General features: G+C 36.7%; 13 protein-coding genes across 13 annotated transcripts in view; 6 read left to right on the top strand and 7 right to left on the bottom strand.

The window, feature by feature from the left end:
• Positions 1-26,911: 26,911 nt before the first annotated feature.
• GLRG_08273 (uncharacterized protein) lies at positions 26,912-27,683 on the bottom strand (the record flags this gene model as incomplete). The annotated part of the gene is made up of 3 exons (XM_008098958.1): positions 26,912-26,946; positions 27,033-27,226; positions 27,307-27,683. 3 exons carry the CDS (start codon positions 27,681-27,683, stop codon positions 26,912-26,914), a joined length of 606 nt encoding a protein of 201 aa, XP_008097149.1.
• Positions 27,684-29,029: 1,346 nt separating this feature from the next.
• On the top strand, positions 29,030-29,995 carry GLRG_08272 (fic/DOC family protein; the record flags this gene model as incomplete). Its single annotated transcript, XM_008098957.1, has 1 exon — positions 29,030-29,995. The coding sequence occupies one exon, from the start codon at positions 29,030-29,032 to the stop codon at positions 29,993-29,995; it is 966 nt and encodes a 321-aa protein (XP_008097148.1).
• A 2,522-nt stretch (positions 29,996-32,517) lies between these two features.
• GLRG_08271 (uncharacterized protein) lies at positions 32,518-34,023 on the top strand (the record flags this gene model as incomplete). The annotated part of the gene is made up of 1 exon (XM_008098956.1): positions 32,518-34,023. The coding sequence occupies one exon, from the start codon at positions 32,518-32,520 to the stop codon at positions 34,021-34,023; it is 1,506 nt and encodes a 501-aa protein (XP_008097147.1).
• Positions 34,024-36,102: 2,079 nt separating this feature from the next.
• On the bottom strand, positions 36,103-37,497 carry GLRG_08270 (zinc carboxypeptidase; the record flags this gene model as incomplete). Its single annotated transcript, XM_008098955.1, has 3 exons — positions 36,103-36,472; positions 36,791-36,906; positions 36,964-37,497. 3 exons carry the CDS (start codon positions 37,495-37,497, stop codon positions 36,103-36,105), a joined length of 1,020 nt encoding a protein of 339 aa, XP_008097146.1.
• A 1,958-nt stretch (positions 37,498-39,455) lies between these two features.
• On the top strand, positions 39,456-40,676 carry GLRG_08269 (methyltransferase domain-containing protein; the record flags this gene model as incomplete). The annotated part of the gene is made up of 1 exon (XM_008098954.1): positions 39,456-40,676. The coding sequence occupies one exon, from the start codon at positions 39,456-39,458 to the stop codon at positions 40,674-40,676; it is 1,221 nt and encodes a 406-aa protein (XP_008097145.1).
• A 621-nt stretch (positions 40,677-41,297) lies between these two features.
• Positions 41,298-42,583, top strand: GLRG_08268 (uncharacterized protein; the record flags this gene model as incomplete). The annotated part of the gene is made up of 3 exons (XM_008098953.1): positions 41,298-41,337; positions 41,456-42,019; positions 42,075-42,583. 3 exons carry the CDS (start codon positions 41,298-41,300, stop codon positions 42,581-42,583), a joined length of 1,113 nt encoding a protein of 370 aa, XP_008097144.1.
• A 946-nt stretch (positions 42,584-43,529) lies between these two features.
• Positions 43,530-44,594, top strand: GLRG_08267 (asparaginase; the record flags this gene model as incomplete). Its single annotated transcript, XM_008098952.1, has 1 exon — positions 43,530-44,594. The coding sequence occupies one exon, from the start codon at positions 43,530-43,532 to the stop codon at positions 44,592-44,594; it is 1,065 nt and encodes a 354-aa protein (XP_008097143.1).
• A 1,045-nt stretch (positions 44,595-45,639) lies between these two features.
• On the bottom strand, positions 45,640-46,584 carry GLRG_08266 (uncharacterized protein; the record flags this gene model as incomplete). The annotated part of the gene is made up of 2 exons (XM_008098951.1): positions 45,640-46,179; positions 46,246-46,584. 2 exons carry the CDS (start codon positions 46,582-46,584, stop codon positions 45,640-45,642), a joined length of 879 nt encoding a protein of 292 aa, XP_008097142.1.
• A 152-nt stretch (positions 46,585-46,736) lies between these two features.
• GLRG_08265 (uncharacterized protein) lies at positions 46,737-46,916 on the bottom strand (the record flags this gene model as incomplete). Its single annotated transcript, XM_008098950.1, has 1 exon — positions 46,737-46,916. The coding sequence occupies one exon, from the start codon at positions 46,914-46,916 to the stop codon at positions 46,737-46,739; it is 180 nt and encodes a 59-aa protein (XP_008097141.1).
• Positions 46,917-47,930: 1,014 nt separating this feature from the next.
• GLRG_08264 (uncharacterized protein) lies at positions 47,931-48,351 on the top strand (the record flags this gene model as incomplete). Its single annotated transcript, XM_008098949.1, has 3 exons — positions 47,931-47,941; positions 48,001-48,155; positions 48,212-48,351. 3 exons carry the CDS (start codon positions 47,931-47,933, stop codon positions 48,349-48,351), a joined length of 306 nt encoding a protein of 101 aa, XP_008097140.1.
• A 1,961-nt stretch (positions 48,352-50,312) lies between these two features.
• GLRG_08263 (uncharacterized protein) lies at positions 50,313-50,753 on the bottom strand (the record flags this gene model as incomplete). The annotated part of the gene is made up of 1 exon (XM_008098948.1): positions 50,313-50,753. One exon carries the CDS (start codon positions 50,751-50,753, stop codon positions 50,313-50,315), a length of 441 nt encoding a protein of 146 aa, XP_008097139.1.
• Positions 50,754-52,304: 1,551 nt separating this feature from the next.
• GLRG_08262 (tetratricopeptide) lies at positions 52,305-55,274 on the bottom strand (the record flags this gene model as incomplete). The annotated part of the gene is made up of 6 exons (XM_008098947.1): positions 52,305-52,462; positions 52,537-53,486; positions 53,552-54,108; positions 54,164-54,710; positions 54,761-55,136; positions 55,190-55,274. 6 exons carry the CDS (start codon positions 55,272-55,274, stop codon positions 52,305-52,307), a joined length of 2,673 nt encoding a protein of 890 aa, XP_008097138.1.
• Positions 55,275-72,054: 16,780 nt separating this feature from the next.
• GLRG_08261 (uncharacterized protein) overlaps positions 72,055-72,089 on the bottom strand; it is a gene marked incomplete at both ends in the record, with an annotated part of 369 nt that continues 334 nt past the window's right edge. Inside the window, one exon of the mRNA XM_008098946.1 lies at positions 72,055-72,089. This exon is cut by the window's right edge and continues 334 nt beyond it. Within this exon, the coding sequence (XP_008097137.1) occupies positions 72,055-72,089 (35 nt within the window).

Below are 72,089 nucleotides of genomic sequence, written 5' to 3'. Positions count from 1 at the left end.
AGGACCCCCTAGAGACTAATAAAAAAGATATAGCTCTATAGAGATCTAATAATAATAACTAGTAATAATAAGATAACTACTAGTATAAAGAAAACTTCTAGAGAAACGCTTAAGGAAACTATAAAGAATACTAACCTTATAGTAACTATAAGTATAAATACTATTAGGCTAATTTAAAGCGTAAGGCATAAGACTAGTAACCTTAGTAAGGACTTTAATAAGAAAGTAAATAGTAGTAGTAAGTGTAGTATATATAAAAAACAGAAAGTAAAAATAAAGTATAATTTATTTAGAAGTATAATAAGGATATAAATATTAAGATTAATAAACTTATTAATAAAAAGTATATCCTTAAAACTACTAAAAAGTTCTTACTAATAATAACTAACACTATAAACTTTATTATACTACTACTTACTAAGATTACTATAGCCTTAGTAGACTATAAGAAAATCCTTAAGACCTTTAAGGAGGTTACCTTACGCTAGAATAAGATTAAGAAGTACCTTATAGAGGTAGCTAAAAGTAATAAAGGCAGAAAGTAATTACTAACACTAAGTAAGGCTATAACTCCTATAACACTAGACTCCTCTAAAAAAGCTTTATATAATAGTAATATAGTAAACTTTACCTTCTAGATAAAGGAGGTAATTAAAGCTATTATAAAGCCTAATAAGAAAAAAAACTAGTGTAAATATACCTACTTATAGGTAAAGATCTAAGTAAATAAGAACTTAGAGGAAAACGCTATATACCTAGATATAGGCGTATCTGTTATTTTAGTAGATTATAAGTAGGTAAAGAAATTTATAAGAAATCTATAATTCTCTATAGTAAAACTATAAAAAGTAAAGGTAGTAAGATTATTATTTACCCTTATAGAGAATATTACCTTTAATATATACTTTAATAAAGTAGTAAAAAGTACTAAAATAAAGGTCTATACTATAATTACTACTAAAGTAGTTAAGAAGCTCCTAGCTTAACTATTACTAAGCACCTTATTTTATAATAACTATAAAGTAATTATTAACTTTAATAAGAAATAAGTAAAACTTTACTTTATTTATAATATAATAATACTAGTAATAGTAGAGAGCTATTTCTTTATAACGTAAAGAATTATAGTGTAATTTACTATAATAATCTAGCTAAAGTTAATATACTACCTCTTAGTTAACTTTATTAACCTCCTTAATAAATATAATAATAATAAGAAGCTATATAAATACTATATATTCTTAATAAATACTTACGTCTTAAACGTAATACTAGATTTATTATCTACTAAAGTAGTACTAGTCTATAATAATATAAATATACCTATTATTATTAAGAAGGGCACTTATTACAGCTAGAGGGGTTATATAGGGGATATATAAATAGGAATAAGGTTATAGTGTAGTTTAGTAGCTAGTGTGCACTACGCCTTAGTAGTAAGTGTACTATAGCTATAGTAATTAGTATACTACGCCTTAGTAGCTAAGGCCTTAAGCCTTAGTAGTTAGTGTACCTATACCCTAGTGGCTAGTAAACCCTATAGCACTAAAGGACCTACTAAAGGGCAGGGGATAAGAACCCCTAGTTATAAGAACTATTAGGAGACTTATAAATAGAATAAACAGCTATATAATAGCTAGTAGGACTACTAGCCCCCTAAGGTAGATTTTTTTCCTTTTTACCTTTAAATTCTTATAATAAGAAATATAGTTATATATCTAACTAATATAGTATTACTACTATAATACTATTTAAAGGTTACCCTTACTTTCTCTAGAGATAGAAGTATAATATCTTAAACCTTTTTTTCCTTACTAGACCCTAGCCTAGCCTCTCCCCCTTATTTCTTTATTTTAGGCTTAGTTATATATTAGCTAATACTACCTTTAAACTCCTCTATATTTTCCCCTTATTACTAAGATAGCCTAATCTACTAGTAGAGGTAGCCCTTTAGTATTTAACACTAAATTAATAACCCCTAGTTAAAACCTTACCTCTAATTAATAAAGTACCCTCCTTTTAAATAATAAAGCTAAAGACTTATAAGAATTTAACCTTATACTTTACCTTTAAGAATTAAGCCTTAAATAATTTCTTATTAGTACTAACTAAACTACTTATAGTAAATACTTATAGCGCTATATTAATAGCCTACCTATACCTATTTAGGTTACTAACTAGTCCTTATTTAGTAATAAGAAAAAAAGAGAGTTTACTAAGGAAGTGTTTAAGGCCTTATATAAAGAAAATCTAGCTAATTTATATAGTTAGGTATACTACTAACTTACCTTATGTTATACTTAGTAAAACTTAAAGCTTAAATTAAGCTTTATTATAGGCTACTATACTAATAACTTTAAATAACTTTATGTCTATATATAAGACGTCCTTATAGTTTAAAAAAAGTAAAGAGATATAGTTAATACCTTAAAGTAGAAGCTTTATAAAGCCTATACTACTAATTTTACTTTAATAGATTAAATTAAGGTTCTTAAGAATTATAACACCCTTAGTAAGACTAGTAGCTCTATAAATAAGGTCCTTAAATAATAAATTACTTACCTAAAAACTTAGTTCTTATAAAAGAACTCTCCTACTTTCTTATTAGCTAGTAAGAATACTTATTATTATAAAAGTAAAGCTAAACTACTAAAGATCCTTATTTTTACTAAAATTAAAGATAGTAAAAATAAAAAGAATCTAAAGTTTAACTATTAGATACTATATATTACTTATTACCTAAAGAACTACCTTTAGTAAAGTTAGGACTATTACTTTAAGTATATCTATAGCTATATTAGTAAAGACGCTATAAACCTAGTGTTTCTTTTAATTAGTAAAGTAAACCTTACTATTACTACTACTAAAAATATTATTATAGAACTTATATTTATATACACTAGCCTTACTTAAGTAAATAAGGCTAAAAGTAAACTTAATACCCTTATAGTATCTTTTAAGAATATCTACTAAAAGAGATTTAAATTTACTAAATACGCCTAGGTCTTTAGTCTCCTCTAGTTATAGTAAAAGTAATACTTTTATAATAAACTCCTTATTACTTTTTATAATAACCTTATCTAATAGTATATAGACGTCTAGATTAATTTCTAGTAGTACTTTAAATATACTATTAAGATTACTTATACTATAGAGCCTCTAGCTACTACTACTACTAACTAGTTTAGTAAGGCCTATAGGTCTACTACTAGTTATACTACTAACACCTTAGTATTACCTAGTACTTTAAACGCTACTAAGTCTACCCCTACTAGTAGATAAACTAATAACTAAGATAAGATCCTTACTACTTTATACTAACGCCTTTATAATTTTAATACTTACTTTAGATATAAAGCTACTAACTATATAGCCTATAACTACCCCTATAAGCCTAAGACCTCTATTAATAAGATTAACCTATAGTAACGTATAGAGGACGTCACTAAGGCTAAAGATAAAAAGGAGCTAAAAAATTAGGTTCCTTAGTAAATTCTAACTCCCTACTAAGAACTAGTATAAAAGATAATTTAAGGTTATCTATACGTTTAATTAATTTATAAAATCTTATTAAAAGTAACCCCCTAGAGATAAAGTTAACTATAGCTTTTAATAAATATAGTATTTAACTTTAAGCACTTCTTAATATAGGAGTAAATAGCTACGCCTTTATAAGTAACTAAGTAACCCCCTTACTAAAAAAATTCTATAATACCTCTTACTAAACTTTACCTAAACTAATACTAGCTATAAGGTTTAATAAAGAATAATTAGATAACGTTTAGTACACTTAGACTATAAACCTATATATTAACTATTAAGTAATTTAATAAACCTTACTATTATAACTTAATACTAGTTACTATAATTTAATCCTTAGTTATATTTAGTTTACTTACTATAAGGTAAACTTAGACGTATACTATAAGCAGCTAGTCTAGCTAGCTAAGTCCTTATAATAGCCTTATTCTCTAATAATTATTAGAGAGATAGAGGACTTATATACCCTTAAGACTATTAACGTTTAGCACTAAATTAATACTAAACGTTAATAAGAGGTCTTTAAGATTAACTACTAGTAATACTAGTAGAAGATAAAGAAGTAGAGACCTTAATAAATTCTTTAATATACTTATAAAGAAGATTTAAAAAAGAACCTCTATAAGATAAGTAGGGCGCTTAATAGTTCTTCTCTACCTATATATACTACTAAATAGCCTTACTATAAGGCTAGGTCTATATAGTTAGTAACACTATAAAAGTATAACTATTTTATATTTATTAATATAGTATCCTTTAAAATAAATCTAAAGAGATAAAATATTAAGCTTAGTTTTATCTCCCTCTATAAGCTAGATTAAATAATTACTTAGAAGAAAAAAAAGCTAGGTAATAACCCCCTATAGGCTAATAACTAGGCTATATATAATTTAGTTAAAACTAACCTCTCTATCTTACTTTACGCTTATAAGAATATCTTTAGTAAAGTAATAAGTAACTAGCTTACCCTTTATTACCCTAATAACTATAAGATTAAGCTTATAAAAAGAGAGAAAAAAAAGCTTATTTATTACTTATTATATAAATAATCCTTAGAGGAGCTAGAAGCTATAAGAAAGTACCTCTTAAAGAACTTATAGAAAGGTTAGCTTAAGCTAGGGAACACGCCCTAAGCTGCTTTTATACTATTTATTTAAAAATATAATAGTAGTTTATAATTTTATATAGATTTTTAGAAACTTAATAAACTTATAAAAAAGAACTACTATCCTCTTTTATTAATTAATAAAACCTTATTATATATTAGGTAAGTAAAGATTTTTATAAAGATTAATATTTACTAGGCCTTTAATAAAATCTAAATACACCCTAACTTTAAAGATCTAATAACCTTTTATACTTACTATAGTATGTATAAGTATAACGTATTACTATTTAGCCTATATAATAGCCTAGCTACTTTTTAGTAATATATAAATAACCTCTTAATAAAGTATCTTAATAACTTTTATACTACTTACTTAGATAATATCTTAATTTTCTTTAAAGACCTTTTATAGCACTAATAGTATATTAAGAAGATCTTTACTTAGCTTTATAAAGCTAGGCTATAAGTAGATATTAAGAAGTATAAATTTAAAGTAACTACTACTAAGTACTTTAGGTTTATTATCTTTACTAATAGTATTTATCTTAACCTTAAGAAGATTACTATAATTAAAGATTAAAAGCCCCTAATAACTATTAAGGGAGTCTAATCCTTTCTAAGGTTCTATAATTTTTACTACTAGTTTATTACTAAGTATAGTTATATAGCCTACCCTTTAACCTAACTTACTACTAAGGACTACTTATTCTTATAGACTAATAACTATAAAAAGGCTTTTACCTCCTTAAAGAAGTCTCTTACTACTGCCTTAGTGCTTTATTATTTTAAGCCTAAACTTCTAACCTATATTAAAACTAACGCCTTAGACTTTATATATACTAGTATAATACTTTAATAGTAAGAAAATAGTATCTAGCACCTAGTTACTTTTTACTTTAAGACTATAAGTAGTATAGAGATAAACTATACTATTTATAATAAGAAACTTCTTATTATTATTTTTATACTATAAAAATAGTAAGCTAAGCTTACTAGCTACTAATAGCGTTTTAAAGTTATTACTAACTATTAGCTACTTTTATATTTTATAATAAAACGCCTAGTAAATAGTTATTAAGCCTAATAGTTAGAATTAATAGTAGACTTTAATTTTTAAATTAGCTATTAACCTAGAAAAGAAAACGTCCTAGTAGACGCTTTCTCTAGAAAAAAGGAAGATCTTACTATATAAAAGGCTTTAAAAGAAGCTAGTTATATATAAGTACTTTTACCTCCTTTAGTGCTTACACTAGAAATTACTATATAGTTATAGTAGTTATTAGAGACTACTACTATAACTAAGGGAACTACCCCTAAAGTAATTATAGTAAGTATACTAACACCTAAAGATAACCTCTAAGGGTACCTACTAGTAAAATAAATCCTATAACTAAATTAAGAGGCTACTACGCCCTCTTTATTAGCTTCTTAAGATCTAGCCTAATAAAGGTAAGAATAATAAAAACTAACTAATAATAGCTTATTAACTATAAATAAGCGCCTAGTAGTACCCTCTAAAGATAACCTATATACTTATATAATCTAAGAAGCTTATAACTAAAAGTTACTTATATACCCTAAAAAAAATAAAATAAGTAAGATTATTAAGGAATAATATTACTAGCTAGAAATAACTATAGATATTAAGTAATATATATATAACTACTATACGTATTACTATATATATAATCTATATAATAAGCCCCTAAAAGAACTAAGGCTATTACTTATTTTATACTACTTATAGTAATATATTACTATAGATTTTATAGCCTACCTAAAGGATAAGAAGAGATATAATAATATATAGGTTATAGTAGACTACTTAAGGAAGTAGGTAGTGTTAACGCCTTATTATAAGACTACTATAGTAAGGGATATATTCTACCTCTTTTATAAACACTTACTACTTTTCTTTAGTTTTCTAGAGATAATTACCTCTAACTATAGCCCCTAATTTATTTCTAAATTCTAAGATAAGCTAATAAAAATTTATAGTGTTAAGATTTAACTTTTTACTACTAATTACTTATAGACAGATAGTTAAATAGAGATCTTTAACTAGTATATCCTCTAATAGCTATACCTATTAGTAAATTACTACTAAGATAACTAAAGTAAAATACTCCTTATAATAGATTTTACTTACACTATACTTCTTAATAAAAGCACTAGCCTATTACTATTTAAAGTTAAATTTAGCTATATACTATAACTTAGTTTTAACTAGGACTATAGAATAGTAAAGTTTAATAGTACTTAGGAAAAAATTAACTAAACTAAGGCCTAAAGGATAACTAAACGTATTTATAAGTACTAAGAGATTACTTAAGGAAATATAGAAATTACTTAAGAATACTAATAATAATATATAAATAAACGTTAAAGGCTAGATAATATTTAGGTAAAAGATAATATTTTTATTAATACTTCTTACTAAAAAAAAGATAACCTTAATAAGCTCTAGAACCCTTAGTTAGGTCCTTAGCCTATAATTAGTATAAGCTTAGGTAGTACTTAGTAGGTTTAGCTCCCTAAGGGTATTAACGCCTACTTAGTATTTTATCCTAGTAAGCTCTAGAAGGCCCTAGTAGACCTACTTCTAAGCTAGCACTAGGACCTTTTACTACTAACTATAGCTAGAGATAAGGAACTAGAATATAAAGTAGTATGCCTATTATAGTCTAAAATAAACTATAAAAAATTATAATACTATATAAATTAAGTTAGCTATAATAAAGACCTTACTTAGTATAATACTAAAAGCTTTTACTATTTACTAATAGTATTAAAGGAGTTTTATAAAAAACACCTTAACGCTAATAGCTTACCTTAGAACTTATACCTATAGCTTAAAGATATAGCTATAAATACTAAATTACTAGTATAGCCTTATAATAACGCCCTAAAGAACCTAAAAAGGCGTTAATTAAAAGGTCTATTAAAAGCCTAAGTAGTATCTAGGTAACTATATATATTTACTAATTAGTATAGTACTAGCTTACTATACTAATTAGCCCTTTTCTCTTATAGACTTACTAACACTTTTTAGGCCTCTACCTTATTTTACTAAGTTTTAGTCTAAAAAAATATTTCCTAAAAAAAGAATTTATATAAAAAATTAAAAAAATTAACTTATAGCTACTAAAACCTTATCTAATCCTATACACTTTAAGAACTTAAGCCTAAATATATATTATAAATAATATAGCTCCTAAAGGGAGAGGTAATATTATAGCTAGAGAGGTTATATAGGGGATATATAAATAGGAATAAGGTTATAGTGTAGTTTAGTAGCTATTATATACTACGCCTTAGTAGTAAGTATGCTATAGCTATAGTAGTTAGTGCACTACGCCTTAGTAGCTAAGGCCCTAAGCCTTAGTAGTTAGTATACCTATACCCTAGTAGCTAGTAAACCTTATAGCACTAAAGGACCTACTAAAGGGCAGGGGATAAGAACCCCTAGTTATAAGAACTATTAGGTAACTTATAAATAAAATAGATAGCTATATAATAGCTAGTAGGACTACTAGCCCCTTAGGGTAGATTCCTTTCCTTTTTACCTTTAAATTCTTATAATAGGAAATATAGTTATATATCTAACTAATATAGTATTACTACTATAACACACTAAGGTTATATAAATCTTACTAGTGCTAAAGGAAGAAAGTATATAGGCTATTAATAAAAGGACACTAGATACTATTACTAAAAGTAACTTTATTAACTTTATTAATATTACTAATAACTTCCTTAATATAAAGGAGGAGTTTACTATAAGAGCTAAAGAAAAAAAAGAACTACTAAATATCTTTATACTACTATAAGAAATACTAAGATATAGTATATTAAAGCTAGATAAACACCTTATAATTATTAACTGCTATAGTATAGAGATCTACACTAATAACCCTAAATTTACTAAAAAACTTAAAGAGCTCTTAAATAAGTATAATATCTACTATAACTATAGGTTAATACTTATACTAAATAAGGATAAGATATAGATTAAGCTCCTAGATAGATAGTAAAACTAGAAGTAGAACGTCTAAGTATTCCCCCTTAGCCTTAAGGATATAAAGCTTATTAATAGCTAGAATAATAAATAATATAAAATTAGTAAGATAGGCTAGTAATAATACCTTATAGTACTTACTTATCCTCTTTTTGTTATATAGAAATATAAAAAGGATAAAATAAAACATAAGGGATATATAGTAGTTAATATAAGGCTACTTAATAAATAGGCTATACTTAATATATACTTTTTACTAGACTAAGAAGATATTATATAATCTCTTTAAGGTAAAAGGAGGGTAATAGTCTTTAATACGTTAGGGTTCTTTTACTAGCTTAGTATATATTTATTATATTAGGATTATATAGTAATAATTAGCCTATAAAGGCTTAAGTACTTTAATATAGTATTAATAGGCTTTAAAAACTCCTTAGCCTATACCTAGCGCTTTATAATCTAGATCTTCTTTAAATACTAACACTTTATTAAGGTATATATTAATAATATTATAATTTTTAGTAACTTAGATAAAGAACACCTCTAGTACCTAGAGATAGTCCTAAAGATCCTTAATAGGTACTATATATATATTAAAGCGTAGAAATCCTTTACTAGTTTTCTTTTAGTAAAGCTTCTTAGCTATATTATAAATAGTAGTAGTATTTATAAAATAAATAACTATATCTAAGCCTTAAAATAACTTACTTTCCCTTATAGCCTCTAGGACCTTAAGATATACCTTAGGATAAGTAGATAGTTATATATAGGAATTCCTTAGTTTAACGTAATTACTAAGCCTCTTTACTATAAAAAGACAAAACTTACTAAGTAACTAAAAAAAGATAATATATTAAAACTTAGTATAATATATTAGTATAAAGTAAAGATTATAGTAAAAAAGACGTTTAACCTTACACCTAAAGAGCTTAACGTATAGAAATTACTATAAAAAAAACTTTATAAATAAGTAATAAGATATTACTATAACCCTAAGAAACTGCTTTTTATTAAAATTAACGCCTATATTAGTAGTCTTAGGCTTATAGTTTTTTAACTAGATTATAACTAAGATAGTAAGAAGATACTTAGTATTAACATAAAAAATAAATATATTAAGCTAATTTTATTCCTTTTATATACTATAACCTAGGTAGAAAAACGTTTTAGTACTACTAAGGCTAAAGTTATAGCTATTATATAGGCTGTAAAGAAACTCTAGAAGCTTATATAGTCTAATAAGTATAAGGTTAATATCCTTACTAATTATATAGTAGTAAAAGGAATTATTACTTATATATTACTAAGGATAATAGACCTTAATAAGGCTAACCTTTACCTTACTAATATAGTAAACTACCTCTCTTAGTTTTACTTATATATTTTTTATATCCTTAGTAAGCTTAATATAGTACTAGATATACTCTCCTACTTACTAGTTATATAACCTAACCTATTAGAATATTTCTTATAAAAAGATAAGCTTACTAATATTAATAATAATAAAGGAGGAAATATAGTAGTAATAGTATAGTATATAGGTAATAAGCCCCTAAACCTTAGGACAGCTACTACTATAATAGTATAAATTAATAATAACTTTATAAGGAGTATAGTCTTAAGCTACTAAGGTAATAAGAAGTTTAGAAAGTTAAGAGCCTAAATGTAAAGGTATGTAGCTAAGTGCCCTAACTAGAAAGGGTATAGAAGGTAGGTCTATTCTATTAACTAGACTTTTTGCTAGAGAGTCTAAGATTTTCCCCCTCTAGCCTAGACTAAATAGTAAGTAGTTACTAACGTATTAATAAGGTTTTACTATAGTTTCTATATAACCTTTGTCTTAACACCCTTATAATTATCCCCCTTTCTAGGGCCTTAGTCCCTAAGGCCTTTTAAGGCTCTATTGTTTATAGCGTTCTGTTATAGCTGTGCACCTTACGTTCTCTAGTAGCCCTACTTTAGCGACCTATTACTAACTAATTATTAACTTAGCTAGTTAGGGCCCCCCTTTAGCCTTATAAATGCTTTTATACTTAGTATTATTTTGCTAAGTAGTTACTTTTATTATCCTATTCTCCCTTACTAAAGTCTTTTTTATATTATTATTACTATTTACTAGTTTTTTCTAGACCTATCCTTTAGGTATAAAAATTTTTCTTTTATATTATAGCTTTATTATTATTATAATTATTTTTTTATATATACCTTACTTTTATTTACCTTACTTTATTATTTTCTTTCTTTTTTACCTTAGTAACTATTTATTATATAGTTATATAAGTACTTCTTTTCTCCTTAAGTATAAATACCTCTTAGGTTCCCTCTATATAAGAACTTTTTTTTTATTACTTTTCTTTTTTATTATAGTTTTACTAAGCGTTTATTATTTTTTTTTCTTTATATTCTTTACTTCTTTTTTTTTTTTTCTCTCTCCCCTTTAAACTTTTATTACTAAGTCTTTACTGCCTTCTTACTAATTTTTTTTTCTTATTTTAGGAAGTTCCCTACTTTTTTCTTAGTATTCTTTTATTTCTCTATCCCCCTAGTAAACATTTTATAATTATAAGCGTTATTATCTATGTTATAAACGTCCTTAAGCTTCCTTATAATAAGGAGGAAGGCTTTAATAGCCTTAAGGGCGGTACGCCTTATATTAATTACCTTAGGTAGCTTTATTATAATATTAGTTACCTCCTTTATTACTAAGGGGCCTATATTACTAAGTGCGTAACCTATACTATTAATAAGAAGAAATATTCTATAGTATATTCTTACTAACTCCTTACTATTTTTTTACTATTATTAATACTCTCCTAGGTTCCTAATAAGCTTTAAGGAGTAGCCTAAGAGACCTAAAATTACTTTATATATTTACGCTTAGTTATTACTAACTATAAGCTAACTAACCTCTAATATTAGTGTATTTAGGACGCTATTTTATATATCTCCTCCTCTTAGGTTTATATTACTAATTATATTACTAACCCTTTAATAGGTATTAGCCTTATAAACTTAAGCTATATTACTATTTAGGAGCTTACTTTAAACTATAAGTATCTTAGTCTCCTAATTAAGCTTTAGGTAAATTACTATGTTTTTATACTACTTTTACTAACTAACTTTTTTATTTAGGTAGGTCTTATTTATACTAAAGAGGTTATTAGCTACCTTAGCTAGCTTTAGCCTGCCTATATTTATAATAATAGCTATATAAGGGCTTTATAAGAGAATATTAAGTTCCTTAATAAGTGCTAGGATAAGAAATATAATAATATTACTTATAAGGGTGTCCTTAACTACTTCCCTAAGTAGCTAGAGTTTTATAGTGCTATTAGTAACTATATTAATAATCTTATCTTTACTTATACTATAGCTATTATAGGTTTTATACTTATTACTTATAGTAATAAGACTTATACTTTCTAGACTAAGTATAAGTTAGCTAAAGCTACTAAGTCTTTATTAAAGCGTTACTATACTCCTAAGCTTAAGCCTATTATTATAGTTCTCTTTTTTAATAAGGGTTCTAATAATAAGGTTAAGGATTAATTAGATAAACATAAGGCTAATAAAGAGGATAAGGTTTTACTAAGTGCTTATACTATAAACGCTAATCTTTATAAGAAGTACGCTTTTATAAATAAATAAAAAAAAGATACTACTACTACTAAGGCTATAAAAAAGAAGTATAATACTAATATATATACTACTAAGGTTACTTATAAGGCTAAAAAAAAGAAGTATAAGGCAGTAATAACTAAGTAAAAAGCTAATAAAAAGCATAAGGCTGCTTTTACTCCTTATAAGTATTTCTATAGTATTTCCCTTATAGACTATAAGCATATATATACTATTTACTAAAAGCTTAATAAGTAAGAGGATACTTATAAGTATAACTAGACTTATAATAATAAGAAACTAGTTCCTTATATATTACCTACTAACTAAGCGTTTACTACTTATTATAATAAAGAGAAAAAGGTTATAGCTACTATTATAAAGGAGTATAGATTAGACTAAAAGGATTTTAAGGCCTTATTTTTTAAGGAAGATAATAATCTTACTAGTAATAGAGGTAGTAATAGTAAAGTTAGTAAAAATAAAGGTAATAATAGTAATAATTAGGTAATAGTTTTATAATAATCCTTTTAGTTTAGCTAGTTTTATTTTATTTTCCTAATTATTACTAACGCTAATTATTCTATACACCTTTACTAACTAGTCTTTTATCCTTAGTCCTTTATTATTTTCTTATTAAGATACCTTAGGTGGCCTCCTAACTTATCCTAATAGGAGGGGGTTTTAGAATCTTTTTGCCTATAGCTAGGTAATCCTTTAGCGACATTAATACACTACTTATAGTTATCTTACTTCCTATGCCTTTTCCTTATATACCTTTTATATATTAACACCTTTTTCCTTATGTTCTAGAGGTGTTCCTCTAGCTTCTATATATTATATTTAACTAGCTATTTTACTTACTTAATAAGGTATTACTTATTATTTACTAATCCCTAGCTAGTAATAATCTTCTCTACTTCTTATTTATTTAGTTTATCTTTTAGTTTAGGTAAGGCTAGCTTACTCTTAGTAAAGCCTTACTAAGTGTTCTATAGTTTAATTATTAAGACTAAAAATACGTTATGTATTTAGTAGTACTGTTTTAGAAGATATACCTAGTATACTTATAACCTAATTTACTTTACTATAGTAATATAGATAAATTATAGTGCTAACTTTTTATTTTTAAACCTAAAGTTTTTTATTAACAGCCTAATAATCTTTTTATAAAAATATTTTTTTAGTGTATAGCGTTTATTATATCCCCTTACTTATAATTCTATAGCTTTTTGCTAGTATAGTTACGCCTTAGCATAAAGTTCTATAATATAGTTTATTTACTTCTATATACCTTAGACTTTTACTTTTAATATTAATAGTATATAATCTATACACTAGGGGTTATAACTATATAACGCTTCTATTAGTAAAAGGCTAGTAGTAAAGTGCTAACTGTTATTATATATAAACGCTACCTCTAGTAGTTATACTGCCTATCTGCTTAATAATCCCTTAGTGTATACTTATAGGTATCTTTCTAGCGTTTAGTGTATTTACTTTAACTATTTATCTATTTAAGAATAGTATATAGTAAACAGTTAGTAATAAATTACCTTTTCTTTTATAAACTTTTCTTAAAATTAACTTATTATTAACTTATTATAGTTACTAATAATACCTCTAGGGGTACTAAAACGGTATTTTACCTACTTATATAGAATTTAAGCTAATTAGGCTATAGTAATAGTTTTTTAGGTTAGTATAAATAGTATAAACTTTATTATATAATATATAATTACTAGAATACTATTATACTTACTACTATTATACTAAAGGCTTAGTAACAGCCTTATAATAAAGTCTATACTAATCTTTTTAAAAAGGTAAGTTAGTATTAGGAGTAGTTATAACTTCTTATATAGCTTATACCTAGGGATTTATATCCCTTAGTAGACCTTATAGGAGCTAATGTAGTCTTATACGTCCTCTAAAATTTAAGGCTAATAAAATAACCTTATAATTAGCTTAGTTATTTTATTTACACCTATATATCCTATTATAGGGTTATTATAGTATAAGTAAATAATTACTAATTATAATAATATCTCTAAAGGGATTATTAGTCTCCCCTTATAGAACAGGGTCCCTTATTTATTTAAGTAGTAACCCTTTTATTCTCTAGCTAATCTATAAGCCCTTACTGCCTGTTTCTAGTATTTTTAGTTATTAGCCTGTAGTCCTTTAACTAATCTTTCTAAGGCGTCTGTTAGCTATTAAAGAATTACTATTTTATACCTTATTAACTTTATAATAACTACACATAAGATATACTATTTTAGTATAATAACCCTAGCTTCTAACGTTTCCTTACCCTTATTAGGGTTTTACTAAGCGTTTTATAATTTTTCTTAGCCTATATAGCTATAAGTTTTTATAGCTATAATAGATATAGGTTTACCTAAGGATTTTATAATCTAACTAAGGCTTTAGGGTAAGAAGTCCTCTTCTTCTAGCGTAGCTCTAACAGCCTAAATAAATACTATACCTATTTTACTATTTCCTTTAAGTAAGGTAATAGTTTAGTAGGATTTTAGTAATATTTTATTAGCTAGTCTTAATTTCTTTATTAAAGTAAGGAGTATGTTATTATATAATACTTCCCCCTCTATATAGTCTAGCCTCCTAAACAGACTATTTACTAAGTTAGTTACTTCTAAATAGTACTAAATTTTAAAATTAAACGCTAACAGCTTATATACCTATCTAGTAAGCCTTTTATAAAGGTCTTACACTAAGGCGTTAATTACTTTCTTTAGGGCCTAGTAGTTTATTAGCACTATAAACACCTTAGATAAGCCTTATAAATAGTATGCCTAGTGTTTAAGGCTTTTAATAATTATAAGGAGCTTTTACTACCTAGTTACTTATTTTTATTTTATATTAGTTAGCTTTTATAAAAAGTATATAACTAGTTACTAATAACCCTCTAAAAGCTAGGATAAAATACCTAAAATAGCTTTTTAGGACGTATTAGTCTTAACCCTTATGTCTTATATAGGGTCCTAGTGTTATAAAATAGTTACTAAATAGAAGGTAACCTTTAGGGCTTTAAAAGCTACCTACGCTTTTAGAGTCTATTTAAAGAGGCCTTATTTCCTCTTATTCTTACTTCCCTTTAAAAGTAAAGTTATTAGGGCTACTATACCTAAGTATTTTAAAATAAACTTATAATAGAAGTTATAAAACCTTAAGAAGACTTAAACTTCCCTAAAATTAGCTAGTAGCTTCTATTTAGTAACAGCTTATACCTTTTTCTTATCTATTAATATACCTTTAGGTGTAATTATATAACTAAGGAATTTTATTCTCTATATATAAAAGCTATATTTACTTAATTTTATAAATAGTTATGCCTTTTATAGCTTTATAAGGACCTTAAGAAGGTCCTTAGTGTGCTGCTCCCTTATGTCTAAGTAGACTATAATGTTATCTATATATATAATATAATATATATTAAGTAGTTTACTAAGTGTTTAGTAAACGTACGCCTAGAATATTATAGGTGTATTTATAAGGCTAAATAGTATAACTATATACTTAAAGTAGCTATATTACGTCTAGAATACTATCTTCTAGTAGTCTAAAGCTTTAATATAAATATAGTAATATATATTTTATAAATTAACCTTAAAGATCTACTTAGCTTTATAAAGCCTCTTTAAGAGCTTACTAATAAGGGGTAAAAGGTATCTGTTTTTTACTATAATCTTATTTAAGCCCTAATAGTCTATATAAAGGCATAAAGTGCTATCCTTTTTTAAAATAAAGAGGATTAGTACGCCTGCCTTACTAACTAATAGTTAAATATAACTATTTACTAGGTTCTTAGTAATATATTTATAAAGCTTTTTTAGTTACTTTTAGTTTAAGAGGTAGATAGGTCTATATAGGGGTTTTTTTTTATTATATAAATTAATAGCGTGCTTTACTTTTAGGAGGAGGTTAATTATTTTTACTACCTGTTTATTAAACGCTTTTTACTTTAATACTAATTCTAGGGGTAGTAGTAACTTATTATTATAGCCTTTACTTTCTTCCCCTAGGGAAATTATAAGGGGTTTATTTTCTATAGTAGCGCTATAGATATATACTATATATACCTATTTATAGTTTTTTATAATTTCTTATAGGATTTACTTAGGGTTAGTAATAGATATATAATTATACTTTTATTAGTTTGTTTAGGTGTTTATAATAATACCTTCTCTTCTTATTAATACCTATAATAGAAGGAGGTCTATAGCGCCCTTTAGCCTTATAACTTTAGTAAAAAGTTACTAAATCTTCTACAGCTAGCCCTTAGAATCTAGTAAGAAAAAGGTTACTTAATATATAGCTATAGGCTTTTTCTTACTCCTATTAAACCTAAAGAGGGTTAGGTATTATATATCTACTTGTTATAGGCCTAATAGTTTAACTAGCTATATACTAATTAGATTAATTTAGGAGTATATATCTATATTAATATTTATTATATACTTAGTGTACCCTTATAGGATAATTACTTATCCCCTTATTATTTCTCTAATTAGTATAATAGTTATAAGTGTAGTGTAATCTAAAGTATTACCTACTTTTATTTTTTTTCTAAATTATCTAGCTTAGTAACCTTATTCTCTACTATAATTACGTTAATAAAGGCTTTCTTAAAATTAGGTTACTAAATTATTAGCGTAGCGCTACTATTCTATAGGCTTTTATATTTATTTAAGTAATAGCTTATCTTCCTATAGTTATAATATATAGCTAATAGTCTTAGCTTTATATGTTATAAGGTGCTTACTAATTAGTTACTTTCTCTACCTTAGCCTCTTAATCCTTACTAAGGTGTAAACCTAGGGCTTTAGCCTAAGGTTAACAGGCCTTTTATATTAAGTTAAGGGGTAGTCCTTTAGAAAGATTATAAGGGGGTTAGCCTCTAGAAAAAGGGCTATCTTACCTTATATTTTACCTCTTCCTTTAGGCATTTCTATAGATTATTTTATAACGCTTTACTATATAATTTATAATTTAGGTTTTAGTATTTTTTTACCTCTTAAGCTACTATCCTTAGTGTCTTTATCTTAATTTTCTATTAAATTATTTCTTTTTATAACCCTAAGGGTAGCCTAAAAAAGAAGTTATATACTTAGTTATAGCTATCCTTAACTTTATTACCTAGCGTATAATAAATTATATTTTATTTAGTAAAGAAAGTTATTAAGAAGTCTTTTGTTTTTTTTTTTATCTTAAATAAGGCGTAGTAGTACTTCTTTTTTTATACCTCTAAATTAATATAAGTTTAGTAAATAAACGCTAAGAAGTTATTTTAGTGTATATTATTTTTTAGGCCTATTTTATAGTTTTACTATTTTATCTAAATTATTAAGGTTACTTTTAATAGTGCCTAAGTAATATAGTAGCTTACTAGAGCTTTTAGTCTTAAGTTATTTACCTTCTTAATAGCCTTTATCTAATTATCTTTTTTTATAATAGTATAATTTTTATATAAAATATAATAATTATAATTAGGTGGTTTTTTATATTCCTTTAGTTAGTCTTTTATTACTAATCTCTTAATAAGGGTGTAAATAAGTTCTTAGTTCTACTTATATATTTCTATATTTTACTACTATATCTTAGCTTATTATAGCTAAAATAGCTATATAAGGTCTACTATACTTAGTTCTTATAGGTTTAGTCTTAAGGATATATAGTAAGGCCTGTTATAAGGTAACGCTAACCTTTTACTATATATTTACCTTTAGGTGTAGCCCCTTAATTCCTTTTACTAGAAAAGGTTTATACCTTAGGCTGCTTTATGCTTAGTAATTCTTTACTTATTTTATACTAAGTTATCTAGGTTATTATTATAAGGGTGTAGTATCCTCTGTTAGGTAGCTATGTTATTTTTCTATATAGCTATAGTTCTTTTTATAGATACTTATAGTTTGTTTAAGCTTTTATCTTACCCTAATATTACTAATTATTTACTATTAGAATTATAGCCTAATATTTTATCTTACGCTAGTTTTTCTAGTCTGTAAAGTAAAAAGAATTATAAAGGTATGTAGCTAAGTGCCCTAACTAGGAAGGGTATAGAAGGTAGGTTTATTCTGTTAACTAGACTTTTTGCTAGAGAGTCTAAGATTTTCCTTCTCTAGCCTGGACTAAATGGCGAGTGGTTGCTGACGTATTGACGAGGTTCTACTGTGGTTTCCACGCGACCCTTGTCTTGACACCTTTATACTAAATTAAGTACTTATATAAAAGTAACTAAGAATTTATAACCCTAGATAATGCTAAGAGAGAATAATAACTACCTTATAAAAAAAGATAATAGCTATAAGTACTAACCTTACCTTAGGTAATTAATAATAAAGAACTAATCTTTTATATTATATCTAATAGTATATATAGACTTTATATTTTAAAACCTATAGTAAAAAGGATTTTTACTCTTACTTATAATAAGAAGTTTTACTTTAAGTATAATTAAATACTTACTAAGTTATATAACTTTTATATCCTTAGTAAAGTAAAGTTAGTAAAGTTATATCTTACTTACTACTTAATCTACTAAAGTAACTAGATAAATTACTAAAAGACTATAGGATTACTTTAACTTATTATAACACCTAAAGTGCCTTATTATATAATCTTTATAGACTTTATTATAGATATACCTAAAGTGCTAATATAGAATAGTTTCTAAGTACTACCTAACCTTACTATATTTAACTACCTTTATATTATAACCTATAAGTTTAGTAAGAAGATATTACTAATCTTAAGACACACTAAGTATAAGGCTTACTACTAGGCCTAAGTACTTTTATAAACTCTTATAATATATAACTAAAGCCTACTAATAGCTATTATTAGTAATTATAATTCTAAATTTATATTAGCTATCTAGATAAAAATATTTAACGCCCTAAAAGTAAAGCTACTTATCTTTATAGTATACTACCTCTAGACTAATAGTTAAAGTAAAAGGACTAACTAAATAGTTAAGATTACTATCTATTTTTATATATATACTAACTTAAACACACTATAAATTAATATACTTCTAGCGCTATAACACTTACTTAATAACTTACTTATAGTTATAATAAGGTAGTTACTAAATAAACTAGTCCTTAGATTTTACCTATAAATAGTACTAAAACACGTTAGTACTAAAGGACTACTAATAAAGTCTCTAGACGTACTACACTAGACTTACTAATCTAAAGCTTTAGCTTTAATTAATATAGTAAAATTAATATAAAAGGAGTAATATAACTATTACTATTACCTTATAGACTTTACTATTAGTAATAAGGTATTCCTCTAACTTAGTAAAGGCTACTTACTACTTAGTAAGCCTAAGAGGAAGTAGTCTTCCTAACGTGTAGGCCTTTTTTAGATTACTTATATAGTTAGGCCTAGTGCTTATAAACATAACTTACTACTATAATAGAGAGTATACCTAGTAGTGTTAACTATATAGCTATAAAAAGCACCTATAGGTAAAGATCTTTTTAGTAAGAAGTAGTAACTACTAGAACTAGTAAAGGTTAATAGTATAGAGGAGTATAAGGTTAAATAAATTATAAGATAAAGAATTAACTAAAGAAAAAATTAGCTATTAGTTAAGTATCTTATTAAGTAGAAAAGGTACTTACTAGTAAATAATATATAAAAGCCTTATAAAAATCTTATACTAAACGCTAGTAACTTAGTAAAAGAATATAAGAAAGGTAACCTTATTAACTAAAGTTTAGAATATATAAAGAAATAAGGCTAGAAACTAGCCCTAAAGGAATTCCTCTAGAACCCCCTACTAATAATACCTAAATTATTATAATCTTTCCTAATAATATAAGGTAATACTTAGCCTTATATTATTATTCTTAATAACACTCTTGTTTTCTAATCTTCTTTTTAATAAGAAGAAATAACACCTTTAATACGCTAACACTCTCTTTTTATTAAATTATATAATAGTATAGTAAAAAAAGACCTAAATAACTATATGTTATTCATAGTTAAAAGAAATAGAAGAAGTAACTATCTAAAATAAGTAACTACACCTACCTTACTTATACCTATAGTTAATAGCTAGAGGATATTTTAACTTACCTACCTATAACTACTATTTTTTTATTTTCTAACTTATCTAACTTATTACTTTCCTTTATAATTTACTACTACCCTTTATATTATAATTTACCTTTACTTTCTATAACACTAGTAGTAGTTAAAGCTAATTATAAGTATAATATATAATCTTATAATTACACTATTAAGAAAACCTAAAGCTTTATAAGTAATTTTAACCTATATAAAGACATCCTTAACTAAAACACCTTTAACTTTAATAAATTTATTAATAAGGATATTAATAATAATAAGATATTTAAGTATATTAACTACCTTACTTAGGCTAGTGCTACTAGTAATTAGTAGCTTATAGAGGAGTACAGTAGTAGTACTATAAGACCTAGCTTTACCTCTATTAATCCTTTAGCCTAAGATAATAACTAACTAGACACTAGTATAAGTAGTATAAGTAAGAAAAGCTAAAATAATAAGGCTGCTATAAAGGACCCTAACTATAGTAATAAGGACACTAGTAATATAAATCTTAACCTTAACTTTAATAATAATAAAGTAAGTAGTAAAAACTCTAAGGTGTCTAAAGTCCTAACTAAAGAAATTAAACTTTTAGATAATATTTATAGTAAGACTAAGGAGGCTAATAAATATATTTAGTAATAAAAAGTAGTTAAGTAATAAAAGGAGTATAATAAGCTTTATAAATATATTAAGTAATACCTTAATATACTTAATTAAAATAGTACGCTATTAACTAAATAAAGCGCTATTAAGATAGCTAAGAATAAAATAGTAAAAAAGGTTACTATAGTAACTAAAGTAAAAGCACTTATTACTTTATATAAGGACGTATTTATTACTAAAAAGTTAATAATCCTTATTAAGAAAGAGGTAATTATACGCCTTAATAAAGCCTCTTATAGTAGTAGTAACTAGATACTATATAAAAAGACTAAGGTCTAGGTCTAGCGCTTCTATATAAGCTAATAAAGCTCTAACGCTAAATAGTTATATACCTCCTTAACCTTAAATAAGTACTTCTAATAGTAGATTATAGCCCCTATAGACACTATTCTTACTAATTATAAGGAAGGTAAACTATAGTCTAAAGAACTCCTTAGTTATATAGTGTTAATTAGCTTTATATTCTTATACTAACCTAAGTAAAGTAATTCTAAGGTTATAAGTACTTTTTTACTTATCTAGCGCCTAGACTATATCTTTATATTAGAAATTTAGTATACTTACTATATAAAGGGCTAATTATACCTAATTAACTAGCTAGAAAACTAGGTTACTAACCTTCCTACTAAAGTTAATAGGTATACTAAGTTAATTTATAAAAATATAAAAAACACTACTACCTTAGTAATAGCTATTAATAAGGCTAAGGTAGCTATAGTAGTATAAAGTAATATTAATAAGGCTATTAGAAAAAGCTTATATACTAAAGCTAAAAAGATTTACTAGTAAGTAGCCTAAATTAATAATATTAAGAAATAAATTAACACTATTAAAAATAAGGTTAAGAACCTTAACTATAAAGTAGATAATCTTAATACTTTTAATAAGTTTAAGGCTAGGGATTTTAAATAGTTATAAGACTAGGTTACCTTACTTATAAAGACACTTTACCTTTAGTAAGAGATATATACTACTACCTAAAGCGTTATTAGTAATATAAGCTTAGGTAGTAAAAGTAATAAGTAACCTTACCTAGTAAAAGAACTTAGTAGCCCTATAGGCTTATAAGGAAAAAAGCGCTAGGCTAAGGCTATTAACCTAAGTAATAATAATAATAAGTAAATAGTAAGATTAAAGTGTAAATAAATAACCTTAAGGCATAAGGCTATAATATAAAGGAGATAGAAAATAGTAGATATTACTTTCTTAATTAGCTCTTAAAGTATTTAGTAAAAGAAGATAAGGTCTTTTAAGGGGGGGTACTTATTATAAGATAAGGTAGTAAGTGCCTATAGTTAGGAGATAGATAGATAGTAAGGACTAGATACCTAATATATATATAATACGTTATATATACCTTAAGTATATATCCCTTTAGTAAGTAACCTTTTATAAAAGGAGGGTTAACTATAAATACACCTACTATCTATTACTTATCTTATTTTATATTATTTATTTCGCTCCTTATTATTATTTATTTTACTTTACTACTCTGCTGTTACGCTTTACCTTTACACTACGTCACTTTATAACACTACTATAGCCTAGTTTTATTCTATTAGAACTATAACGGCTGCTAGGAAGGCTGTGTTATTTACCTAGAGCACTTATTATCTATTACTTTTTTCTTATTATTATGTAACTTATACTATAGTTCTTTTATTCTAGGGAGTTATCTGTCTGTTCCTAGTTTTCTTGTTTATATAAATACTGTTACTGCCTATTGTCTGCCTGTTAGGTAGGGTAATATGGCCTGTAGCTTGTTAGGTTATAACACCTTATAGGTAAGATTTTTTTAAAGCTATATATAAAATTACCTAAAGTTAGAGGTTTATTTAGGTTAAAGCGTTCTTAGTATATTATATCTTTAAGCTTATTACTTTTATTAAGGTATATATATTTCTTTACTATATAGTAGTAAAGAAAAGATTTATAAAAATAATAAAAATAATAAAAATAATATAATAGTATAAATTAAGATAGTTATACTACTACTTAATATAGCCTTTTTAGTAGCTATTATAGTTTTAATAAGGTAAAGCTAGGCTATAGTAGTGTTATAAAGTAATATAGTATAAAAGTAAAGCGTAATAGTAAAGTAGTAAAGTAAGATAAATAATAATAAGAAGCTAAATAAATAATATAAAATAAGATAGGTAATAAATAGAAGGTATATTTATAGTTAACCTTTTTTTTATAAAGGGTTACTTACTAAAGAGATATATACCTAAGGTATATATAATATATTATATATATATTAGGTATTTAGTCCTTACTATCTATCTATCTCCTAACTATAGGCACTTACTACCTTGTCCTATAATAATAGCTAGCTAACTTTAAGGTTTTTAGTATTTAGTTTCTTATTAATATTATTAATTATAGCTTATATATAAGCTATATTACTATTATCTTACTTTATATATTATTAGATCCTTTTATATATATCTTAAGGAAAGCTTACTTTATTATTAGATCTTTTAATATCTTTTATTTCCTTATTTAGGCTCCTAGCTAAGGTAGTTAGGTTTTTTCTAAGGCTAGAGGAAGTTAAATTTATCTTAAGTATAAATATTATAAAATACTATTAAGTAAGTATTAAGGTTAACTTACTTAATAAAAGTAATTAAAGTATTATAGCTAGTTTCTAGATAGTAAGGTTTTTACTAATAGTAAGTAAAAGTAAGTACTTAGTTAATAGTATTTATTTTTATTATTATTTTATTAATTACTAGGTAATTAGTTAAAGCTAAGGTTATAAGGTAGCTTATATAGCTTCTTATTAATTAAATTACTAAGGTTAAATACTAAAAAGTATTTAGAGAATATATTATAAGTTAATTACTAAAGAGCTATAAAAGTCTATCTTTATATATATTTAAGTTTATCTTATATATAAGTCCTAGTTATTCTCTAAACTACCTTACTAACTAATAGTTTAAAGGTTATATAAGTACTTACTTAGGTATTTACTAAGTACTTATCTTACTTATAAATAAGTGCTTATTCTTTTTCTTATCTTATACTTATAATTATATAACTTATACTATAGTTCTTCTGTCCTAGGGAGTTATTTGTCCTTCTTATATCTTGTCTATATAAATACTGCTACTACTAGTTATCTACCTGTTAGGTAGGGTAATATAGCCTGTAACTTATTAGGTTATAACACCTATATAAAGGCAGCACCTATATATTAATTTATAGCGCCTATATATCAATTCCTAATTAATTAACATAAGGATATTACTACTAGTTATACGCTTTAATATTAATTATAATAATTATTTCTATTTACCTTTTTTAACTCCTTAGTCCTATAGAGCTTTTTCTTTTATATCCTTCTAGTAACTAGTTTATTTGGTCCTAGCCTCACTCTGGTGCCCCCCTAGGGCCCTGCCCTAGGCACCTGACATAGATATACTAAACGCGTGTTATAGTTGGCCTTTATTTTTAAAAACATGGTGTCCTGTATTCCATAGTATCCACCACCGACGCTGGGCGACAATTTTGGTCTACTTGAGAGACAGCTCGGCGGCACAATCACCCTCGTGAGCCATCCTCTGGTGCAGGCTTCTCGACGTATCTGCCGTGAGTTGAGTTTATAGCTGGCAAAGCCTTGGCCTGCGATGGTGAAAACGGTGGGTGATTGGGGGATGATGTGTCGCGAAGCCGGGTTAGGCGGCGCAGAGTGGCATGGTGGGCTGGCATGGTGGTAGGCTGTTTGTCGTTGTTGTCGTGGAAAATCTATGGTCCTGGACCTGGTCCGGACGGAGGAGAGGGGCGCATCCTCACCAGAGTTTGCAGTGCATACTAGTGTACCTACGTCAGGCTTCTGGGTGCAGTTTGATTGGCACTTGTGCCATCTGTGTCTCTACCAAAGGCATAACCAAGGCATCACAATACACCGCCTGTGGTTATCGTGCAGCGTCGAGGATGTAGCACCCGCCGGCACGCAGATGCAGTGTACCGGCGAGTGAGTCGACTGTTCCGTTCCGGCTTCTTGGCCGGGTTGAAATGTGGTCGGAAAAACCTGCCACCTAACAAAAAAAAAAAAACCCTGGCTCGTGCAGGTGCCGCTTGTACCTGTGTACCTCATACAAGCTAACAGCCTAGCTCGAAACAACCGCGCCAGTCGGCTTACTAATCAGAGCAGATGGCTGCAAGCAAAAATTGGGTTTGACACACTCTTTCTTGCAGGGTGCCATCGGCGGTGCGACGGAACGTCGTTGAAATAGAGTTTAATATCCTCCGGCCGACGGTCGGGCGTTGACGGGACGAGACCGTAAGGGACCCTGGCTTGACGAAGCGATAGTTAGGTATATTCATAGATGGAGTAAGCCCCTGATAAGCAGCGGCCGATTTGTACCAGCGTGATATGCAACGTCCTTATCTATGGAACCTAAGCCGGTTAACCTGTCTACTGTATGAGTTAGATGCCGTTTTCGACCTGACCCGCTGTACGGGCCCACTAGTTGCAAGACTTGGGCCCCTCCGAGCATCTTCCACACATCGCCAGACGTCCAAGTCTCCACATATCCAAATCTCACCCGCGCGTCGACTATGGGCCCCGGCCCCGCCAAGTGACGCTCTCGGCCTGTTACGCCAGCACCTCTTTTACCTAGTCCCCGTCCTATATGGCATATCGCCATTCAGACTGCCAAAGAGCAGCAAGGTAGACGAATGACACAGATGTAGGTGTTTGATCTGGTAGATAGGCATCTAGGTACCCTGACATGAGCATCAAGTGCAACATTTTGAGAAGAGACCCCGTCGTAAGTGCCCACTAGCAACTCGTCAAGTTCCCTAATTAGAATGTGGGGAAATAGATTAATTGATCGTTACGCAAGGGTGATCGGATCCCTGAGAAGATTGGGTTATATGTCTGTTGGCATGGCCCTTCGCTTTTGGCACGTCTCTTATTCCAAGGTCACCTGGTACTTGTCCCCAGCCGTCGACAACATGCAATACTCTAGCGCTACCGTTGGCCTAGTGCCCTTCTTGGAGACTGCTTATGCTGCGTTTGGGCTCATTGAGTCTAATTGAACATACAGATTCGATACCAATGGTGACCTCATATTCGAAGTGAGTCGGTGCGTCGAGCCCGCAGAAGGGTTCCCAAGTGCTTGCTGCCTATCTGACGAGCGGCAGCAATACTGATGAGGATGCAGGTTCTAATTAGTCTTTCTCCGTCAGCTAAGCAAAACTTGTAACATTTATTCATTTACAGGTATATTTCTTCAGACGACTTCCAGCAAGCACAAGTACAGGTCCCTCCTGCCGTCTAATGAACGCTGCTCTAGCCCGAGACCCGAAATCGTCGACACCATTAGGTACTCTCCTCTCCGCCCCAAGCTTGTCCTACAAAGTATACAAAAGCACCGCGACACAGGAATCCTACGCCTGCATCATCGGCTCACTGTCACTGCTACTGTCACCGTCGGAGACGGAGGTAGAGTCGTATTCCCTGGGACGGTTGATTCTGGGCAGACTGGTCATACGTCGACGTGCCTTTTCGATGGGCCCCAGGCCTGTGCTACGTGTTTCCCGAGAGCGTCCACCTTAGCTGCAATGCTTAACGTGGGCCTCGCTCTGACAATTGAAATGATAGCAGTTGGCTGGTCTGTCTTGTTGTTGCTGCTGCTGCTGCTGCTTCTCTGCAGCAGTGGCGGCAAGTCTGAGACGTAGGCAGTAACAACAGTGCTGCTGCTGTTTGGGCACTTGCCTGCGTTAATGCTGTCGAAGAAGTCTTGCATGTCTGCCGACGCGGCAAGCTAACACGCCAGGGCCATGCCGGCCAAGGTTTAGCTAAGGACCCTAATGATGGGCTCCAACCGGGTGCAAAGTCGGTCCAGCTAGGCCTTGTTGTCTGCAGGCACAGGCGGAGTTGCTGGACGGGGGATAATTGGCTGTATACGTCCAACGAGGATGGGCAGGTTTCGAGACGGAGGCTGTACAATTCTCCTGAAGGCGTACAGCTGTGAAGACGGACAAGGCTTGGTGATTCGTCGTGGATGGCGGTGACGGGGCATGCACCACCTTGTAGTTGTTTTTGTTTGTGGAAGAGACGGCCGTCGAGAAAGGCGCCACCAACCAGAGCGATAGTAATGGCTACGACAGCGACGGCGACGGCGGCGGCCAAGGTGGCAAAGCAATGCGTTGGCGAGGATCTGTTTTGGCCAGGTGATGGCGGCGGTACTGGCGGCAGGGGGGCAGAGGGAACGGAGGACCGGGTGGTTGAGAGCCAAACGGGTTCACCATGTCGAAGACTTGGGGGATGTCGGGAACGTAGTAGGAGGGCAGGGGGCAGGGCATGATCAGCGGCGTGATGTAGGTGGACAGAGACAAGTCGAAGTGTAGCGAGATGGGCTTGGACGGGTCTGCGACCAAGCCGGAATGGAAGCAGAGCTCACACGACTGGAATTGGGAGTCAAGGGATGGTTCTGATGTCGTCGTCCTCGTCGTCCTCGTCGTTAGGCTTAGGGTTAGGACGACGATTGACGAATCGGCGACGGAGAAGACATTGATACCGGTGGCGGGGATACGCAAAGAGAAGCGCACGGCAGCAAAGGTATCGCGGGGGTGTGAGGTGACTGGGCGTTGACGAAGGGCTGGGTCGAAGTCCATGTCGGTTGGGGCAACTGGAATGCCGTAGGCAGTCAGCAAGGAATCAACAACAGACGGACGGATAGATTATGAACGAACGAATAACGGGCGGCAAATCCGAGACGGGCAAACAACCAACGACGACGGCTGTTAGAAGAGCCGAAGCAATTACATAGGAACCCCCATCCCTGTTGCCACTCGGCGATGAATCAATTACAGGTTTAAAGAGAACAAATTTACCAAAAGTATAATCAATGTACGCACAACAGAGGTATTCAATCGGGGAACTGGGCTAGGGCTACGGTCGTGGACTGGTCGGTGTGTTGTTAGCTTGTTTGGTCGTTTTCTTTTTTTCTGCTCGCGTGTTTCCACCAAGATTCCCCCAAACATCCATCTCTCCTGATTTTTCAATCATGTACACGACAGCCAGTAAGGCATCTAGGTATATTCACGCCCTGTCGAGCTGATGTCCCCCTCCTTGCCTCTTTTTGTCTCGAGCTGGACGATACACGGAGCGATACCAGTGCCACCACGTCTGAGTTGCTGCATCTGTCACCACTTGCTGTTGCTGCCGTTGCTGCCGTTGCTGCTGCTGCTGCTGTTGCTGATGATGTTGCCCCTCACCATTGGTTTCGCCTTGTACTAGTCGGCTTCTGTTGTTCTCATTAGACTTTAGCAAGACTGCTGTTGGCCTTTTTGAGGGCCGGCTGAACCGTCGGCCTGTCGGCTAATGGAGAAACTGGATAACGCCTCTCCCAGGCTGGAATCGACGGAGCCTTGGGAGTACATGTTGTCCTCCTTTTTTGCCAACACGTGCTCTGCCTCCGACTCTTCCTCCTCTGCCACGCGTGTCTCCTCCTTCTCGTCCTCACCTGCCTTACCTGGCTCCTGCCTTGCCTGCTCTTAGCTCTTGACTCTTACACTTGTAACCTCCTGCCTTGCCTTTTAATTTTGCTAATATGATTTCTCTTAACTGCCTTTCACCTGCTATTGAAATTACTTCATTATTTAACCTACTGTGCAACCACTCCCATTTTGCATCGGTACCAACCTAATTCAATCCAGAAATTCAGCAAACTTTAATTAACACAAGTATTAGCTACTGGATAAGTATGTATTTTATCTGGTACAACTTTAACTTTCGGAGATAGAATTTACTAATAGGTATTTGAAGGATTACCATGACTTCGCCCAACAAACATTCTCGACGCAAGTCCCTCCACGAACTGTTCACAAACCTGGACATACCGCACGTTGAGAGCCATTCACCTCCTCCCAGTCCAAAGAAAAGAAAGATGATGCGAAACGGTCTTCACTCCACGATATCTAGGGCTTGGCCCGTAGGATCCGTCCAAGGCAAAGAGGTCATGTCGATGACGATCCGCGCCGATGACGTGTACCTCCAATACTCCAAGGATCAAGATCCCAAGAAGCTTTTTGAAAAGGCTTCTAGCTGGTTTTCAACGCTCCAGAACACGAGCTTGAACAGCACGCAGACAGATCTCGTACTCAAAGAGACGCACGACGCGATCATTCGTGCCATATTCGGATCAAACATGATCGAGAGAGCTGGTCTTGGATGGGACATCACTGTTCATCTCTGTCGCAAGATACTTGCCGGCGAAGATGTTAAGGACATCCCCGAGCGTTCAATCGAGTACCAAAGCGAACTTCTTGAAATGTACAGCAAACAAAGCAACCTCAAGGGTATGCCTGCTCAGTACATCCTCCGAGGCCGCCGCGAAATCATCCAGCATGCGCGCGCTTTCCAATACATCATCCACACCTTCGTCGTTGAGCAACAAGATCTTACCGAGGAAGTCATTAAGGAAACACATCGTATCCTTACCAAAGGAGTACCTATCGTCCAAGAGGGATTTCCAGATATTCCTGCAGAAGATTACAGTGGCATCTATCGCAAAGTCCATGTCGGTGCGGGCTCGACTATGTTTACTGTTCCCCAATTCATTCCAGCCAAAATGAGAGAGCTATGCGACAACCTCAAGGCAGAGCTGGAGGAAGCAAAGGAACGGAACTGCATTGATCCATTCTCAATCGCGTCCAAGTACTCAATGGAGTTTGTGCAAATCCATCCATTCCAAGATGGAAATGGACGAACCTGTCGCATGATACTCAACGCCATCCTCTGCCGTTATGCAGGTATCGTCATCCCGATTGGAGAACAAGGAGAGGAAAGGGAGGAGTATATCAATATCAAGAAGCGGGCAAGCGAGACAATGGATGGACATGGGGAATACGCTACATTTGTGCTTGCGCGAGCTGTCACTCGCCTTCGAGGACTCAAGAAGAAGCTAGCGGGCAAGGCTAAATAAGTATCATAGAGACCTTCGAATGAGACCTAATGTTCTTAAAGCATTCTCTTTCTGCTCCTTGAAACGCCATATCTATAAGTTCCACCAGATGCGGCTGCGCAATATCACTTTTATGCTTCAGCAAGCTAAATCGGGATTCAGTTCATCAAGAATCACATCCGAGCAGGCTCGCTCTCCTTTCCCACACTCAAGGGCTTCTCTCAGAGCAGCCTCAATAATGACAGAACCGCAGCCCGTATTTACAATAAATATACCATTTTTCATTGCTCCAGAAATCTGGAGGCCCAATTAGGCCTGTTATATGTTCGTTCAATAGATAGTTAAGGGGCACTATATCAGGCTTCTCTAGGAGACTATAGACGGTTTGGCAGTAAACTACATCATACTTAGCTTCTTCTTCAGGAGGAAGTTGTTAACAATCATGTTATATAATCTTGAAGTTAAAACCGCCACCTTATTCACAAGTCACTACACCAAAATGACTTTTGGTTCACAATTATGTAATTAGTTGATGTATAGTCATTACAGTGGCATACCTTTCCAATTACACGCATTCCTATGATCCCCAAGTCAGGCCTAAGGGGTCTCTCCTAGGCAAACGTCCAGGCACCTCTCCCCATATTCCAGCTTTTGCGCTCCTTTCATCATTATTTGGGTTAAGTAAAACAGCCAACCTCAGAAAGATAGCCATGTCCGCCGTTACCTCTGCAACAGCGTTTATAGTATTGCAGAACCATATGTTTTCAGAAGCCATCCACTTGGCGTCAAACTCAATAAACCCCGCGCCAGCAGATGTATGTGATGATTTCACAGTTCGGAACAAACCTTGATCAAAAGGCTCATGGGGCGGGGTTCCCATGCGGATAAGAAAGGCATCAATAGGTTCATTCTTCTCTAGATACCCTCAGGCAGCATTGCAATTGTTGCCTCACAGTCAGTAGTGAATTCAGACTTGAAATCGGCAAGATAGTCGTCACCGACGTACTTGGGAGCGCCGAGGGCAATGACACCGGGTTATCGGGAGCGCAAATCATCACATCGAAGAAGAGCCATTGTCGACTGGAATCTAACGGCTGCGAAGAGTATGGATACCAGATAGCCACAATTAGTAAGGAACGGTAAATTGATCAGGCTGGAGAGGTCTCGCAACGTAAGACCTCAGGTGATAGTAAACTGATTCGTTGCTTTGAAATACGACGAACATATGTCACGTAACGCGGAACCATTCCCAGTGTTCACAGCAATGGGGCGTATCACGCCGAATACGCTAGGCTATCAACATGACTCCACTGCGGAGGCCCGAAACAGGGAAGGTCGGATCCTTCCGAGCAAGGGTACATCGTCAGTGCTCCTCAAGAGGGTCGAGCTCGGCATGACCCGAGTCTAGACTCTAGATAATCTTCGTTTGTGAATTACTCGACATTAGGTTTCGAGCGACGTGAAGTCATCAAATCGTGCATGCGGAGAAGGTTCCGTGCCCATTTGTAAGACATCCGAGTCGAGCGCCTCGTTGATTGTTAAAAGTTTCAACGCAAGAACACTGCCCAGACTGAGTTTTGAAAACAACTAATTACTTATATCCGTCCATTAAAGATGTCGATGAATGGGCTTACAGTGGAAAACACCCTTCCGTCTCTTGGTTTATCGTCATTGACTTAGTCATTTGGCTTATCAAAGGAAACGACCGTGTCCAATCACTGTATGGGTTGCCTGAAGGTCGGTGAATGTCTGAGGGTTCAAAGGTGCCACAAGTTGTAACCCCGTCGAAATATGACAGCACTCGTAGACTGTTTCGTGGACGCTGGGCTAATTTGTGTGATGCTTGATTACAATTAATAACACTTTGATCCACTGTTCTCGACGCCCGAATTTACAAATGTCCCTGATGAATTCACAGCTGCTGACCTAAAGTGTATAACATTATATAATGGGGGTACGTAATTTTGTAGTTATGCCACTAAGCCCAGATGAATTTATTTTGAAATTGTCTAGTTCGTGCTGTCTGTAGTTGAATTATAATTGCTGTTGTATGGAATCCCGTTTCGTCTTCAAATGGGCTTTTGCATATTATTAATGCTCAATTTCGAGAGTAAACCAAGCCTGCCTCTTTAGCGTCTGCATAAACGCATCCGCGCTACCCGGAAACCCCCGAGTCCGGAGGTCGAATGCGGAGTAGATAGCCTCTTCTCGGTAATGCCGAAACCCCGCACGCGTCGAGATTGTTCCGGTATGTGGAGTTAAGCAAGCTAGCGTCGACTAATACTACCTTTGAATTTACGGATCGCATTACTCGCTCAGAGCGAGGAGCTACTCTATTTCTGAAAGCTCTGTTTTCCTGTATCTGTTTGCTTCCATGCAGCGTCTATAAGTCTGTACTTAGCGACAGACACACTTTACTCTTGATACGGTGTATCACAACAGCAAATACTACAAACCACCAACACGGTCTCCTTGACATCGACTTTCCTTCAGCGCAACCTAGGACGTACTTTTGACAGCTCACAAAGCTACATCCCGCAATCATGTCGACTGGTGTTGTCTCCGCCCTTCAACCTCCCCCCCTAGGTCAGCCAGGGCCAGGTAGCACATATGTCGATGCGGACACACTCAGAACGGCCTTCGCCCTCGCCATGTCTGCGATGTATAAATCTGAGGTGCCGTTGTATGGAGATTTGATTCAGATCGTTCAGCGAGTCAATCACGAAGCGCAAGCCAAGAGACTGAATGGCCTCGACGATGCGGTTTTTATGGAAGCAAGTACCGAGCGTCTCACTCTTGAGAGACACGGCGCAATTCGCCTTGGAACCCCCAAGGAGCTTCACACCGTGAGGCGAATATTCGCAGTGCTTGGGATGCATCCTGTTGGATATTACGACCTTTCAGTTGCCGGATTACCTATGCATGCAACCTGCTTTCGACCGATATCGACCAAGTCCCTTCAACGCAACCCCTTTCGAGTTTTCACCACTCTTCTTCGCCCGGACCTACTTACATCGGGGACGGCTCGCGACGTCTCTCTGGAACTCCTTGACAAACGCAACATTTTTAGTGATGCTCTCATCGAACTCCTTGTTGCGGCAGAAAATTCCCCGGACGGTTGTCTGACCTCCGAGCAAGGAGAGCAATTTGTTTCTGAGGCTCTCAAGACCTTCAGCTGGCAGTCTATAGCTGCAGCAACCTATGAGCAGTATAACTTGCTATGCAACGAGCATCCCGTCCTTGCGGATATTGCTTGCTTCGGCTCTTCTCATATCAATCATCTGACACCGCGGGCCTTGGACATCACCGCTGCCCAACAGGCAATGGTTGCCGCTGGAATGGCAGTCAAAAGCCGTATCGAGGGCCCGCCAGTAAGGAGATGTCCCATCCTCCTTCGGCAAACTAGCTTTCTTGCTCTTGAAGAAAAGATTCGGTTCGCTGGAACTGAAGAGCAAGACTTTGTCGACAGCTTCCACAAGGCCAGATTCGGCGAGATTGAGGAAAGGGGTGCGGCAGTAACCCCCGCTGGTCGGCAACTTTATGATGAGTTGTTGAACGAGGCAATGGAGACAGCACAGAAGACTGGGAAAAGTAATGACCCGGTCGCTGTGGACCAACTTTTGGAGCAAGCCTTCCAGAAATATCCCGATGACTGGGAGGAGTTACGAAGTCGGGGCCTTATATACTCCCAGTATAAGTGTACCCATGACGCCATGACGAAGATGAAAAATCTGTCAAATCTGGCCAGTATGGAATCGTCTGTCTTCCTGGACCAACTCGTCTCTGAAGGTATTCTGAAGGCCTCGCCCATCACGTACGAGGACTTTCTGCCCTTCTCGGCTGCAGGCATATTCCAGTCGAACTTGCAGAAAAATAGCGGAGGGGAACCAACTGTTACCACTAAGATGCCGGTAAAGTCGGACATGAAAGCCTACGAGAATGCTCTTCAGACGGAGATACTTGACTCAAACGAGCTTTATGAGCAAATTCAAAGGAATAGTCTAGACCGGTGTGCTAAGGAATTGGGTGTAAGCTTGGACATGTGGTAATGCTTTTTGTTTTTTGAAACTAGGTACAACGCTGGCTCATCAAGCTGTGTCGGTGTTGATACATGTACTCCGGTAGAAGTTTAGAACTAGAACAACACTTTCATCACAACTCCATAACATCCAAATAGTATTTCGCCCTTTGTTTCTTAGACGTCTCCACCCTCATATTCTGCAGTACTCCTGATCATACTGCTGTTTTCATCTCGTATTGAGTCTAGCTTCCCAAAGCTAGATGGAACTGTATGGGTTTTCACCCATGCTGCATGGTGACATACGCCGCGAGTCTTACGACTGCTGCGAGTAGCTACAGCGACTCATCAATTTCGAGGATGAAATTGTAGTTGATTTCAATGCCGGTTCTAGAGTTGTTTTCAGGCTGGAGGGAAATAAACTTAGCACTTTGACAAGATGCGTCTCAGGTTTCAATCTTCTCTCACTCCCTGCAGTAACTCCTGCACCAACCACTCAGACCCATGGGGGGTCGTCAAGGCGTCCAATCCCATGATCCAGTCCTGCACTATGCAACTTTTCCTGCGGTCATGCCATACCTATGTCCTTCATTGCAGACCATGTCAACGGTTCACTGAGAGGATGTTTCGAATATGTCTCGAGATGATGTTGCCGACTCCCATCGCTCAGCAATGATGATAAGAACGGTTGATCATACCATGCATGTGGTAACCATATTGGTTTGTCTAGTAGTTTCTCGTACACGCTTGGGTCTCCATAAACAGTAGAGGTACGTTAAACCGCTGAGAAACGGTCTGTGTAGGCTACCCCGAGTGAACTGAACTGAAGAGCTTTGGTATAGTCGACGATATTGAACACACATCTCTCGTGCTCAGATAGTGCACCCCTCAGAGGCTCGCTCCGTGATTTAGGAATCAGCTGTCATCACATTTGCAGTACCATCTGGTGTTGGATGGGTCTTAAGGAACCCCACCATAAAGTGACGATGCAGCAACAGAACCGATTGATCCTAGGAACAAGAAGTGAATACCGACAGTGGATGTGATCGTGATCAGTCCAACTGACCGGCCCTGTTCGTGCGCTATTCTTGCAGCTCCTGACGGATGCCTTCAACCGTGGCCCTGTGACTGCAATTACATCGCCCAGTCACAGAAGAGTACGGGCTATCAATCATCTTTGACCACAAGTGACGCAATTTGATCGCGCTACGGGGCCGAGTTTTGGCTGAAAACAGGCATCGGAGTGACACTGGTATTCACCATCATGAAGTAACGAGAACGCCGGTATGCTTACAATTCTGCCTATATTGTCTAGACTTAAAGTCCGTCACCTCTCAATATCTCCCAAGCTTATTTTACTGCTGACGACGCAATAAGCACATTAACTCAACATTGACTAAAAGCTGTTGAAGCCATGTAATAGAGATACTGTTTGTTGGTGAATTGATAAGCTTAAGTAAAGGCCGCCGCTGGCAGAAGCTCTGAAAGCACGATATGAAGCCATAAGCCCTAGTGCATCTTTTATATCCTAGGTTTCTGGTTTTACTAAGGCACAATGTAGGGAGTTCAATCTGACAAAATGGCGCAACGTTACTAAACGTACACAATCAGTTAATGGTCTTATGCAACCCTGCTGAGGACCTGGTCGAGTAAGTGTAATTAACCCAATGCTCCTCGTTAGGCAAGGGCTTTCCATCCCTGTAGGCCCAACGCTCTCTGCTCTCGGCGGTGGATGGTGGTACCGCATTCCAGTGTGCACTTCAGGGTTAGAACAGGCTCATGTTGAATGTCAAGCCGGGAACTTCTTTCAGCTGATACTTTAGTGATAGAATTAGCTTGGGTCCACTGTCAGATTGGTGACTTGCGACCCACAGAAGTCTCCCCATGCTTTTGTATGATGGTATATTCCAGTATTACTGGCCTATCTCATCGGCTTTACCTGAACCTTCGACCACAATGCGGCTTGGCGGAGAGCTCCAGGTTCATCACCGCTTTACATCAACCGTACTGCCACTCAAAACAAGGTAAAACCTGATGCAGGATCCACCCGTGACTTCATTGTAGTATTTTGTGGTTTTTGTAACCAATGATGTCCCGAAACGCAATCTTCTTACAGTGTCGCGTCTCCCGCACCATTGAAGAAGGTCTCATTGAGAAGACTTAGCATCACCTTGACACCCTCCCATTGTTCTGCTGCACTGCCTTCAATCTGATGTGCTGGCAGGATAAATCCACAGTCCCCAGTGTCTCGAAGCTCAATCAGATAAGACCAGGCTGCTTTACCAACAGCATAGGCATAATCAAAACTCCCGCCTGTTGTGGGATACAAGGTCGCGCAGCTTGGGCCGTAGGTGAAAGTGACACCCTCGACTTCCCTTATGGCATCCGAGGTGATCTGTGCTAGCGAGATGTGTTGCCCCAAGGTAGGAATATAGTAGGTACAGTTGAAACCAACCGGTGCAAGGAAAAGCTGACTGTAACTGTGCCAGTCAATGTAAAGCTTAAGCCCACTACTATCTCGCAGTTGATCTACTAGCTTGCGGAGGCCCTGTATCTCCGGGGTATCTGCTGGTTCAACGCCTTTGTATGTTTGTGAACACGGGTCCGCGGACGCACCAAGTGGGTTGGCATCCCACTTATATGGCCAGTTTCGGTTGATGTCTCTTCCATAACAAGTTGAGTTAGTTTCCTGTGGAGGCGGTTGACGATTTTTTCTCCACAATCGTTCGGTGGTTTGGGTGTACACAAATCCTTTACCTCGATTAGTCGGGTTCTCCTAAGGATTTTATGACATCTACGTGCCATCAGGGTTTACGATTGGAAAGACCCAAAAGTCATATTTATCCACAAATCCGGTCGTGGCGTTGTCGATACCATAGCCTTGTATCAACTGAAGAGAAAGATACTCAAGAACCTATTTAAGGGTTTCGGTCAGCTGGGTGCAGACAAAATATCGCGTTCTGCGACCTACAGGAGCAACAATCCACTCCCTTGCATGGACCGTTCCGTGCCACAAGACGGCTGGTTGACCGGGGCCATTAGCGCCCCAAATGTGAATGCCAAATATTTCTCTTCCTTCATGAGAAGTCCCCGAAGATACAAGCTTTGAATTATTGGGGAACCTTTCGTACAAGGCTTTGAAATATGCCTTGTGGTCTTCGTATGGGTGATAGCTTTTGTACCAGGACAGATCATTGACTTGTCTCTTCCACATATCGTTCGCAGCGGACTCTGCAGAAATCGAACTGGATAAGTCGCTGTGCATGACGTGATAATTCAGGTTGAGTTTCATGAATGCGTCAATCTGGTCAGGCGAAACCGCGATATCGATATGCATGTTTCTGACTGTGTTCCATTCGTCGAATTTTATGGTTTCTAGCTTTTGCTGCACGAAAGCCATTTTGGTACCGGTCTTAACTCGAAAGACTTGGTACCCGTCATAAGACAAAGAAGCGCCGACAGCCACCAAAGACGCGGCCGCTATGCTCAGTGAAATGAGCTTCATTATTGACACGCTTGATGGCTGGGAAAATTGTGCTGAAAATGCATTCAGTTCTGTGTTGGTAGTGATCCTTCCGTACTTATCATTAACACTTGGAGACTGTAACATCCCATCACCTGCACCATAATTATGATTCAAAATCGAACCTGATTTCATCTGATGGTATAGCCTTGAAGCCTCAACCCCTCAGTTGTCGAGAGAGGGGAATAGAACATTCCACTCCCTGGTTAAACTCTCGCCTTCCGATTCGATTTTAGACAGCTCTTAGTGAGCTTGGCAAGCTTGGCATAGGTGCCTTATTGACAGTGCCCCATCACCATTCCATAAGACAACGTAATTTTCCTGCAGTCTCATCTGCAAGGCTAGTTTCTCTGATAGATATCCAATGTTAGATATTCATCTCTTTTTAACTGTTGTACGAGGTCCAAAAGTCTATCATTTTGATTAATACCTAAGGTTGTCGTTGCCGAACTAACCGTTTGCCTCGGACTACTTGATACAATCCCGCCATTCACTTATCAAAGTAAGATGCTGAAGTCGGTACCAGAGACTAGGTAAGTGATGTTGTATCGTGATGATGGGTGCCCATGGCAATGCGGTAACCTGCTCTAGCCTCTGCGTATGATGACTGTTATCCGTGAAGCTCGTGATGTGATTGAGTGGACTTCTTAATGTAGTTCCTAATATTGAGTGGTTCAAACAACTCCAATATGTGTTTTTGATGAGATTCCGATACTCCTAATACCCATTTAGTTGGTATGACTTTCACAGGTATGGGATACTTTTCGACGTTGGACAAGAACAACGTTGAACAGTACCAAGTGTGAGCAGTCAAGAGCCTCAGTGAAGAAAAGAAAGGAAAATACAGGTGTGTAGTAAGGATAAGAGCCAAACAGACGCATTCCTACACATCGTACGCCCAATTAGTAATCGTGTTTCAGTAGAAGCTACTAAGGAATCCGAAAATAGCAATAGAACTGCTGTCTGTGTCGGGGAGGTACTCCGTAGTTTGGATAAAATGGTTGCTAGGTATTAGGGTGGGGTGGCAAGTGGGGGGGAAGACATCGAGAAGGTAGAGGAGAGCCAGTGGTGGGGGCAACAGTGACTCGGCACATGTGGTACCGAGACAGACCAGAAGAGTTCTCTCCTCATGATTTAAGGATCAGGGCTAATTAGCACAGGCCGCCGTCCTTTGCCGCACTTAATACGACGGTTGTCAGGGGCACGTGCTGCTGTCTTGGATGTCGTGGATGTGCAGCGAAGCCTTATGAGGAGTTTAGGGGTCTGATCATGGACGAGCGTAAGTAATGGCTTCCTCATGCTCTCTCTTTTCCTTGAGAGCCAGAGTTGGGCATGCACAATACAACAACGACAAGCCCTGGATCTTGAAATTTGGCTGGTTTTTTTTTTTTTCCTTCTTTTTCCCCCCCTCTCTTCCTTATGGTTGAAGGTGTCCACTTGATGAAGCCTGGGATAAGCCTGGTTTCTGACTGGATGCACTAAATGTCACGGGCCAGCCCAGGTCTATTGCCCCCCAAGTAGAAAGGCCGACCGGCCCAGGGATAAGGCACCCAAAGATTTTTCACGATGCCCTCATTTGGGAAAGTGGATCTTGATTGTGGCGCACACACACGCCCACAGATAGAAATAGTTTGTAGACACCTTATCTTTGTTGCCTCTCCCTTTGGTGCACGTCGACTGTGAGATGGCCAAGGGGTTTTTTCTTTCTTTTCTTTTGGCCTCCCCCTAATGACGCTTGCCAAATCTTGATATCCGTGACCCGCCCTCCCGGTCCTTTGTTCCCTTTTTGCTTACCGGTATCCGTAATCTGACACCGAATATTTGCCCCGCTTCCATTCATCTTATATCCGCACGCCGCTGTTTCGCTGGGGGCGGGCACAACAAACCATCCGCCGTACAGACCAAGAGGAGCCGAGCCGAGTCGAGTCGAGACGGGCCAGATGAGACCAGTAGCGCATCCGCTGCCGCCATCGAGCAGCCTCCCGCCCTTGCGGACCTTGGACCGGCTCTCTGAAGCCGACATCACGTCTGCCCTGCACAGCCTATCCATGATTTATTGCTCGTTGCCCGTCTCGGTCGCCTTCCAGCTCACGCCCGAAACACAAAAGCCCGCTCATCATGACACGTCCCTAGCTGACTCGGGTTACGTATCCGAGACGGAAGATGATCACGAAGAGATCGACGGTCTCGACCATCACGTGGCCGCCCTTAAAGTTGACGCGTTCGAGCGTAGCTTCGCGGAGCGCTGGCTGACGGGCTTCATTGCTCGAGCCGAAACCCTTTATTGCTTCGAGTCCGACGAGGCATGCCAGCACGCCCTTGACCAGGCTTCCTGCGTGCTCGAGTCTTTTTTCGCTGTTCCCAAAGACGATGACGACCAGAACGGCCAGAACCAGGATTATGCGCGCAAATTCGCCTTTGATCTCGTTCTTCCGGGTTCCGACACGTTGCGGGCCAGCGTTCCCGTCACAGTGCGGCTCAACGATCGGTTGGCGGGCACAAACTCCGCAGACCCCGACGACGTTGGTCTCCAAAGCTGGGGCGCCTCGATCCTCTTCTCGGAGATCATGTGTGCTTCGCCCGCGTGCTTCGGCCTGGCGCAGCCTGGACTCGGCCCCTCCCCTCGCGTTATCGAACTAGGCGCAGGTACCGGACTTGTCAGCCTGGTGCTCGGGGGTATGCTGCCGCATCTGGGGGCCACAAGTCCGACCATTGTCGCGACCGATTATCACCCGGCGGTGCTCGAGAACCTGCGGTCCAACGTGTTGCTCAATTTCCCAGCTTCCGAGGTGAAACACATGCAGACCGCAGCTCTTGACTGGTCTGCGCCTGTGTTGGAAGCGCCTTTGGATGTTCCTGCAGACATCATTATTGCAACGGACGTCATCTACGCTCCTGAGCATGCAGTATGGTTGCGCGACTGCGCGGCTCGCTTGCTGGCAACAAATGGTGTCTTTTGGCTTATGGTAACTGTTCGTCGGAACGGCCGCTTCAACGGCGTCAGCGACAGCGTGGAGGCCGCGTTCATGGAAACCCATGACCCCGCACGGGCAGACGGGAAAAGACTCACGATTGTTCAGTCTGAGGAACTAGAGAAGCGCACCGGTGTTGGGCGTGGTGACGAGAGTGGATACAAGCTTCTTGAGATCCGCTGGGCATGATACGGCGTTTAAAGGGCATTAGACACAAGACATAAACATGAAGGTTCATGGCATCGGTTTAGCATGAGATACGAGACACGATGGTAAAATATACCTACATTAGAGTAGATTATACATAGAGGCGACGTAGATTAGTTACATATCCCGGCAAAAGGTAAAATGCAACTGCCAGCATTGCAGTGTCACCTACACCCGTGTCCACTTCAGCCCTTCCTTGCGACCTAATCGAGGTAAAAGTAGGATAGACAACAGAATGGTTTTGTTTGTTTTCTTCCATTACCCGGCTGGCCTGGATTTGGGAGACTGTACACTAACAGAAGTCGGCAGGAGTCGACAGAACAGGGAGCGATCCTCATCGGTACCAGGCCTCCAACATAGCAAAAAAAAAAAAAAAAAAGACGGAAGAAACAAACGGACGGAAAAGGGGGGGTGGAATGGGGGTTCGGAAAAGAAATAAAAATAGCCCCCCCGGGGAAGCTGGGGGTGGACGCCGAGCCAAGGACGCGAACGCGTCTCAGACGCGCCGATGTCTTTCAGAGACAACTTTCCAGCAGGATCTCCTCCACAACCCAAACCATCCAGCCAGCCATCTGTGTATATCTTCATTTTGTCGCCGCTGTCATGCCTCGAGGAAGATGTCTGGCCAAGCTTGCCGAGCAAGGTATGAAATTTCTTCGTACCATTCACGTTGCTTTGAGAAGCGATAATTACTTCTTGCACAGCTTGATAAAAGTTGATGCACTGTATCAATATCCGATGTTGACGTCAGCCACCTAAAGCAGATTTTCCCTACGACGCCATCAAGAAGATCCTCGCACATTCCCTCGATCCCGATACAGCACTTGTGACCCTCACCGTCCTCGTCAAAGGCGCACGCGAGGACATCTCGGAGTGGGATGTTCAGGAACACCGGCCAGCTCTTCTCTTTGATTACTGGGCGAGCTTCAAAGGCAGGACCCGTCAAGACGTCCTCGGTATCGGAGAGCTGTATCACCCCTTTAAATTCTTGCGACACCGTCGCGTCCGAGGCCAATGGCAGGTGCTCGTTCAGTGGCTCGGATACTCAACCGAGGGAGAGGATGCGTCTTGGGAGCCGGTCATCAAGATGCGCACTGACGGACCCGGTGTCCTGGCCGACTATTGCGGATATGTGGATGACGAGAGTACGAAGGCAGCTCTCCTAGGGCCGATTGCCCTCACAGACGGCACTGGGGACCTCGTATCTGCCAATGAAGACTCCAAACCGTCTGTCAGGACTCCTGTGCCTACTAAGCAAACAACGAAGCGCAAGAGAGGGAGTCTAGCCGAGCAGTCCGAACCTGTTGGTGACAAGCGCCGACGATGTAAGTATTCATGCAGGTGCCTAAACATTGCACAGCTGCTAATAAAATCCCATAGCCTCCAGGTATGACTCGACGTCCGCAATCAAGTCACCCGCCCCCAAACCGTCTGCTTCGAAGAGAAGACAATCCCACGTCCCTCCTGACGCCTCGATCCCGCCCCAAATGACACCGAAATCGCCCACCTCCACCAAGACGCAAGAGAAGCTTCCCGTGAACGCCACTGCCAGTGTCGCACCCTCACCCGCTCCGTCGCAACCTCAATCGAGACGCAAAAGCTCTCGAGCAGCTTCTGTGGCAACTCCCGGTGCCCCAGCACCACAACGTCTTAGCCCCGCCGATGTCCCCCGGACGATGCTGTGGTTCATGGACGACTTCACGGTCGGCGATATGCAAAAGGTCTGCCGCTTTATCGACGAGCACTGCACGGGGAAACTCCGCCTTCCTCTCTACAGCGGCGGCGATTGGGACGGCAAGACTGCCAGTGGAAGGTGGGAAGACGTCTTCATGGTGAGCCCACTTGGTCGCCTGGGTCGATACGATAACGAGGATGAAAAGGAGGATTGATACCGATGTTGGATAAGGCCGTGAACGGGACAGGATCGGTTCGTGGTACCGAGGTAGTTGCTCAGTGCGTTACAGTCTCGGCTGGGGTGTCCACGATGATGGTACGGCGGCACAGCTGGTGGTCCTTTACCGCTGCACCCTCCCATGAGCAGGGAACCTCGAACAAGCAATGCTTGGGACATCTTGGGTACCTACTATGAGTTATGACGCATTATATCCATCCTGTCGTTCGACTGCCTGTTCGAAGTGCAACTTCATGTCTTCCCTTTAAAGCTGCTCCATACCAGGCATGATGCCGTTTCAACGGGGTGGTGGCAGTAATGTCCAAATCAGCCAGACATTGATCGACTTCGAGGCAGAAACTGCGCGTCAGATGTCGATCAAAGCGTTCTGCCTTTGCTCATAAGATCAGTGGAGCAGGCGTTCCCGCCATCACAAGTTTGTTTACTCCCAAACAGTCATGTTTGACACTTCGGTTTATTCAAAGCTGTTTGGCAACGGGATCTCCCTTCACCTGACGGCAATTTCCGGTCGGAGGTATGAGGAGAATTGGTGCATTCTCTTCAGCCAAGCCATTTGGCCGGGTCTCGCACCGTATCAACATCGTCTTAATGTACCTGTCGCTCCTGTGCCTGATGGGCGGATACGAGTGGATGTACCGGACCGTCGGCAACACACTCGGACTCATCCCGGCTTGCGGCTATCCGCATACTAGGTTGGAAATTTTTGGGCATGTAGTCTCGAAGGTTGCACCATTAGAATAACTCGGGGCAGCTGTGAATAACCAGTCCGTCCCTCTCTTCGAGGAGGCGACATGTCCAGCCCCTCCAAACATTCACTTCCTGTATCACTGACCCATCAACTTATTTAAAATGCACCGATCTCTTGATAACATTGCTCCCTGAACCCTTTCCCACCAACCTCGATAATAATACAATCACGGTCAATGGACTCAACACAGTATATGGCGGCATTCTACGCACCTAGTCCGCCTCAAAGGCCTCATAAGCCACTAGGAAAGGTTGCTTTCATAGGAACAGGAGGTACCATTTCATCCGAAGGTCATGACAAGTACGACCTCCTCGACTACAACGCGGATGGAGGACGTCGTAAACGCCACGATGCTCAATATATCATCGATAAGACCGGCATCCCTGCCCTTGCCGACGTCGAGGTTATAAACATTGGGCCTATCGACAGCACCGAGATCAGCACCAATCACTGGCATATACTGGCTGATATATGCTGCGTTCTGGCCGATGATCCCGAGATTCGCGGTATTGTGATTGGGCACGGAACAGCAAGCCTAGAAGAGACTGCGTGGATTCTGTTCCTAGTCCTGAATTTGAAGATACGGATCGTTATCACTGGGTCTGTGCGCCCTTTGACTGGTATTTCTTCGGATGCGACGGCCAATCTTACTGCCGCTTTTCGTGTAGCCGCTCACCCGGTCCTTCCAAATGAACCTGCCGGGGTGTTAGTTGTGGCCAACGACGAAATTCATTCTCCCCGCTATGTTACCAAAACTCACACCCTTCGACTTGGCACCTTCAATTCACCTTGGTTGGGTCCCATCGGTTACGTTGATGGCGAGGATGTTAACATGGTCTCGAGGCAGGCAAGCCCAGCCAGCGGCCAGTTCCATCGCAGGATGCTAATTGGCGGCCTCCCACGCGTCGACATCGTATATAGCTACGTCAGCGCGGATGGAACCGCTATCAAGGCATTTGTCGCAGCTGGTGCAAAGGGTCTCGTCTCTGCCGGGTTTGGACCCGGTCTGGGAACCAGGCAAGAAACCCTTGCATTAGAAGAGGCGATTTCTGAGGGCGTGGTTGTGGTACAGTCTTCGAGACTTGGAGCGGGGAAGGTTGTGGACAGCCAATGCCATAGAAAGCTTGGTATCATTGCAGGGAACGATCTCAATCCGCAAAAAGCCAGGATTCTGCTTTCTCTCTGTCTCTCTCGCGGAGACGATCAGAAAACGATTGAGAGAGTGTTTGGTTGCGTTTAGTTCGAATTGATTTGGGCTCTATTTATCAATCTACATCACGCACCTTGGGTACATGCACAACAGGTAGAAAATGGTCATTATCGTTAGACAGACACCACTTACACTGAAATCCTTGCCTACCGTGTAGTCTGCCAAACGTTGTCTACTTAGTAAGCATAGTGGCGATTCTTTCTATGTTCCGAATGCTCAATATTGATGTCAATTATTTGAATCGTCATACACCCAGTATACCGTAATGCTTCTAAGGCATCATCCACTGTAAAGTTTTAGTATTGCGTTCTGCTCATAAAGTAGTGCCCGCTATTTCTTTTGTGAGGGAATTCAGAATGCAATAACTAGTGAGTTAGTGGCTATGATACAAAGTAAAGGGAAAACAATACCCACGATCAAAGTGTGATGTTTTCTACACGTCTCGAACATGGCATGAAACCGACTTAAGGAGGAAATGCACAAGTAGTGACACGGTTTTACAAACAAACCGCAATGAGACACGTGCAAACTCATTTGGTCAAGGCGGAGAGATAGCTTCAAGGAGGTATGGGGACCTTGTAGAGCGGGAAGATTGACTAGCAATCCCTGCGGAATGAGTAGCAACTTGAAATACAACTGGGGCCAAATCCGGTTTGTCAACTCAGTGGCTCAGGGATTTTATGCTACACTGAACTGCACCGGAGACCCGGTCTCCGTCTCCAGGGCCCTGGAATTGGGCCGGCTGGCCCCCTTGCTTTAGCATCTTGTCCCCGATAATTCGGTTCATCCGAGCGATGTTTCCATGGAGCGGCGGCTCAAGGTTTCTGGGGTTGTGTTTCAATCTCTACATCAACTAGCCATGCTCCCAAATGATGTGATAAACGTAAAATTAAATATCTACATCTGGCGGCACATATGGTGTTCAGCTTAGGCCGAAATCTCCGGATGACAGGTATGGTGTTACTTTCTATTTATCCAGAATTGATAGAAGTACTGTTCTCAGATGTTTAACCACTTTTCCGTCGCCTGATATCAAATGGCGGCTGATCCCTGTCCGCAGTTCAATGACTTCATATCATACGTTGTTCCCCTTTTCTTCAACCTCGATATTCCTTTCTCCATCTTGACTTTGGGACTTGGTGTCTTTGGCCCCTCCCCCCTGGTCCGACTGCCCCTTCTCTTGAGAATCTGGTTCAGCAGGCATCAACTCTGGCTTTCTCGTCCTCATCTCTCTTCGCAACAGCTCAATCTCAATCACTATACGTCCATCACCATCGAACTTCTTTTGTAAGCAATCTCCATCGCAGTCGAAATACAGACCCCAAATACCACCTTCTTCCAGAACTGCACAGAAGCCTTCCCATCCACACAATGTAACTCGTCGGTCTTGACGAGTGCATTCCCACGGCCCAGTCAGATTTCCATCCGCTGCCGCCCGATTCCCAAAGCGAAGTTGGTAGCTAACCGGATCTACGAATATCCAGTTCATGATTGGCGCTTCATGTGTGATTGTGCTAACCAAGCCTGAGAACCGAGACTCCGGATAAGGGAGGTAGTATCCCTCAAAAGGATGGCCGAATGGGACATCGTGGGCGGTGCCAGTGTCTACAAACAACTGGAATATTAATGCCGTTAGATTGACAACCCATCCTAGAAATGTACACAGCAATTCATAGCTTACTCTATCACCGGATAGCACTACTTGACGACCTTCGAGATAAGGGCTGAATTGAGAGGATTTGGGGCAGTGAACGACGAGATTGTTCTTTCGGCTCCGATGCTCTTCTCGACGCGACTTCGCCATGGAAGCTTTGATGCCTTCGGACGCCCCTACAGCGGTACCGAAACTGATCAGGAGAGAAAGGACCATTTCCACGTCGACAAGGAATGGCACAACTCGAACGTACGAGGCACAAGTAAGACTGTAAGAGATCTGTATCCCCAAACCTGCTTGAATCAATGCGGCCCAGGGAGTGGAGAAGTTGATAACCCGAAAGTGACGACCAACACCAGACTGCATATCTCTTTTTGCTCTATAGTATGGTTTGTGATAAGTGTTAGTAATCAAAACAACAGCCCATCAAGGGGGGAAAAGGAAGACAACTGTAGTGGCGACGGTCTCAGAAGCACGTGCACATTTGGTTCCAAGCCAACTTCATTGCGCGGATTGTTTCAGGCCTCGAAACCCCGGAAACTCATAAAGATTGACAGCCATCGACTGATCTTTGTGAACCTTGTTGGCAGGCCTCGAACAATCGGCATGCCGTGGTTTCGTCCAAAGATGCACGACGCAATTCCCATGCCGGTCCCTGATCCGATGGTTGAAACTCTCCGGTACATGGGTCGTGACATGGTTCAAGTGGATGCAGGACCCTTGCCGATGCTCCTCTGAGAACACCCTGAGACGCGCAAGAGCCCCGGTACACCCCACAAACGTTCTATCGACTCACCCAAATCGTACCATGCCATGCCACTTTTCAGATGTTGTGGAAACACGTACGGTACACCGCATGAACTGATCTCACTGGTCGACACGTTCTGGCCAGAATTGACAAAGCACAACGCAATATACAATCCGAGCGGCTAGTTTCAATATCGGACGATGCCGGATTGTTCTTCGGACTAATCACCACTCTGTAACAAACTGCATGGACGGAGGAGGGTGTTAGCATCAAATAACTATACCGGGCTCTGTCGGCGGTGTTCGGAAAGGAAGCTTAAAGCTCACCATGTTCCCACTCCAAGATGGCAAACCAGACTGCATCTCAATCTCAAAAAACACAGAGCACCAAGACACCTGAACGGAACGAATCAGTGGGAGCAGGTTCCCCCATCGCCACCATATCACCAAAAACCGAGTCTCAGCAGCCGCAGCCACCACCAATCCCCAAGAGACCGAATCACGCCCCTCGATCTTCAAGTAATACCTCGTCAAAGCGTGTTTCTATTACACCAAAACCAGCAGATTCTCCAGCTCATTCCACACCCACCGACGAATCCTCTGCTGCACCAGGAGTCCTCAGAAGATCTCTTTCTTTCAAGATCCCAATTCGAGTCGCAACAGACAACTTTCCGCCTGCCAATCGTTCTCGCGCGCAATCCCTGCCTCACCAACAACCGCAAGAACTTCACACCCTTGCTCATAAACGCCGCAGCTCAAACCGAGGTTCTCTTTCATCAATCGGTGAATATCGACCCACGCCAAATCTCGATAAATCTCCAGCCCAAAGTCAATCGCCCGAGTCTCTTTCGGAACAGTTTTTGAAAGAACGTGGACTTCTCAATTCTGAGCCGGTTGACGAAGCAAGTTCACCCGAAGAATTACAGCATTCTTTGCAAGATCAAGTCTTCAAATATCTAACCACCATGTCTTCCAAGTACGACTCCATAAGTTTAATTTCACCCCATCAACCGGCTAACGTGCATAACCTTATAGCGCGAAATCAGCAACGACAGCCGAGGAGCAGTCTCGTGCCCCGGCTTACCCTACTTCATACCCACCAGCCAACACTGGATCGAGGGGAAACATGCAAACTTCAGGCCTCCCCGTTCCGATGCCGAACCTCTCCGGCAATGCAAACGGCCCAGTCGGTAAATCTACCTCCCTTAAACCGCATCCTTTGCTTGTCACTGACATGTACTACCAGGCAACCTCCTCAAGGGCCCGGTTGACGAAAATGGCAAGTTGACGAGCGCAGCTCTCATGGTAGGCATCAAGTTGGACCTTGAAGCCGAAGTTCATTTGACTGCGCGTGTCCGTGGTGACATTCTTGTTGGTCTTTATTAAGCAAACAACAATCTCTGCATCCGAGTGTTTCCTATGGAAGGTGAATTCCCAGGTGCCATGAAGTGGCTCAGGTATCAAGGTGCATCCCCAACAGCCGGGAAGAAAGTCAATTGAGCGAGTGTTAAGATGGGTTTAGCTGAAGCATAGGAGTCAAGTTACGGAATTTCACATCTGGTCGCAACGCATATGTATGGGGACAAAAAGTAGATGTATACCAATGTAGATCGACAAGCTTGATTTCATGTAATTCGGCAATAGTGTATACAATGTATAGCAAACCAAGATATTGTGATATCTTTAGGGAATTTTCAATCAGTGGCGTTGACTCATAACTGCTCGGACTGAACTTCAGGGCATGGCTCTGACATTGGTACTGGCTGTCAATTATTTCCAGTCAGAATCATAGCTCGCCTATATGATGTTCTAAGTTATCAAAGTTATATATAACAGCCTTCGCACCGCTACCTTGATAATCTCCTATTGCGCTGTAACCCTAGGCTACCCATTGTATAAAGCGGTCATACACGTATACTACTGTACATCTGTGGCAGTCATAACTGGTAGTGGCTACACGACGCTATGATATATCCAGTTTTACTTTGTATCTGTTGGAATATAGATAGTCATGTGACTGCTAGCTAGATATATATATCTAGCCGGCTAGCAAACAGATGTATCTGATTTTTCCCTTCTTTACTAATTAATTTTACAAGCACTGTTTTTACCTACGTTATAACTATATTACTATAGGTTAATTTATTCCTATAATACTAATACTAATTAGTAGTTAACTTTATAGTTACTACTATAGCAGTAAGGATTATTAGAAGAGGCCTATAATACTTTACTTATTAACTATAACTTAGTCTAAAGTACTAAGTGCTACCTAGCCTAAAGACTATTAATACCTAGGATCTTATAATACCTAGTAAATAACCCTTTAAGCCCTACGTCTGTTATATAAACAACTACTACTATTAACTTTGTTGCCTTTAGAGAAGTCCCCTTTTACCTCTACTAAGCAGAGCCTACTACTTATTTAACCCCTTTAATTCTCTAAGGGCTGCCAGATTCAGCTTCTTCAGACCTCTAACCTAGCGGCCAAGCGGGTGACAAAAAAAGATGCACTCAGTAAAGTTGACTTAAGGTGACTTGTGCCTAAGGAATCAACCAAATGTTACTGGGCTAGATTACTAAAGACTACTTGCATATCCTAAATTGTAGAGCATAGGTACCTGAAATGGGCCCTGCACTTTTGTGAGTGCCTCTTTTTTTGTCACCCGCCTGGCGGCCTATTACAGCCCATCGCAGGCCTGGCCCATCAAGCCCATCACTAGCCCAGCTGCTAACTAATTACAAGTGTAGCAGCCTATCTAACAGACAATATAGGGATATAGGATACAGGATATAGGGGATAGGAGGTATTTAGAGGCAGCTTTCACAACACATAAAAGTTGCTAGTATTAGGATATAGATAGTTATGTGACTGCTAGCTAGATATATATATCCAGCCGGCCAGCAAACAGATGTATTTAATTTTTCCCTTCTTTACTAATTAATTCAACAAGCACTGTTTTCACCTACGTCGTGACTATATTGCTATGGATCAATTTATCCCTATGATACCAACAGTATCCTGGCTTAATAGAACATATATTTCTTAGATATTATCAGCAGTCAAAGTTCACCACAGGAACATTCTGTTGTAAACTTAACTAGAGCTTAATGAAGGGGAAACACAAATTCGAACACGTTAACTCTAAGCAATAACACTTGTGCATGTATTCCCGAAATCGGAAGATATTACCAGGATAAGTCATGACAGATTACCTCAGCTTCAACCACATCCTCATTTAATACTTATAAATTGTGAAAAAATAACTAGCTTGTCTGACCCATTAATATCATAGCTCCTTTCGTAGGACTCGTCAATCCTTCTTTCGCGGAATTCTTCTCTTCCTTTAAGGAAGGTTCTGTGGGGCGTAGCTCTGGTCAGGGCTGACAACTTGGCCATTACTGAGCTGCTTGTCGGTGTAGGCGGGCCAGACAATTAGCTTCTGGTCAGTGACCGAGAGTGTGGTGAAGCCAGCATTGTCACCGAATTGGCCGCTCCAGCCGGAGGTGACAGTGTAGACTCCACACTTGGCGTTGGAGGGGGCCCGGCTGGCAGGAGAACCAGTGGTGGTGAACTTGCAAGCAGTTGGGTCCGTCGTGTGAGTGTTAATGGTGAAGCTGTAGTCGCAAGCTGTATTCTCTGGATTGCATGTGCGGACGAAACTCTCAATCGTCCATTCGGCGACACCGTAAGCCATCATAGATTTGACCTCCCGCTTGGCGATGGGAGAGCCAGAGACGGCAGTCGCGGCAGCCAGAACGGGTAGGAAGATGTTGGTGATCTGCATCTTGAAGTATGTGGTCAATGTTAACGAGAAATAATAGCTTTGGGGATTTCGATAATAGTGTTTACGGAATCGTTTATAGTGTGTTAAGGTATAAAGGACTGGCATCCCGAACCTTGAGGGGAATGTATGACTTAAGTAGTCATAGAACTAATGCCAAGGATCATTTAACCACATAGACGAATATTAGGTAGAAAAGTATAACTGGGTGTAAGCAATTCCATAGTCATCGAATTGTCAATAGGGTAACGTTACTATCGTATCGCGAGTTACCTTGTCGATGATCCACGAACGTTCCCTTCGCCACTGCCCAGCGCTCTGCACATCCCTCCCATCGTTCCGGCACCCCACCACATGCCTACAATTACAGCTATTAATTGATCTCGGTATACCTGGACATGACATTATAAGGTATGTATATGCATTCATTGCCAAACTTGTGGTACAGTTTCCCCGATCGCCAGATTGCTTGCTGCTAATATTTCGCAATCGTTATGTCATTACACCTCGAACAGCAGTTTTCCTCCCTTGACCTGAGAGTTTACGACTCCTGGCCCCAGGCTTGTCAGGTCTTAGTTTTGTTGGCGAAATACAAAGTACAGGAATGGATAGTCAGCGAGACGTTTTCAATAATCCTCCAATGATCTCTGTGCTACTTCTCGTATTCAAGGTCGCGTGCGCTCTGTTTTCTGGGGCGGTGGACATAAACTATAAGCGCATGACGCAACCCCAGCATTAATACGAGCGCTAAATGCCAGTGCCAATTAATCATAGCAAGTCATAACTACAAGTTTCAATCTGCTTGCGGGGAACCGATGCATCCAACATCTCCTCGGTCCGCCGCCATGCCACTCCTGCTGATCTGATCTGCGTGAAAATAGATTGATATTTACTAGTGCTTCCACAAACGCTAAGTTTAGTTCACGGTGTTGCCCGAGAGTTAGTCTAGTTGATTGATGTCAGGCTCTTCGCTCGGGCGATCCTCCCCAGTTTTCTTTGCCTGCCATTCAATGGGTCTTAGCAGGTGCTCGTATACCTGTGTAAGGTGTTGGGCCAACCACGAACCACTCCATGATGATCAGCAGGGAGCAGATTTTGTGATTGGCCAGGGTATGCTCACTATAATGTTTGAATATTCCGATTTTCGTTGCATACAGGTGAGGTAATTGCTTGCGTCGCTTGTGGCCCGTGGGAACATGCCCGGGGACGAATAGGGTATAAGGCAATACGACAGGCACAGTATTGTTCTGTTAAAACTTACAACCCAAGGCCATAATCTCAGCCGCCAATTAGTTCATACCAGATTCGTTGCTGCCCCCACCATCTGCGGCATGTTACGAGAGTCGTCCTGTCGCCCTTGGATACGAGTATGAGCGTGGGCTTCGGTTCGAAACTGAAGCCGGACTGTCAGCCATGTATTGGATCTTCTCGGGCATGAAGGCGTCTTTGAAACTGGACATCTTCTGACAAATAGCAAGTATACAAGCTTGTTCTAAATTTGAGATGAGAACATAAGTATAGACATTGATTTTGTTTGTCTCGAGCTAGAAACCATTACAGACCGTTGAGAGCGGCGGGCATCGGGCGTTCTCCTAATATGATGCCGGGAAATAAACAACATAGCCTCATCCGGGAGCCAAACAGTTCCAAGTCGCCCAATCTCCTAACAATCTCAGGGATCGAGATACCGGCGTTGCAGTCGCAGTAATAACCTTCCATGAATCAGTACGACATATGCATGCGTCCCACGAATCCTCGTGCATTATTCCTTCAACAACCTCTTTACGCAGCCAACACGTAGCCGTCCTTGTGTCGGTCACATAGTTGAAAGCTGTGATCATATGCACACCCTCTTCTCGCAAACGTTTTGCATAATCGAATCCATCCCCTTCTTCATCGTCTCGGAGGAGGCCCAGGAGATCAAGCTTTCTTGAGCCGACCATGGCCATGTTAATGAACATAACATTGAAATGAGGAGCTCTGGTGAGCTTCTCAACGAACTTCGGAAATGAAATGCTGCATTCTAGGATTTCGCCCGGATTTACCAATGTGCTTGGAGGAGTGACGATCCCGAAAGGCAAGAGGCGTCGCCAGAGGCTGAGCAACGTGGTGAACTCGGCTTTCCATGGACTCAAGCTGATTTTGCGTTGCTGGTAGGACGTTTTAAGGTCATTCGGATGAAGTACTAACTTCCGGGGAGAACGTGCAGTTGTCGTGATGCTGCCCTCACAGATGCTTGCAAGCACGTCTGCAAGCCAGTGCGCTGGATATCCAACCTCATGCAGACGGACCACAATCCTGAAAAATGCAGTCAAATTTAGCGGAGCATGAACTGGGCTATCACTCCACAGGGGGCGAGGATAGGGAATGCAGATCTTGAGCAAGTGAGAGTGCAGCCATTTTTCCAGAGCAGGGCGTGTCATGAGACGGGACAATGGCGTTTTCTTGGAGCCAGAACGAGACCAAATGAAGTAGTCTTCGGTCATAAACTGATTACCGATCATCTTCGCAATAGGGTTTGAAATGACCCCGCCAGTTTCTTTCTCTTTTACCAGCCCGAAGTGATCGGCCACCTGCTTGGCGTCGTACATGAGTATATACTCTGTCAGAAACTGATCGTGTGTTTCGAACATGGGTGGATTGAGCAGGTTATTGAATCTTAGATTTGACGGTCTGTCCTCACGAAGAAGAGGGCCACCATACAGGAGGGCGGCTAAAGGTCCACCGACGTAGTCCCTAGATCCACAAAGTCATTAGTTGGGACGCCTTAGTATGGTAGTGCAGTCCTATAGTCAACTTACGGGATATTGCTCATGTGAATCCTGTCATATTGCCGCGGAAACTTAGTTGCATCGATAGCCCCAACCTTTAGGGGCTTCTGAGAGCGATGCCCGAAGCCGTCGTACCGTATTCGCTCCAGTGTATCGGCCATCTCACCAGCGATTGCCTCGATTTGTACATGCTGCAGGAGTGTCATAGTCGCGGTAGCAAGGGTCTCGAAGAACCCATCGAGACTTTCCAGCACGTCTCCATCCTCCGGTTTAGGCCTTGCAGGGTTGTAGATACTCTGCATGAGCTGTGCGGGGTCCAACTCAATTGATGGAGTGAACTTCCTGGGAGGGGCACTGGTATCAAGCACATCATCGCGGCGGGCCTCATAGTCCATATCCAGAAGTGTTGGATTCGTCTTCCAATGGGAGTCAATGTAGCCTTCCAGGATCTGCTTGGCACCTTGAACATTGGATCGAAAAGCGTCAAGCAAGGGTCGTAGTGCTGGCTCTCGTCGTCCGATAAAGACATCTCCTGCGAAGAGAACCCCGAGTTCACGGAATTCTTTGGTACTGTCCTTGAGCGCTGTCTCGCCAAAAAAGTACTTTTCGACGGTGATGCATCCGCAAGAAGTTGTTTAGCACAGCTGGCCGCAAGTTTTTGAGAGCATAGTCGTCTGCAAGAGGCTGAATCCATTGCTTTAGCTTCTTGATGATCTTGTTTCGGGTGTCTCTGGGAATGAAGAATATCTCGAGAACATCTCCTTCTCCCTCGAGCTCATCAATCACCGACTTGACGTGTTCCTCTAGTTTCTCTGCAACAAACGCAGGGACAACTGCAGAGGAGTAGATATAGCTCATGACGGTAAGAGCATCTTCGATGCGTGGCATTTTCGCGCACCTCATGATAGCATACCGGATGACCATGTCAAGGATAACAAGAGTTCTTGCTAACGCAGTAGCGTTGATGTCCAAAATGGTGAAATGGGCTTTGTTGAACAGCCTGTTTTCTCCTTGGCTCAGGCCACTGAGACCCAGGAAAACCATTGTGGCAAACAAATGCCGAGCATCACCGCTGCCACAAAGCAGGAAAGACACGTCCCCGCGAGGTCCCACAGCATGCCACAATGGCTCATCCCATAGAGGGTATGCCGTATCGTGGCCCACAGCATAGTACTCAGGGCGGTCTTGTCTTCTCAGAGGTCAGTCGAGGTCTCGAATGTCAACGTTTGAGGAACTTACAGTTGGCCCTTATATAGAGGTAGGCGGTCCAGAACTTGTTGTCGTAGCTCGCCCTTGCTGGACATGCTTGAAATCTTATGCATATCCTCCAACGTCGCTCGCATCGCATGTGCAGAGCTATCGTCGTGAAGGGAAGTCACCGACTTCTCAGCATCATCAAAGGAAAGAGAAAAGAGATGGCACTTGGCCATTCGTGTATAGAGCTTCTGTTTCTTTGGGCTAGAGTCAGGCTCTTCGGCAGACAAAGATAAAGCCTTTTCTATGTTGTCCAATGCAGTACTATAATCACCCTGCTCGAACTTGATGGCAGATATATTGGACCATGGGGCCGGGTCCTTGGGAGCTAAGGAAGCGGCTTCTCTGTACGCTTTCTCCGCTGCCGGGGAGTCATCATAGATGCAAACACTAGCAATTAAGGGATCAAAATACCTTCAGCAAACAATCCTCGGCGATAGAAGCCGTTTCCACGCTCCCTGGCCGCTGTCGATTCTTGTAACTCATTCGGAGACGGCATTTTGGGGGCTATGTAAGTAATTCAATATCGCGTGCCTCAATGTGTCGCGGGTTAATAGATCAATTGTGACGAATGAGAATGAGGCACTAGAAGACAAAAGTTGATCCACAATTGCCGTGCTGCAATTGTGGCTTATATCACCTTGTGACACACCCCCTCAGATCTGCTACCATACGTTGTGGCACTCTTTAAACCTTCTGATCGGGTACATCTCGCCGAAATCTAGGTGGTAAATCTCCTGCAGTCTGTCTAGAGGACTTTGACGGGAATCAAACCCGTAGGGTAACATTGTCTTGTGATGCCTTACAGCACGCTTAAACCATTCAGGCACAGAGTCAGGGTTAAGTAGAGCTGGGCTTATAACTGTGACGAATGAGAATGAGGCACTAGAAGACAAAAGTGGATCCACAATTGCCGCGCTGCAATTATGGCTTATATCACCTTGTGACATCAATAAACAAGTTTGCACCATTACGCGTTCTCCAAGTTGTTGTTTCGCAAGAAATGGCAGTGCATGAGCCTCTTGACCGCCTGAATCTGACTAATCATGTTGTCAACGAATCATGTTAGGGACTGTCTATTTCCTCCAACTAATATCCGTACCTGCCAGGCCTATCTACAAGGGGCAATATTAGTCCGCTGGCGTCTGTGCTCAACATCCACCGTACGTCGGTAAGGAGTTTTATCGTTTTCTTTTAGCGCAGTAGAATGCTGACTAACACCCTTGGGTAATAACTAAACCCCCCAAGACATCTCACCAATGTAGTACTTCAACAGGTCGGTTTCGTAAGCAGCCACATCCCGACCTTGCGCTAGTTAATATCAAGTCAAGCATTTACTGACAACTTTTAATAGTATCAATTGAATTAGGCTTGAGATACTGTGATGGAGACTTGTTCAGTCGCTGGCAAAGACCTTGTTTACGCGGCGTCAAGAACATAAGTATGGGCTTCGCGTGGGACAACCAGTAAACTCCTACGCAACGTCACGTTTGATTTATAACGAGATCCTGGTAACAGGTAGGCGTGCGCGCACAGGAATGACAATTCCCTGGCTTCTGATGACAAGGCCCTCACTCTCAGAGAGAAGTATGTGCGTATGTAGGAGTGACTTGACTGATGACCACTTTGCTTCTGATCAGAAGTCAGAGGTGTTAGGTATGGCTTTCGGTGAGGTCAAACGGCACAAGCCCTGCGCGAGCATAAAGGGATCAACAGGAATTTGGGGACCCTTTTACTATTAATAGAAAGGCTTGTCACGTAGTCTACAGACTATGGGTGTCTATGACCGGGAAGAAGCAGTAACCTTGGAGACGCAAACTTCACGTCGGGATACGTCGCTAAATGGCAGTCGGAGCCGAGGTCAGAGGAAATGAGAAGGTTGCTAGTAAAGCAGAGAAATCTCTCTGGCTTAGTCTGGTTCACTCACCGATAAAGTTAGCATAATTCCGGTCAAAGGAAGATAATCGTTCCGAAAGCAGCTGGCGTGGGCCACCATCACATTGCAACTTTTTCGTTGGGCATGTGCATGTCGGCTGGAGATGCCACCCAGTTGTCAAGCCAACCAACGGAGAATTTAGATGCTGGTTGCATTAAAACAATAAGTGAAGATTGGGCAGTGTAGATGACCATTCGGAGACTGCTAATGACGTCTCGTAGCCTGCAACTGATGTCCGCCCGCACCCAGACTCCTGCGTAATCAATTGATCATCTCGTGTTTTCATGCACCTATCCGACCTATGAGTACTATGAGGGATGATTGACTGGTGATCTCCTACCTAGTGTTTTGTTCCAGAACCGGTGATTCGCGCAGCCATGGGTTCAAGGTTCAAGCGAGCTGTGGATTTGAATCCTGCTCAGATCCAGCCACCAATACCTACACGCTAGCTCTGTTGTCCGTAGTCTCTGCTTTTTTGTAAGAAATGCCTACGACATCCATGGTTCCCTTAGTTTTGCTCAGCTCAACCTCCTTCACTCATCTTCAAAAGCCGTTCTAGATGTTAAGCGTGAAACGTTTCATCGGTAGCTTGCTGGGCCTATCAGACAACCAGTGCTAGCTGAAAATCGTGCGACAACTCTTAAGCGCCTCGGCGGTCTCCCTGCCGCGTTCTCCAGCATTCGCCCAGTACCCTGCTTCGCCTGAGTCAGGTCCAGTGTCAACTTCAGATGTAAATGGCGGGCGCCGCCACCGTAACTTTTACGCGTATCCAGGTCTGTAACAGGCCCTAAGTCGCAGATTGAGAGTCCATCCTTTTGGGCAGTCACACTTAAGTTCGGCTAAGCCCGGATGTCCTCATATATCACCGTGGAATAATACTGTCAGGATATTCAACTGTTCAATAGTGGAGCCGATCCATAGTCACGTGATTTACTATTACGTAACTCACCCCAGCAGCTTACTTATACCACTATAAATATCTATAGTAATAACTTCTTCTTCTTTTTTATATTATCTATCTAAATAAGTAACTAGTAGTTAATTAAACTATTACTACTTTATAATTATAATCCCTATAATACTAATACTAATTAGTAGTTAACTTTATAGTTACTACTACTATAGATTAGTAAGGATTATTAAAAGAGGCTATAATACTTTACTTACTATAGCAGCTTAGATTAAAGTATTAAAGTGCTACCTAGCCTAAAAATTATTAGTACCTAGGATCTTATAATACTTAGTAAATAACCCTTTAAGCCTTATGTTTACTATATAATAACTACTATTACTACTATTAACTTTATTACTTTTAGAGAAGTCTTTTCCTTTATATACTACTTACTTACTAATAACCTTTATAGTATTTAGTATAATTATCTTCTTTTTATACTTAAGTTTCTTTAAGTTTTTTTTTTTTTATCTTTTAACTTTTTTTCCCTCTAATTATTAAGATTTTTATTTTACTAAGTTTTTATCTTACTATAGTAGTAACAGCCTATATAAGATTATAAGTAAATAGACTTTTATAAGTTCTTATTTAAATAAGATCTTACTAGTAGGACTAGCTATAAAGCAGTTAAGTAAAAACCACCTAAGTAATTTACTTTTAATATAGTATTTATAAGTAAATAGCTTTTACTAATCTTACCCCTATACACTTCTAATATTACGTTATTAGCTAGGTACAGCCTATAGTAATTATAACTCTTTCCCTTAACTAGATAATTAGTAGCTAAGCGTTACCTTTAGTAAGTACGCCTCTTTTTATTCTTTAAGTAAGGTAAAAAAGGCAGAGGTTACCTATATTACCTTAATTTACTTACTTTTTTTTATCTTTTAAATACTTATTAATAACTATACTATCCTCCTTACTTTTTCTTCTTCTTTAAGTAAAGTATAGTTATTAGTAACTAATATAACTTTTACTTAACTTTACTATCTTAATTAATTTAAGAAGACTACTTATTATTTACCCTTAAGTAAGGTATATAACCTTAACTTCTTACTTTTTTTCCTTTAAAAATCTTTAACTATAGTATTCTACTTACTAAAAAGTAAGGTCTATATATATCTCCTTTTAGAGATAGTATATATCTCCTCTTATTCTTTAAGCAAGATCTACTATAAGGCCTCTCTAGAGCTATCTTTTTACGTTACTAAAGTGTAAGGCCTCCCTAAAGCTATTTACTACTATCTATTTATCTATTATTTTATCCTTTTATTTACCTTATCTCTTACTTATAACTCCTTACGTTATATTATTTATCTACTTATCTTATTATTATTTATACTAATAGTAGTAATTCCTCTAATATATAGATTTACCTCTAACCCTATAGGTAAGGAGTAAGTGTAAAGGTATGGGTGGTGTGCCACGCCTGTCAATAGACTATTCTGGCATTACCAAAAGATCAACCAGTTCAGGCACTAAGTGCCTGAAATGCACCACACATGGCCTTATAAGGGTACCAGGCCAACCCCTTACAATTGCCCCCCTTCTAATGCGACGCGTCCCGAGTCGCTTCAGGCCCACGTGCACTGGCGCCGGTAACCGTGCGCTGGAGCACAAGGTCATGTTAACCCCGAAGGCCCTGGGCAGCCTGGCACCTGGCGACAGCTGGGGGGACCCCCGGCTGGCGCTAGGCATTGCCTCCCTGCACCTAGTCCCTCTGAGCCTAATGGCTGCCCCTCATTCATGCCCAGCTAACCAATCCACTGATTGATGACCTTCCAGCCCCTTAAGGCCTACACTAAAGAGAGCGTGCGCCCCTCATTCATGCCTAGCCAACCAATCCACTGATTGATGACCTTCCAGCCCCTTAGGGCCTACACTAAAGAGAGCGCGCGACAGTCAGGATTCGAACCTAGCCCCTGTCTAGCCAGAAGACCCACTTAGTGCCTGAACAATTGTAAAGGTATGGGTGGTGTGCCACGCCTGTCAATAGACCATTCTGGCATTACCAAAAGATCAACCAGTTCAGGCACTAAGTGCCTGAAATGCACCACACATGGCCTTATAAGGGTACCAGGCCAACCCCTTACAGTAAGTGCCTATGTTTAAGAGGTTAGTAAGGCTAATAGAGGGTAATAATAGTAAAAAAAGGACTAGGTAAAAGGTAAAGTAAACTACAGGCGCTAGCTAAGGTAAAGAAGTATATCTATCTATAAGATATTAAGGATCTATATCTTATCCTAAAGTATAGCTAGCCCTTTATTATTATATAACTATAGGGTATAACTAATTTAGCTAATATTCCTAACAGCCTTACCTAAGTTAAGTAATATAACGCCTTAAGTACTATTATTATACTTTAAATAATATAATATAGCTTTATATAGCTATATAGTTAATAGCTATAAAGATATACTACTAAAGACTTTAAAAAATAGTTACTTAATACTTTTAAAGGTACTGCCTATAAAACTATTATTAAATTTAGAGACTACCTAATATATAGGGGCGTATAAGTATTAACAGTAAAGTTACTAACTATTACTAAATAAATTTACTATACCCTTAAGGCTAATAATCTAAAGGTGTAGACACTTAAGGATATTAAAGAAAAAAAAAAGAGTAAGGATTTTTACTTAAAGATTAATAAACCTAACTTTATATAAGATATTATAGACTTACTACTAGAAATAATATTAATATAAAATTAACTAGGCCCCTCCTATATTATTACCCCCTTAGTATAAGTTACTTAAGTCTAGGAAGGTTAATAGAGGCCTATTAATCTAGCTTTATTATATAATAACTTAAATTTTATTCCTTTACTATTTAAGTAAGTAAGTAACACTTACCTTTACCTATTAGTTACACTAGTTACTACTACCTTACTTATAACTTACTAGCTTACTAACCTTATTAAATTATACCCTAATAAGATAAAGTATAGTAGAGGGGTATATAAGTTACTTAAATTAAAGCTTATAATCTTTTATAACTACTACATAAAGGCTAGGATCTAGTAAAAGCACTTTATAAGCGCCTTCTTTATTATACTTAAAGGCAAGGCTATAGAGTACTATACTAACTATCTCTATAACTAGACTAACTTTATTACTATAGTTATATAAATAAGGGGTAATTTTAAGAATAAAAAGACTTTTTAGGCCTACCTTACTAAGCTATAAAGGACTAATTTAATAAGGACTATCTTAGATAATCTAGATAAAAGTAAGGCTAAATACCTAAAGTTACTTATTAAGAAAGTAACTACCTTTATAAGAACAGTTATAAGGATTAGTACCTTATCTAATATAGCCCTTTATAACTAATTACTTAACTCCTACTATAAGATAAAAAAGTGCTCCCTTACCCTTTTTAATCTATCTTTAATATTTACTAGCGTATATAGCTAGCTTTAATTAGTAATTAGTAATATAATATAATTTAAATAACCTATATATTAATACCTAACTAAAGAAGTAAATAATTAATATTAGACTAACTATACCTATAACAGCTAGTAAAGTTACTAGTAATTTAGCTAATATAACTATAGCTATAGTAACTTTATGTTAGCATAACAGGTAAGCTAGTCTCTTAGATAGAGAATTCTAGCTTAGGAGAATATAAGAGAGTATATCTCTTATATAAAGATATATCCTATAGAAGCAAGAATATAGGATAAAAGGGAGATATAAATGCTTATACCTAGGGTAGATAAATAGAGGATATAAGGATATATAGTTAAAAGAGAGTATAGTAGTTAGATTATTAACTATTTACTTGCTTAGAGAGAGAAGGAAAGGAAACTAGAAACAGGAAGAATTCTAGCCCTTATATAGACCTATATAGCTTACTAGAATATTCCATACTTACGTAAGCTGCTTATAAATTAACCCTTAGTTACGTAATATAATAACCTTAAGTAAATAACCCTAACTTAAAATAATAACCTTATAGGAATAACAGAGGTAGAAGGTAGGATCTAGAGAGATCTTAGACATTCTAGTACCTTCTCTAATCTTCAGTTAATTACGTAATCAGACATACTTACGTAATCAATATATATATTAATCTACTAAGTAAGTAGATTATAAATATATATATCTTATATATATATAACCTCTATAATAGAGGAAATATAAGATAAAGAAGTATAAGAATACTTAGAGATATTCTTACTTCTAATACTCCCTCTTTTGCTCTATTATAGAGTAAAAGTGGTTAAGTGAAAAAAGTTACCCTAGAGTTATGCAGTAGCGTATAGGGTAAATATTAATAAGTATAATAACTTATTAATAAAAAATCCTAATAATAGTAGGAAAAATATACTATATATATAGGTATATTATATAGGCTTATTATTATTAAATAGGCCTATAAGCTTAATAAATTCTTAAAATTTAACCTTAGGAAGGGGTTTTGTTAAGCTATCTGTAGGTATAAAAGAAGTAGGAATATATTCTACTTCTATATTGCTATTTTCGACTTCTTGACGTGTATAATAATAATATAAGGCAGTATGCTTAGTCCTTTAGTGATATTCTGGATTATAGACTAAGCTTAAGGCTGTATTATTATCTGTTTTAATATTTATAGGGGTTATATTATACCCTATTTTAGATAATAAGCCTTTTAGCTAGACTGCCTCCCTAATAGCTTTCTATAGGCTATTAAATTTAGCCTTAGTAGTAGATAGGGATATAGTTGACTGTTTTTTAGATTTCTAACTAATAGGGCCCCCTAATAAGGTAAAGATATAACTAGAAGTAGATTTTCTAGTTTCTTTACAACTTGCCTAGTTAGAATTAGTATATCCTACTAGATTAAGGGTATTATTAGAGTTATTAATATCTATATTACCTTAATAGGTAATATTATAATTAATAGTCTCTTTTAAATATTTTAAAATACCCTTTCCTTGCTTAAGTAGGAATTCTGTTAGGTTATAGAGGTAACAAGAGGTAAAGGATACGCTATAGGCTATATTAGGCCTAGTTATAAACATAGCGTATATAAGGGAACCTATAAGGCGTTAATATTCCTTTCATAGGTCCTTAGAAGGAGTATAACCTTCTAATTTGTTACCTAGAGGGCTACTTAATATACTTAGAGATATAGGTATATTATTTCCTTTTGCTTCTAGTAGATTAAATCTTTCTAGAAGTTGTTAAATATAATGGGCTTAAGAGATAGTTATAGATCTTCTAGATCTATCTCTTGTTATATAAAGCCCTAGAAATTTAGAAACTTCACCTAGGTCTTGAATCTCTATATATTTAGAGATTTTACCCTTTATATTTTCTATATACTTAATATCTTTATTAAGTATAAGAAAATCATTAATATAGGTAATAATATAACAAGGATTATTTTTATCCTAGTTATAATAGGTGGCTTTGTTAGATTTTAAAGATATAAAACCTATATCTTTTAATATAGATTTAATCTTTAACTGCTACTGCCTAGGAGCTTGTTTAAGGCTATATAAAGCCTTTAAAAGTAATAATATCTAATTCTTATTATTTTCCTAATTTATAGTATTTAAATTAGGGTATTTATTAAAGAAATTAGATAAAGGGATATTAGAAGGGTCTATATATACCTCTTCTTCTAAATCCCTATATAGAAAGGCTCTAACAATATCAATTTGTTGGATTTCCTAATCTAAGGCTGCTGCTATAGCTAATAGTACCCTATAAGTAGTAGGGTTACTACCTGTAGCAAAGGTTTAAAAGTAATCTAGCCTATATTTTTACTAGAAACCTCTAACACATAATTAGGCCTTATATTTATTAATATTACCGTTAATATTAAATTTTTTCTTTAAGACCTATTTAGCAGTTAAAGGTACCCTAGAAGACTTATATGCTTTATTAGGTTCTACTGCTTTTAAAGTGCCTCTTTAGATAATAGTAGCTAATTCTTTATATATAGCTTCTAACTAGAGGTCTTTTTTAGGTCCTTCTAGAGCTTATTTTAAAGTAGTAGGCTCTAGAGGTTTAATACTATAGTTATATTCTATAGTATTATTATAGGCCTTATATTTATCTTTTTCTTCTTTAGATATAGAAGGTAATCTAACCTCTATATTAGAAGAAGGAATAATTTCCTTATTTATAGAAGTACTAGAAGGAATAGTAGTTATTTCTCCCTCTCTTATAGTACTTTCTATAAATTTAATATATAAGGTCCTTACTATAGAGGACCTATAAGGCCTAAAAGGAATATATATAGTATATATGTTATTACCTTTTATAGATAAATAAATACCTTCTTCTGTATAGGTATTTAATTTATCTAATTAGATACGCTTTTCTTTAGGTCTATAGACTAAGACCTTAGAGCCTATTTTCTTTAATTTAGATAAATCTAGTTTATTATCCTTATTAGGATAAAAATAATCTAGAAAAGCCTCTATAGGGGTCTTTTCTAGTCTTTTTATAGCAGTATAATTTAATAACTTAGTAGTTTCTTTAAGAATAATATCCTATAGAAACTTAGGTAAGTTATTTGCTGCTATAATAGTCCTAGATTTATCTAGAATAGCTCTATTTGTTTTTTCTGCTATTCTGTTTTGCTCTAGCGTATAGGGAGTAGAGGGTTCTAAAATAATCCCTTTTTCTTTAATATAAGGTAATAATTCCCCTATATTAAATTTAGTGCTGTTATCTAGGTGTAGGCGTTTAGGATAATTATACCCCTAATTTTTATAATATTCTAGCTTATTTTTTAAGATATTAATTATATCTTCTTTAGTTTTAGAGAATTTAATATCTCTAAGGCTAGAATAATTATCTGTAAATAGAATAGCGTAGTTATTTCTATTAATAGATATAGGGGTAATTTTAAGAGTATTTATATATACTTTTTCTAAGGGAAAAGTAGCTCTATTATAGTTAATTTTAGGCTGTTACCTAGTTAACTTAGAGCTTATATAGTGAGGATAGTATAAATCCTCTTCTTTTAATTTTTCTAAAGGAATTCCCTTAGTTAACTTAGCTGTTTTAACTAAGTAAGGATAAAAAGGATAACCTAATTTTTAATGCTATTCTTCTATTATAGTAAATACCTCTTCTTTATCTTAATTTATAGAGGTATTATTTTTTATATTAGAAGATATATTTTCTTTAGTATTTTTTAGAGATAAAGAAAGGCCTTTTTCTTCTTTTATATCTATATTATATAGAAGATTATTTTTAAGAGGATAAGTAATATTTAAATAGAAACCTCTTCTTGCTATATTAATATTAGTAAAAGGTTCTTTATTACTATTATAAAGATTCTAGTTAATAAGGAATCTACCTCCTTTATAGTGTAGAAGGCCTGAAAATATAGATATAGGAAATTCTGGTATATATAAGGTATTCTTTAACTTTATATAGTTAATTTCCCCTTTAAAGTAAATAGGAAGTAAAACAGTTCTTATTCCTTTAGGTTTAATAGGTCCTGCTCTTGTATTAACTATAGGAATATTTTCTTTAGTTAATAGGTCTAGGTAAAAGTCCTTATTGTTTGATATATAGACTGTTAAACCTGTATTATATAACTATTTGTTTCTTTGATTTAAATAGTTGTGATAGGCCTTATAAGTGTAATATTTGCCTTCTTGGTTGTCCTCTTCTAGAGGCTAGTTAGCTTGATGGTTTATAGTGAAAGTTGCCTTTTTTTTGCCTTTAAAAGGCTGTAGGTTTAAATCTAGGTTATTAACCTTTTTTTTAGGTCTTTTATACCTTTTATTTCCCTACTTATAAGGTTTTTTATCCTTATTAAAGGGATTCTTATAATCTTTAGTAAAGTTACCTTTATTAGAAGGGTTATTATTTTTACTATAATTATTAGATATAGGCGTATTATTTTTATACTGGTTTTTGTCTAATATATTGTTAATAAGGGCTTCTAGAGAAGGAGGCTTTTTAGTTCTTAAAGCACTTCTTTGTCTTTCTGCCTAGATAGGAAAATAGCTACTTAAAGCAGCTATAAAGACTATTTTTTAGTCTATATCTTCTATTTTAGCCCTTATGTTATTTAACTTAAAGATATAACCTTTAAAAAAGCTAATAAACTTATTTAAAGTATTATAATTCTCTAGTTTAATAGTATAAAATTCTAAGTATAATTATTACCTTAGAATAAGGCCTGTTCTCTTATAGGATAATTTTAGTATATTTAAAGTATCTTTAGGATCTTTTAAATTAAATACTAAAGATAAGGGATCTTTTTAAAGATTCTGCCTTATAATTAATAAGGCTTATGTTTTTTGTTCTTTAGAGATATCCTTATATCTTATCTCTTCTTTAAAATAAGTATTAAGCTTTAATAGCTTAAAAAAGAGATAAATAGAAGTAATCTAGGAATTCTAATTCTTTATACCCTAGAGACGTTATTCTAGAGGTAATAAACAGCCTATAGTAGCCTTAATAATATCTACTATTTTTTTTAGTATTTTACTAGATTTAAATAGGTATTCTTATAACCTATAGAGGTCTTACTCTTTTTGCCTCTTTATAAATATATATCTTTATATATATAAGATATATAGGCAGCTAGAGGATTTTATAGCTACTATTAAGACTTATACTACCTCTTAGATAAAGGACCTTATGCTGCCTATAGTAGGACTTATACTGCCTTTATCTATAGTAGATATTTAATACTTCTCTTAGTTATAAGAGATACTAAGGGCTTACTTTTTTTGCCTTAATATTTTTATAAAGAAAAGATAGTATAAGGGATCTACTTTATAGATAGATAAATAAATAGGCTACTTAAGAGTATATATAACTCTTATAGTAATAAAGATACCCTAGGTATATTATCTAGGCTTATAACCTGTTAGCATAACAGGTAAGCTAGTCTCTTAGATAGAGAATTCTAGCTTAGGAGAATATAAGAGAGTATATCTCTTATATAAAGATATATCCTATAGAAGCAAGAATATAGGATAAAAGGGAGATATAAATACTTATACTTAGGGTAGATAAATAGAGGATATAAGGATATATAGTTAAAAGAGAGTATAGTAGTTAGATTATTAACTATTTGCTTGCTTAGAGAGAGAAGGAAAGGAAACTAGAAACAGGAAGAATTCCAGCCCTTATATAGACCTATACAGCTTACTAGAATATTCCATACTTACGTAAGCTGCTTATAAATTAACCCTTAGTTGCGTAATATAATAACCTTAAGTAAATAACCCTAACTTAAAATAATAACCTTATAGGAATAACAGAGGTAGAAGGTAGGATCTAGAGAGATCTTAGACATTCTAGTACCTTCTCTAATCTTTAGTTAATTACGTAATCAGACATGCTTACGTAATTAATATATATATTAATCTACTAAGTAAGTAGATTATAAATATATATATCTTATATATATATAACCTCTATAATAGAGGAAATATAAGATAAAGAAGTATAAGAATACTTAGAGATATTCTTACTTCTAATACTTTACGCTACAGCGCCCTTTTAATAGTAATCTATAGTAATAAGCACCTCTTTTACCCTTATTACTATTTATAAAAAAGTGCTATATATATAGTAAGCCTAACTATTAGTTAATAAGGCACTTAAAAGATAAAAAGTAATAAGCCTACTATAAGTATAAAAAGCAGTATCTAACAGACTCTTTACCTAAAGCCTTTAACTACTTTATAACTAACTTTAAGGGATATAAGCTATTTACTTTAGATAAAGAAGGTAACCACATAAAAAGTAATAAAGACAAAGAATTAGGCACTACGTTTTACATGTTAATAACGTTCTTTAACTTATCTACTATTAACAGGCCTACTCTTTTTTTATTACTATATAACTAATCTATAACCTATTTTCTTATAAAGAATAACTCCCTATATAAGAATCTATATAATAATAAGCTACCTAACGTAGACGTCTTTACCCTTAATAAGTAATATTTATTTATCTTATTTTATAGTATTATACCTAACTCTAGCGTAGCTAAATATTTAATAGCTAGATATAAGCAGTATCTTACCCTTTACTACTAAATAAAAAGAAATCTAGCTATAGATAAGTTATAGGCAGGTAAAGTAAAAATCTGCTTTAGCAGTAGTAACTACTTTAAATTATAAAAAGTAATTAACGTACTAACCCCCTTTAGTATACTAACCTTTTATATAATACTATTAAATACCTTATTTCTACTTTACCTTATAGATATAGATTAGTATAGTATTAAATTTAATAACCTTACTAATAAGCTAATCTAAGGTAACACTATTATACTTACTATTTATAAATAAGGCTATATATAAATACTACTTAATTAATATAAGTAAAGTATTACTTACTACTATCTTATAGATATAAAGTTATAGTAAATTTATTATTACTTTAGCTACCTATTAGTCTAAAGACTTTATTACGTCCTCTAATAATCTAGTAATAAAGTTAAGATTACAGCCTTAGAGAAATTAACTAAGGTCTACTACTACTACTAGATAAATATAAAGGCGCCTAGTTACTTTAAATTTACTTTACGTAATAATAAATATAACTTTAACTATAAGATTATTATTAATATTATTTACCTTAATAGTAACTACCTAGCCTTATATATAGTTAATACTATAATATCTTTTTAAGCAGCCTATTTACTTAAAAATATTACTATAGAGTATATATAAGAGGCACTTTAGATATACTAAATTAATATCTACCTTAGCCTACCTAACTAGATTATTACTAATACTAGCCTAAACTTTTATACTAGTAAATTTAAGTAGTTAGTAAGGTTACTTTATATTAATATTAAAGAAATACTAATTAAAGCCTATAATAGTATTAGTAAGGTTAAAAGATACTACACGCCCCTCTAACGCGCATATAATATCCTTTATAGTAAGGGCTATACACCTAAGGTTACCTTTTAGCTAGCTATTAAAGTAATTAATAATATAGCTAGCCTAAATAGCCTAGTACCTACACTACTAGTCTTTAGCGCCTACCTATAAATCTCTAACTTATTACTACCTTTACTAACCCTACTTAAAAAGGCTAAAGTAGTAAGAAAAATAATAAAGGCTATTTACTAGATCTATATAAAAAGGTAAGTTAATAAGGTAGTAACTATATATAATAGCCTAGATACTATTATAATAGTAGCTTTTCTACTTTAATCTATAGTCTATATCTAGCGTAAAAAAAAAGGCTAGTAAGGCCTCTTTTACCTTATTACTAGTAGTAAGACTACTTATACTATTAACCTCCCTTAAGGCCTATAAACTTTTTATTTAACTATTATTAAACTATACCTTAAAGATACTTATAATAAGTAATAACAGCTACTCTTTAAGGTAAGTAGGTAAGGTAATAAGGAGAATAATAATAATAGTATAGTAGCCTTATTACCTACTAATAACCTTACGCCTACTAAAGAAATATATAACAGTATTACTATTACTATATACCTATAGCTAAAGCAAAAAGCTAGCTACCTATAGAGGTATATTAATTTCTTTAATAAAACTAGCTTTACTATTAGGCCTACTACTTTCTTTACTACTATAAGTATAGTATATATCTTAATAAAAGAAGAAGCTAACTAACTATTATTAATTAAGCTATAGAAAAAAGGCATTATTACTACCCTAAGGAAGCCCTTTAAGTAAGTAACTACTACTAAGATTAAAAGGCTTATTACCTATAAGGTATTTTACTTTATTTAATATAATAAGAATAAGTATACTAAAGTATAAATATTTAAATTATAGATTATTAATAAGGTAAAAGGCTAAAATAAAAAACTATATAAAAAATCCTACTTTATTATCTAAAGATATACTAATAATAGTAAAAAAGTAATTCTTACTTAGTTACTTATAATCTAGTAAGCTAGCTAGCGCCTTATTCTTACTCTTACTTTATCCCTTATCTATAATAATAATAATTTCTTACTTTAGTTATATAATATTACCTAGGCGTATATATAGTTAACTACCTTATTAAATTATATAATTCTTATATACCTTTTATTATAGATATAGAAACTCTATCTAAAGGGCACTATTATATAAGTAGTAAAGCTATTATATAGTATTATAAAGGCAGGCACTTACTAGTAGGTAACATATAGTTACTACTATAAAGAAAAGCTCTAGATAAAGACTTTAACCTTTAATTTATACTTACTAATTACTAATATAAAGAGCCTAGACTTTAAGATTATTAGTATATAGACTAATAATATTATTATCTTTTTAAATAAATCCTTCTCTACCTATAAGGCTAATAAGCTTACTAAGGCTATATTTACTACTAAGAAGAAGTAAATCCTTACTATTAATAACCTGCTTACCTTTAATAGTAGTATAGTATCTCTAACTACTAAAGGGAAGCTCCTTCTCTAATAAAAGGGCTAAGGCAAAAGACTTTAACTTATTAATAAAGAATCTCTATAAGTACTTAAGTAGTACGTTAAGTAATAGGCCTATAGTACGTATATTACGTTAGTCTATTAGCCTAAAGCGTACTTTAACTACTCTATTATAGTATAACACTAATTACCTAATATAAATAAAATTAAGGCACTTAATTATTATATTATATAGTAAATAAATAACCTTAACTATAGTCTGTTATTTTACTTACTTAACCTTAAATTTATAAAGCTTTTTATTTTTATAAATAAATTATTTATAAATAATAAGGACTTTACTTTATAGCTAGGATTTATTATTATTCTTACTAATAAGGCACCTATAAGTACTACTATAGGTAATAGATTTACTATAACTAGTAATATTATTTACTTTAGCTTAATAAAGTATAAGTAAGTTACCTAAAGTGTACTAGCCTTTAAGATCTATAGTATAGTTACTAGCACTAATATTACTTATATACTTAGTATAACTATTATAATAATTACTAACTACCTTAAGCTACTATATATACTAATAATCCTTTATACTAACTTATACTTACTTTATAAGTACCTTATTAAGCTTAAGACTATAAAAAAGAAAAAGCTTATAATTAATATTATAGCCCTTTAGTAGTTATATAAGTAATATAAGGTCTATAAGGTATAATAAATATAAGGTAATAATAATCCTACTAATAGATTTACTAAATTATTACCTAATAAGGCACTAAAATAACTAGTTAGAAATAGGATAGTTTAGATTAGTATAAAGGGATAAGTTTCTTAAGCTATATAATAAATTATATAAACAAAAAGTATTAAATACTTTTAGGCTTTTAATTTTTATTACGTTTTTAAGCTTTTTAGCTACTAGGCAGTATCTAGGCTATTTATAGCAATTTTCTTTTACTTTAGAAAGTTACTAGTGTTAGGATATTTAACTATTTAATAGTAGAGCTAATTTATAGTTACATAATTTACTATTACATGACTTACCCTAGCGGCTTACTTACACCACCATAAATATCCGCAGCAACAACTTCTTCTTCTTTTTCATATCATCTATCTAAACAAGCAACTAGTAGTCAATTAAACTATTACTGCTTTACGATCGCAATCCCTGTGATACCAACAAATACTCATCCAACTATAACCAGGAAGTTAACCCAGCCGTTGTATTGAACCGGTTTCTTTTTGTGGAAGATGTGGAGAAGTTGGGCCGGTATGTTAGTGCCGCGCAGCAATGGAAGCGCCTCATGGAGACAGCCTGCTTCATAGACTTCGTTGAGACAATCAAAGAATTGGAACAAACAGATCGCTTTAAGGTGAACGTTACAAATAGATAGGACTGCGAAGCGTAGAAAATATGGACCAAGCTTTGGGTCAACCACACTTATGCCTTTCATGAGAGCACTAGGCTGGTCATCATTCATCAAGATAACAAAAGCCTGACTTCTTCGAATTCTCTATCTGATTTTATAATAATAAGTAAAACGTAGATCCACGATTCCAGTGTGATGATTGTGGCTTATATAGCATCACACAGATTCTATACAGTAGCTAGTACTTGTATTCATCTAACTTGCATCTACAAGGCTGCAATAACAATGACAAAACGGGAGGTAAAACCTTTAAGAGAACAATGCGACAGCTGCCTTTCCTTACTGCTTCTATAAGCTTAAATTCAAGCTACATAACGATCACTCTTAAGCCGTGTTACCACGGTGTCACGACAGGAACAGTATAGCGCCAATTATTAGATTGAGTAGAAGCGCTATGGTGTCTGTCAATCGCTAACTTGCCATCGGCAGCCTCCCTATGTATGCACACCTTGTCTCTGAACTAGAGAAGCGCTCAAACCCAGTTACTGGTGAGGCCAACTAGGAAAGACCATAGTTTAGTCTCCGTCAGGTGTGCATGTCCCAGTCAGGTGTGCATGGTATTCATCTGACACCCATGAGTCGCGAAGACGTAAAACAGAAAGCTTGGCGCTGTTGGTTAAAAGCCCAGGGCGCTGTTGAAGATCGTCGCAG

The sequence above is a fragment of the Colletotrichum graminicola genome (assembly GCF_000149035.1).
Source record: "Colletotrichum graminicola M1.001 genomic scaffold supercont1.37, whole genome shotgun sequence".
NCBI lineage: Eukaryota > Fungi > Ascomycota > Sordariomycetes > Glomerellales > Glomerellaceae > Colletotrichum > Colletotrichum graminicola.
Note: the sequence above shows the minus strand (reverse complement) of the source record. Positions and strands in the feature narration are given on the sequence as shown.